At 36.7% G+C, this 64,473-nt stretch overlaps 3 protein-coding genes across 5 annotated transcripts; 1 reads left to right on the top strand and 2 right to left on the bottom strand.

The window, feature by feature from the left end:
• Positions 1-5,912: 5,912 nt before the first annotated feature.
• On the bottom strand, positions 5,913-36,570 carry LOC122293334 (scopoletin glucosyltransferase-like). 3 transcript variants are annotated; one of them, XR_006237241.1, is made up of 4 exons: positions 36,080-36,570; positions 11,237-11,791; positions 7,182-7,763; positions 5,913-6,319 (listed from the first exon to the last, which is right to left on the bottom strand). XR_006237241.1 is itself a non-coding variant. In XM_043101883.1 (4 exons), exons 1-4 carry the CDS (start codon positions 36,464-36,466, stop codon positions 6,276-6,278), a joined length of 1,449 nt encoding a protein of 482 aa, XP_042957817.1. In that variant the 5' UTR covers positions 36,467-36,570; the 3' UTR covers positions 5,913-6,275. The 3 variants fall into 3 exon arrangements, 2 of the variants coding, with proteins under 2 accessions (XP_042957817.1, XP_042957816.1); XM_043101883.1 differs by having other exon boundaries at positions 7,301-7,763; XM_043101882.1 differs by lacking the exon at positions 5,913-6,319 and having other exon boundaries at positions 7,084-7,763.
• LOC122293335 (UDP-glucose flavonoid 3-O-glucosyltransferase 7-like) lies at positions 34,926-35,789 on the bottom strand. Its single transcript, XM_043101885.1, has 2 exons — positions 35,674-35,789; positions 34,926-35,551 (listed from the first exon to the last, which is right to left on the bottom strand). The coding sequence occupies exon 2, from the start codon at positions 35,546-35,548 to the stop codon at positions 35,198-35,200; it is 351 nt and encodes a 116-aa protein (XP_042957819.1). The 5' UTR covers positions 35,549-35,551; positions 35,674-35,789; the 3' UTR covers positions 34,926-35,197.
• An 18,426-nt stretch (positions 36,571-54,996) lies between the features above and the next one.
• On the top strand, positions 54,997-55,482 carry LOC122293507 (ankyrin repeat-containing protein NPR4-like). Its single transcript, XM_043102082.1, has one exon. The coding sequence runs from the start codon at positions 54,997-54,999 to the stop codon at positions 55,480-55,482; it is 486 nt and encodes a 161-aa protein (XP_042958016.1).
• Positions 55,483-64,473: the final 8,991 nt, after the last annotated feature.

Here is a 64,473-nt window from a genome sequence, read left to right on the forward strand (position 1 = left end):
ACGCAGACTACCTTAGCAAAACCACATCTTGTAAACTATACTCATACCAACAGTATTTGCTTCCATCAAGATATAAGCATCAGCTCAGGAAAATAAAGATACATGTACAGAAATTAACTTCCATTATGTGTCTCTAATCCTCATCTCATTGTCAAAAATAATTGAGAGTAACCAAATACAATAATCAACCCTGGGGATGGCTACTATGAAAAACTACAATGATTAGCATGATCCTTTTAAAGATCTTACACACTAATATAAATATAGTAAAATACTGCAATGTGCTTTGATCCTTCTCTGCCACTTTGATCCTTCTCCAGATCTTCCACACATAAGATATAAAAACAGTTGCTAATAAGCTTTGCAACACCTGCGGTAAAACAATTAAGCCTCTCAAATAGAACAATGACAGAATCATAAACATGCTGATGTTGATCCTTTAGCAAAAGCACAAACACGTGGAAGTGGAAAGCTAACCACAAACAGAGCTTATGAATCAACCGAACCAGAAACAGATCTTTCATGTACTTTTCTTGCACTGCAGCAACTGTGAACTTCTCTGTCAAGCAAAATTCATGGTATTCCATTCCAAAGAAATAAAGATCATGGACATTCCATAATGTAATTTGAATTACCTGTGAGGGAGGAGCAGTCCGTCCAATGCCAAAATAGTCTGCATAAATATAAGTCTCATTCAAGCAAGCAGATGAATAGAAAATGCAACCGCAAAAAGACTGACTAAGAAATAGGAACAGAATATTCAAGCTAAACAAACAAACATCACAGAAAAATTTACCACAAAACAAAAAAAGTGGATTATAGAGTTGATATATTGGCCACAGCCACTAGGGATGTTGTTGCTCTGGTAATTAATAACCATCCCTCTTATAGAAGACATTAATATTTCATTTTTATTCAAGATTCAAAGAAGTCAGGGGTTCCCCTTTTGAACTCTCCTCTCTTCTATACAGCTCCATTCCTTCGTAGTCCTTCATAGTTGGACTTAAAAATCTGGTCTATCAAAACATACAAAAACAAAAAAGCAAACTTCAACTAAATGCGCTCTAAAAAAATATAGAATAATTTAAGTTATAATGGTATGGGGATTTGCTTTTGTTTTACAAGATTTTCCAAAGTCAGCAACCACTTGCATGAGTTTGAACCTACTCTTGTGTACCGGAAAACACTGGCATTAGAAAATTATTTACTTTTTCAAGTCCTTACAGTTGCAAACATATTCAATCTTACTACCTAAAGAAATGAATTACTGTAAGAGCATCTGAAACGCTATGAAGTTAAATAAGACTAGGGAAATGATTCGACCAACTGAAAAGCTAGTTGCTTTTCTTGAAACAAAAAAAACCATATTTTTTTAACAATATTATTTATATTTACACACCTTTGCCGCTCCTGAGTGGTGATATAGCATTCTCTCGATTTTGCTTTGTTTTTTCTATAATCTCAGAACCGCTGCTCATTCATTGAGGTCAAGAAATGCCGCGTACAAAAAAAAAAACAAACAAAAGACAATATCAAAACTAAAAAGATGTTTCAAAACCACCGATTTCATCATGATCAATTTATATCATCAAAACTTGAGGATAAAAATGAGAAATGTACCTCTCGGATTAGAGGTCGGACAAATGAGAGCTGGAAGTCGGCGTCAGAAATGGATCTCTTGCCGCGTGGACTGGATGCGGTTATCGAGGAGCTGGAGGAAATGAAGGTAGGCTTATATCGTGGGTTTGGAGATTTTTTTACTTCTAAGAATATGAAGAGATAATAAGCGGGGGATGTTGGACGGGAGACTCTTAACAAATAAAAAAAATAGAAGTTAAAAATGCACGTGGCATGACACGTGGTATGCCACCTCAAGCGATAAGAGAAAGTAGGAAACTACAGCTGTAACTGTAGCATTACCCTATGACTAGCATCCCTCTCAGTCCCCACAAGGTCCCGTCAAAGCAAAAACCTCCCCCCCCTCCCCAATTTCCTAGCACCGTCCCTCTCAGTCGTCTACCACACAAACACTTTAAAAGACTCCATCTTCTTATATGTCATGCATGACGTTTGAACTGTATGTACGTTCTAAATCCACTACTTCTCTCACTCATGGATAAAGTTGGAAGGGTATCATCAAGATGAGTTGGCATGTGGCATGTCCGTACTAGGTTTCTTCTATTTGTTGGAAGGGCATCATCAAGATGAGTTAGCATGTACGTACTAGGTTTCTTCTGTATTATTATTATTTTTTTTTTCAAGGCAGATTTCTTCTTAATTATGATCGGAGAAATGAAATGATTTTGAAGCTATAATTTGTACCTAATTATTTATTTATTTATTTAATAGTTAAGTTACGGTAAATTCAATAATGGTAATAATACAAACATACATAAATACATTATTATATTATTAACATTCAAGAGAGATTTATTATTACCATTATTGAATTTATATATTTATTTTTTTATAAATGTTAAAAATATTAAAAATATAAAAAAAATAACAATTATAATGATCAATTAGAACCATCAATTCTAATAGTATGATCCATATTATACTAAGAAGTTTAGTATCGTATAATCAAGAAGTTTGAAGTCCACATTTATTGAAATTACCCACGCATTCTTATATAGTAACGTAAAGATCTACCAATTTACTCAACAAATTGGTTAGTCGTCAAGCATGCAATTATTTAATAGCAAATCAATAACATTAAGTAAATAAATTATATAATACCAATCTTGGTAACAAATGGAAATCTTTTTAAAAACTCTTTAAAGGTAAAACTATATGTAGCAGTCAAACCCAAAAAAACTAATTTTATTATTTAAAAATCAAGTTACAAATAAGTCTCAATTACAAAACATTTATCAATTGGATCTTTTACTTGATACGACAAACGACCCATTTGCCTTTACTGCAGTAACAACCAGAACCTCTGACGATTTTCAAACATTAGCTTTTCTTCTGGAACTCTTATGGATGAATCACGATCACTCAATTTCCAACATAGATCACGAACACACTTGATGAGAGAAAAATAACTAGAAAATTCTCAAGAAGTTTTCTCATACATATGCACTTGGAAAGACTCTCCAAGATCTCCAAGGTCAAAACTCTATTGATCCTAACTGCACGCTAGGATCTTATAAATATCTTATTTGAAAGTAGTTTGAATTGCAATAGGATTTTACTGACAGAGTAACTCCGTCACGATGGACTCTACTGATGGAATGATGACATCTGGTATTGAATCTTCTCAGCAATCGCAGTTTCACATTCAAGCTCTTCTCTGGATAAGACCATAACCCTTAAAACTCGACTTCAATATTTTTGACTTATCTCAAATATTTACAAACATCTTTGAGATAGACTCAAAGTAATTATAGATAAAGTCAAGGTATTTGACATTTATCCAAATTACAAAACCAAAAATTAGATGAAATCTATCATCTTAGTCACCTAGTTTTTGCCAGACTCTTACATCTACAAAATCAAATTATCTCATCTCATATAATCATTAAAAAATTTTCAAACTCTCACACAAAATATAATAAACAATTCAACTTTTTTAATACATTGACTTTTCAATTATGAGGTCAGAACACCTTAACTTACCAAAATTCTTAAAACAACCAAAGTCTGTATTTCGGGCACCCTAAACCTGTTTTGTTGAAGTTGGAGCACAATGGAGAGAATTAACTAACACAAGAATTAGGCCAAAAGAAAGAGGTTTAATTTGAAATCGGGTTGCACAATATGCTGGTGGCATGTCATGTCTAGACGAGGTTTGACATATTCATGGTTCTATCTCTACGATGTGACAAATTTTAATGCACCTAATTTCTTTTCCCTTTCTAATTCACACTAAATTATATGCCTCTAATTCCCAAATCATATTGCAACTTCAGCTCCCAAAGCCTCAGAGTTGGAACAGAATTGTTAATAAGTTTGTTGAATCCAAGGTTTTAAATATCATATAACTCTATCTCCACCGATGAATTTTGGCGACAACAAACGAGTTCAAGCATAAAAGAGTTTTAAGTTATCTACATAATAAAATCTTGAAGATCAAGGACATCAAAAAGTCATGTATGAGCAAGAATGGAAATATAACTCATATGAACTGGGTAATACTCTGCAGACCATACTAGAATCAAACAAAACATAGTAAGACGCAAACTTTACCTTTCAGTAAGTCAAGAAAAACGTTACTCTTTGGCATGAATTTCTCTTCATGCCCCTTAAAGATTGCTAATATTCAAACAAAAAAATACTCCGAAAACTTAAACACACAGGACTCTGATCTAATTTTCTCAAATGACCAAACAAGTTGGGTTATTTCAGACAAGACAAACTAAAAAGGAACATAAATACGTTTACAGTTTTTTTAAAAAAATGATCCCGCTTTTGTAAACGAATCCTGGTCCGCCATTAACGTTGGCAATATTTTCAAAATAATATATATTATATTTATATATTTATTATTAATAATATGTTGGAATTTATTTTTAGAAGTTACGAATTATTTTAAAAAGAGAGAATAAGGAAAGTTTATAAGCTGCAATTAGCTTATGGTTATAATATTTTTAGGTCTGCATTGCAAGTCAAATTAGATACTTGGCTTGGTGATATAGAACACTTGATTTGATCAATCGATTAAGGAACCTTTTTAAGGTTTATATTGGAAAATCCTATGCGTGGCTCATGTGAATAGGCGCTTTGCAAATACTACTTGGGACTCGAACTTGGGCAAACCTGATGGAAGTAGGCAACATGACCGTTGGACTAGGTGCAACAATTGTGTCACAAGCATAATTAATATACCTCTTCGGATCAGATAGAAGAATGAACTTTTCATTCACATCCTTCCTCTATAAATAGATTTATTGGCCTACAAATTTAATATAGAAAATAGAATTACAAAATCTCAAAATTTTAAAATTCTCTCTTTAAAAAATCTTCATTTTTTCAAAACTTGTCATTAGGATTTGTTCATTCTGCATAGAACAGATTTCTAATCTCTTGGTTGAATAGTAAAATCTGAGAGTATTTATAGTCTAATTTCATATGTACATAGCGCAGTTAGATAAATAGAATTGTTCTGGATTTCATTGTATCTTTGAGATAAATTTGTTTGTAACCCATGTGCATACTATAATTGGTGGGGGCGAATATTATCTTAAGAAAAACGACATTTGTAACGCATTTTGAAACAAACTTTCTCTTACTATATTTTGTTTTTGCAGCCCCTTGTTGTTCCAACAGTTAAGCCAAAGAACCACCGGACTCCTCTGATGGGTTCCTAGTAAAAGAGATGCTTATCATGACTCTGGTTGATAGTCACATACCTTAAAATACCCATAAAAAAAAAAAAAAAAAAAAAAAAAGCCCGCCAAAGTATCAAAAGCTTTACTAAAAAAGATTATTTCGTACCACATAGAATTCAAATAATATGGAGAATTCAAATAATATGGGTAAAAAGAAAGTAGTCTGAGAAGAGTTAAAGGAGCAAAAGTTTTACAAATGTAAAAAAGGTAAGCTAGAATGCATTGTATATACATAGAAGGATTGAAAACATTTGACATAGAAATACTTTTTAACACAAATAAATATAGTAAAATAAATTTATAAAATGATTTAATTTAATGTGATAAATTGATTGTAAAATTATTTTTATTATAAATTAGATTTAACGTATTATATAAAGATAAATTTTTTTTTAAGTTATGAGTGAGGGACTGTATATGTTATTGATAAATGAGGATAAAAAAAAAAATCATTTTAAAAAGAATATTATTATAATTTTAAAATTTTTTTAAATATAATTAGATGGACTTGTAAGGACAGTCTCTAAATTGAGATTGATTTAGAGATTGTATGTAGAATAACTATTATGCAAAATCATGTAAGCCTATAAATTTAATTTTTTTTATTATATTTTGTAGTCTTTTTAGTTAATGATTCGAATAGAAGAAAATGTATATGCATTATTGGCAGAGAAATGAAGGGGGGAAGAGCCATAACAGCATTACGAAGTACTTGAATAGATCCATTGTTCTTCCCAGTTTCAATGGGTCTATCGAAGGCATCTTGAATAATTTGCCGCAGTCGCCGTGCAGTAGAATATGACCAATTATCCAGTGACAAGCGGGGATGCAAGAGGAGACCAGCCTAGAGGACTTTTAGGGTTCTCTTTTGGCACGCGTCATATTCTTGTTGATCAGTGAAGTACTCTGAGAGCTTGAACCGCCGTAACAGCGCCAGTGGGACTACCACCGACTCGATTCGTCTTCCAACCGCAAACAAAATTCCCCTGTAGTAAAATATCAGCAATGGATCCAAAATAATAGATCAAGTCTGACATGGACGAGAAGATAAGGTAGGACATGGACGTGACCTTCAGAGATGCAATCATGCAAGTGATAAGGGTCCAGAGGTTTCTAGGTGATGTCGACTTTTTGTTTTTTTTTTAAAAAATAATATTTATAATTATAATTATACAAATATCGTGTAATATCTTTTAAAAAAATAAATTAATATAAAATTGATATAAAAAAAAATTAACTTTTTAATTATAAATTTTATTTTTTTAAAAATATTTATACGATAATTATATTCTGAACGATTATATATAATATTACTATTTTTTGAATCATGCAATAACTTATAAAATTCAGTAATTTCTTGATGATAGATAAATGTTATGGATGAAAGGATAAAAGAAAGAAGAAACTTATTTTCGTTTTCTTTTTTAACCAAATTCATGATTTATTGGAGGCTGGAATTGAAGGTGCCTTAATTGAAGTCCAATCCATTTACAGAGGCACGTAGGTTTGGATTAAGCATTCTATTCTTGGTTCGTTAAATAGAGCAGAAAATTAAGCTAAAAAATGCAACATCATTGCATCCTTTGGAGAATGGATTAAGAATATCATACAGTCAAACCTTATAATGATCATAGTCTTGATCAAAGTACTTTGAAATATCGTTAAGTCGATTATTGAAGAAAGATAACTGATTTTATTTTATGAATAAGCACTCAATTATAGTAGAGAAATATCTTATAAAGATGAGCAATAGTTACAGAACAAAATCTAAAAATCAGGCTCTTAAAATTTAATAAAAGTACCTAATCCAAACTAGGAAGATAATTAAGATATTTCAACAAATCTTACCCATCGAATGGGCGACTAGAACAGTGAAAAAATCCATATCCATTCATTCCAACAGACTTAACTGTGGAGGGCCTTTAACTCTTCAATTAAAGCATTCAAATGGTAATAAGATGATCCACCTTCTTCAATGGCTCTCCTTGCCATCTCCCCAAGTTCTTTGGCTCTGCTTCTCCTTTCCTTTGCTTCTTCACCTTCCATGATTTGCCTCACTGCCTTCTCTATTGCTTCCTTCTTTATAGGATTATCATTCCCACTAAATTCAACACATTGCTGAGCACCAACAGGAACCCCAATCTTCAATACCTCGGTCAGTAACTTCTCGTTGAAAAATTGCTCAGCAAACAATGGCCATGTCACCATAGGCAGCCCGGCAGTCACTCCTTCTAATGCCGAGTTCCACCCACAATGTGTCACAAATCCTCCCACTGCTTCATGATCCAAAATTAAAGCTTGGGGTGCCCAACCTCTTATAATCAGTCCCTTACCTTCCATTCTCTTCTCAAATCCCATGGGTAACCAATCTTCATCTTCTTTTTCATTTTTGTCTTTCCTCACAACCCAGATGAATTGCTGCCCAGAAGCCTCAAGTGTTGAGTTTGGCTTGATTCCCTGCTGAAAATGTGTTTTTTGGGGTTTGCTACAGTTCCGCTACAGTTCCGCTCGACCTCCGCTCGATAGTCCGCTCGAGCGAAATCTTCCAGAGAGTTTCGCTTGACCTCCGCTCGACTGTCCGCTCGAGCGAGAATGCAACCCTAACGTGCGCTCGACACTCCGCTCGACGTCCGCTCGAGCGAATGTTCTGATTAGCGCCTTGTGCTATAAATACATCATTTTCTCTTCATTTTGAAGAGCCCTTCAGCAGCCAGTTTGAGAGAGTTTTGATGATCCTTTTGTATACAATCCTAAGAGTCCATTGGGTGTATTGGAGCTTTAGGATCAAGGATTTTGTGTGATCAATACTCTTGTACTCCATCTTTTGTTCATAGTGAAATTGTTTGAAACCGACCCCGACAGTGGACGCAGGCTCATATTGAGCTGAACCACTTAAATCTTGGTGTTCTTTGTGTGATCGTCATTTCTTTTGTTGCTTCCGCTGTTATTTGCTTCAACTTAGCCTTTGTTTGTTCGGTCCATTCCCAACAAACTGGTATCAGAGCGTTAAGCTCTTTGAATCTTGAGGAATGGCTATGGCAAAGTTTGAAATGGAGAAATTCGACGGTCAAAACAGCTTTAGCTTGTGGCGCATCAAGATGAAGGCGTTGTTACGACAACAAGGCTTGTCGAAGGCTTTGGAGGGGAAGGTATCCGAGGATTCTCCTGCATCGTCAAGAGAAGAAGATGAGAAGGCACATAGTGCCATTTTGTTGTCACTATCAGATGGAGTTTTGAGGGAGGTTGCTGATGAGGAGACCGCTTTCGGTCTTTGGTCCAAGCTTGAGAGCTTGTATATGAAAAAGTCGCTCACCAACCGTTTGTATTTGAAGCAGCGGCTATACACTCTCAAGATGAGGGAAGGTACTCCTATTTCCGATCATCTAGATGAATTTAATAAAATTATTATGGATCTAAGGAATATTGATATTAAGCTTGATGATGAGGATCAAGCATTAATTTTGTTGTGTTCGTTGCCGGTATCATTTGAAAGTTTTGTGAGCTCAATGTTGTATGGTAGAGATACCATCTCCTTGGTAGATGTAAAATCTGCTTTGAATTCTAAGGAGTTGAGAACAAAATTGTGTGTACAAGGCACGAACAATCAAGCCAATGGTTTGTTTGTGAATATTCCTCTGGTGGTAGATCTAATGGAAGAGGTTCGGATTATGGTGGGAGTAGTTCCAGTGGTAGCTCTAAATTTAACAAGAAAAATGTTAAATGTCACTACTGTCATAGATTTGGTCATTACAGGAATGAGTGTCCCAGATTGAAGGAGGAAAGTAAAAGTTCCTCCAATGTTGTTAGCATTGAACAATCTAACAACTCTGATATTGTCCTAGCAGTCAGTGGCGCTAGTGGTCACTTTTGTAACAAGTGGGTCATGGATTCAGCTTGTACATTCCATATGTGTTCCAGGATGGATTGGTTCACTACCTATGAATCAATCAACGGTAACTCCGTTTTGGTTGGAAATGATATGGCTTGTGATATTGTTGGGATTGGTTCAGTTGAGATTAAGATGTATGATGGAATCGTTAGAACTTTGTCTAACGTTCGGCATATTCCATCTTTGAAGAAAAATCTTATATCTTTGGGCATTCTTGACTCCTTTGGTTACCAGTATTTAGCTGGAGGTGGAGTCATTCGAGTCTACAAGGGCTCTTCGGTGGTAATGACAGGGAAGAAGACAGGTGGTCTTTATTTTCTTCAGGGCAGTACAGTGATTGGTGGAGCACCTTCAGATGTTCCAGATTCAGGTGTTACTCATTTATGGCGCATGTGATTGTGCCATATGGATGAATGAGTATGGTCATTTATGGGTAGGCAATTTTTTGCTTTGTGTAATCAGAAGACAGAAAAACTTGATTTGTTTGTTTGCATTGTATTCTTGTAAAGCAGTGCTGAATCAGGTTTTCTGGAGTTTATGTCTTTGTGATTCTTTGGGGGTACATCTAGTGTGATGTGGTGCCCTGTTTGTACTCATATTTGTTGATGACCATTTGAAGAAGAGTCTGGATTTGTTCATCTTTGTTTTGTGATGTGTTTGATGTGTTCAAGCATTTGTGAAGGGTAGTGATCTACAGACAAGAAGGTAGAGCGTTGTTCATACCATACAGTTGGGTCCACTCCACAAAAATGGAGTAGCTGAATGGAATGAGACGGACTCTAGTGTGAGAGCCCGTAGTATGCTTTTGGATTTGCCAGGCTTGTCTACAGATTTGGGTGAAGCGGTCAACACAACTTGCTATTGGGTGAACCTTCTCTTCTTTACAACTTGTTTTTCAGTTGTTGTTTCCACAGGAAAGGAGAGCATGGTTATAGCAAGAAGGTGGAGTTGCTGGGAGAGCTTCACAGCAGAGTGCAGGTGGTACTCTAGATCATGCTATTGATTAAGTATGATTTTGATTTTGGCATTGGCGTACAGTGAGAGCAAGTCTACAGTTTCATCTGGTAGATAGAGGAGACAGTTTAGTCACCTTTGGGATATGCTCGTGCAGACTTTGGGGTGTTCTTACTTTGGCAGAGAATATTTGTTGTTAGTCTTCGTGTGTATTCAGAAGCTGTTGTTCAAGTAAGCAGTCTGTTCAGTGGTGCGTTGCTTTTTGTGTGAAGATGTTGATTCTTCATTAGGACCGAGCTTGTGATTTGGTCAAGATTGTCTATGGTGTTGAAGACTTTTGGGTGGAAATTGAGTTCTTCAAGGATAGACGTTGTGTTCGGGGTTTTATGATTCCCTTTGGTGTTTTGTTGGTGGGAATCGATTTCTTGGTTGATGGTTTTTTGTTTAGGCTTGACGGAATTCAAGCCAAGGTGGAGATTTGTTGAGTTTGGCTTGATTCCCTGCTGAAAATGTGTTTTTTGGGGTTTGCTACAGTTCCGCTCGACCTCCGCTCGAGCGAACTCATCCAGAGAGTTCCGCTCGACCTCCGCTCGACAGTCCGCTCGAGCGAAATCTTCCAGAGAGTTTCGCTCGACCTCCGCTCGACTGTCCGCTCGAGCGAGAATGCAACCCTAACGTGCGCTCGACACTCCGCTCGACGTCCGCTCGAGCGAATGTTCTGATTAGCGCCTTGTGCTATAAATACATCATTTTCTCTTCATTTTGAAGAGCCCTTCAGCAGCCAGTTTGAGAGAGTTTTGATAATCCTTTTGTATACAATCCTAAGAGTCCATTGGGTGTATTGGAGCTTTAGGATCAAGGATTTTGTGTGATCAATACTCTTGTACTCCATCTTTTGTTCATAGTGAAATTGTTTGAAACCGACCCCGACAGTGGACGTAGGCTCATATTGAGCTGAACCACTTAAATCTTGGTGTTCTTTGTGTGATCGTCATTTCTTTTGTTGCTTCCGCTGTTATTTGCTTCAACTTAGCCTTTGTTTGTTCGGTCCATTCCCAACATCAAGACCCATTGCAATCTCCATTAGCTGAGAATCACGGAAGTTAGACAAGCTTCCGAAACATATATAAACAACTGAATTAATATGCTTTGTGTTAAGCCAATTCATGCATTCATGTTTATCAATGGAGGATTCTTTTCCCCTTTGACCTTTGTCTTCAGCATCCTTGTTGCAGGGTGAAACTGGGCCTATATACCATGCCTTTCTTCCGCAAACCCTTGTGTAATGATTTGCATAAGCTGGCTCGAGCTCGTAGAAGCTGTTCAAAATAACCCCATAGCTCCTCACCTCGTATTCTCCAACTTCTTTCATGAGGTCGGAAAAGAATGCTTTAACGTATTTGTTACCAGTGAAGTTTGGCAGTTTCATCCTTGTCAACTTTATCTCTCCAGGAAAGTTAGGGATGACGAATGGTTCAGAATCAGATGAAACTTCCATTTCAGGCTTGTACTGTCCGATGCTCACCACTGCGGACGCGAAAAAAACACTGGTTACATTAAAAACAAGCACTGGGATACCAAATTTAGCGGCAGCATCAATTGTCCATGGAAAGACCATGTCAGCAACAATGCAATGAGGATGATCATGAAAAAAAAACTTTAGGTGTCAAACTTTCATAAAAAAAACTAATCACACGCCAATGTTCATAACCATGGTGTGGGCATGAATCTAATAGATCTTTAAACCTTTCCCAACATTGATAAAAAGTTTCAGAATCCTTTTGAGAATAATTCATGATCTGTCTTTTCAAAGCATTTATCCTATGTATTGGGAAGAATTTTTTCAAAAATCCTGCTTGCATCTCTTGCCATGTACCTATGGTTCTAGGTCTCAATGAATTCAACCATGTTTTAGCTTTATCTTTTAAAGAAAATGGGAACAACTTAAGCCTTATAACCTCCTCAGTGCAAGTCCGGTCCATGAATATAGAACAAACCTCTTCAAATTCTTTGATATGCAAATAAGGGTTCTCAGAATCCATGCCATGAAAATGTGGAATTAATGGAATAATTCCAGGTTTGAAATTAAAATTGTTTGCATTCAAAGGTTGAATTATGCATGAGGGTGTGCCAGTTCTGACAGGTTGCAAATAATCTCTAAGTGTCCTGTTTTGATTCACCATTTCCCTATCATGATTCTCATTTTCAGCCATGGTGCTATGAGTGTCAGAAGATAATTCAAGAGAAAGAGATGCAGAGTTAAAAGATGATAGTGATTCTGTCCTAAATAATCGAGAGGTTTGGTCCCTAGTCCAACCAGTCATACAAACAAAAACAAAAAAAAATAAAGCAAAAAGTAAAATAAGCAAAAAAAGGAAAAAAATTAGATGTCACCCAGGCTGTGAAGAGGTTCACAGCTCCACAAATGTCCTCTCAGCAGTAGATGAATGCTCTGATAAACGCCAGTTGTCCCCGGCAACGGCGCCAAAAACTTGACTCGTTCTCGAATGTGCTTCCAAGTGTAGAAGTGTCAAGTTGTATCAAGGATAAGTCCAGGATCGTATTCCACAGGGACAAAGGGTTATCAAAGTATTTGTGGCATTTTTTTTATGTAAAAGAGGTATCGAGTACAAGAGATGAAAATAAATATGAATCTATGTTTCTAAAATTACCAAAACTAAAAGGCTTAGAGAAAGTGTGTAGCAAATGAATTAAACTTGTAAGAAACAATAAAACAAACACTTGGGATACAATTTTCACCCACTGATTTGGAGATGGATTTACTTCTCTTTTCACATTCTCTCAACCATGATCCTATTCCTAGAAGTCATGGTCGGATAATATAGCAATGAATAACAATTCTTGACCTAATAAAACTACTTAACAGCTTATATAACAATTGTAAAGAAGTGAAAGAAAACTATCAAAGTCTTGTTACTTGTTCAAGTATTAATTGTGCCTTTACGTCTACAACTAATCTAAATCAAGAACAAAGAACTTCGATCCTTTCTAGATGCAAACTGAAATATCATCTACCAAGTTAATCATTGAAATCACATAACATTGAAGAAAAACCACCCCAAATCAGTCATAGGTTACTCATTGAATCCCAAGTTTAAAATCTAGCCTATCATTTCTAAATTAGCAAAATATCCACAAATAATAGATCCTAACATTACGAGTTGCTGAATTAAAAATAAAATACAAAATAGTAAATAAAACAAGTCGAATGATAATAAGAAGAAGAAAATAACAATCTGAAAAACACAGCTGCCGAATCAATACTGGAAAGAAATGAAAAAAAAGAAATTAAAACTCTGCAGATTAAGGTCTTAAACGAAAGAGCAAAATGAAAAGAACAAAAACAATAACTGCTTCTGCCTCCAGCTACCCGAATGAAAACCAGGTGAATCAAATCCAAAACTAGCTGCCCTGCGTCTAAACGAAAAGAGAGGAAAAAGATAAAAACTCCCCTGCTGCCCCAAGACTCCAACGAAAACAGAGTGTATAAAACCAAAAACAGCCGCCTCTGTCTACACGAAAAAGAAAAGAAAGAAACCTAAAAACTCTGTTGCTCCTACCTCCTAAACGAAAAGTAAGAAAAATGAAAGAAGGAAAAGCCAAAACCAGCCGCCTATCCTCCTGAACGAAAAAGCAAGAAAAAAAAAAAGCTAAGGACTACTCTCCTAGGTCTAGAACCGAAAGACCTCCAGCCGTCTCTCTCCTCTAAAACGAAAAAGAAATAATAAATAAAAACTCACTACCCTGTTGCCTCTGAAAACGAAAAAGGAAAAATAAAATAAGCCGCCTCTCTCAAAGAAAAAGTAAGCTACCCTAGCACTAAAGGACGAAAACGAAAAAAAAAAGAAAGAAAATAAATTGAAAGATGCCCCTCCATCTGCGTTGATTTCCTCTGCAGGTCCCTTCGGTGTGCTCCAGTCATGGCTCCTGTTCTGCTGCGTTGTGGTCCTTTTCATTCCAGCAGCAACACCCGTAGCACGTATTCCAGCTCTTGTTGTCACTAAATGCGCCAAGTCCTTAAGCAATCATGGTTGTATGTGCTCTGCCTAGGCATGCTACGTCCCAGACATTTCACTGCTTTGGCACTTATTTGTAACTATACTCAAAAGTGATATCAGCAGCTCATATATGTCTTTTTAAAAATAATTGGCCTGCAGCGTATAAACATGGTATGAGAAGAGTAAACTTGAAATATTTATTTTGACATAAAACAATTGAATTATAAATCTTTTTAAGCACAAAAAAATATTAGAATTTATCAATTGACTCAAGTATCATAATCTACTACATAATTGAGTACTTAAATCATTTTTAGTTAAACAATTCATTCACTTAAGTAACTTAATTATGTAGTTTCATCACTTCATCATATACAGTGGGCATGACCCTATGTGATAATCCGCCCATTCTTCATTCTTTAAGTATGAGTCTCGTTTTATGTGCCGAACCCCGATGGCGTGTTTTGAAAGTTATCAATCGGATTTTAAAGTAAGATAGATATTTTAAAAATTACGGATATTTTAAATATTCTGGAAATATATTTTAAGTATTCTGGAAATATTATATGTGATATTTCCAATATTATTAGATAAGTTTGTTTTTAAAGTAACACAATTATAATATTTTGATGAGTTCTAAAAATATTATAATTGTGGATAATTATTTAAATTAAATATTTTAAGTCATTTTAAAATATTAAGAGATTTAACTTAACGTTGAAAACTCTAAATTAATTTAAATGATTTTATTCTTTTTGAGTAATTAACGATACTTCATCATTTTAAATAATGATGAAAAAATATTATTTTATAAACTTTAGTTTATGAAATAATATTCTATCTCAATTCCTCTCAGTGTTTAATTTTAACTTTTAGTTTAAATAAAACACTTACGTATTTTTAAATCAGTATTTAAACTCACCGTTAAATCGTTTTGAGGATCTTGAAATAAATGACTTGGATTAAATACCCAAGCCCCTAGCCTTTCTCCCTCACTTTTTCTCTTTTCCTCTCTTTTCCTTGTCTCTCCTTTCTTCTCCCCAGCGTGCACGTCAAGTCCGATACGTGCTTCCTCACTCTTCTCTTCTCCACTGTACTCTTCCTCCAGTCGGTGCCACCTCCAGCCGCCATGCCTCACCTCCACCACCGGCGAGCTCAACCCCACTGGTGGTGAGTTACATGGGTAGCTCTGTCTCTCCCTTTCTCCCTCCAACCAAATGGGTCTTAAAGCCTATTCCTCCTCCTAGCACCACCATACACGGCCAAAATGGCCACCGAGCACCACTAACGGCTTCACCACATCATGGGCTTCCTCCCTATGTTCTCCTTTCCCTCTACCTCTCAATTTCTCTGATGGGTCTCCACAACCACACACGTTCAGTTGCACCACCATGCATGGCTACCCACGGCATCTCACCACCACTATCATGTTCCTCTCACCACCACGACCTTCCCCAACCATTTTCTTGCCCAACCGAGCTACACACAACCCTCACTCTCCCCCACTCTCTCAAGGCTCATGCTCCACTTCAAGGCCCGATCCGCCACCGTCAGCCACTGCCCAGCCCCCACCTCGCCACCACAACTCCACCACACCTCCCTCAACCTCTCCCTAGCTTCCCACGAAGTTCCATAGCCTTCCTCCACCTCAAGCACCTTCACTCTCTCTCGAATGCACTATTCACAGCGTGATGCCGCTATGCTCCTCCACCTTAGACCACCACAATGCCACCTTGAGCCTTTTCAAGACCACGCCTAGCTATTATCAAGCCCAAACCTCCACTTTACGTGGTGGACATCCACCGTATGCAGTGTTAACTGCCACGTATGACTCATCCTACGCCTTAGTCGTGACGGACAACGAGCGACGCATGGGTTATCCCGTCGATGGTATAACCCTCTATCTCTGGTTATTTATGTTTATAATAGTTGGTTGGTTGGACTGTAAAATGTGTAATTAGTAATTGTGGAGTTCGCTATGTAGTTGTGAAGTGTTAAGCTTGACTGTGTAGTGTTGTGGTTGTGGACTGTGTTGTGAAGTATAAGTGTGAGGTGTATGCCGTAGTTGTGATGCGACATACTATTGTGAATGGAGTATGTGTAGTGCAACGACGCACCGTGTGATGTGCGCTGTAGTGACGTGTGGCGTAGAGTGAATAGAGTACACATGGCGTATGCTCTGTATTGTATGGCAATGCACCGTGTGATGTGCGTCGTGATAATAAGTGATATAGCGAAGGGAGTACGCATGGTGCGTACTTGATTGAGCCGAAATATTGCATGTTTTAGCTATTTAAAACCAATATATTTTAAATTCTTCGTGACATTATTATTGGTTTTAGATGGAAAAATAGTTAATAAGCATAAATACGAGTTGCGATTTTTAATTGATTGATATCATGTTTATGCTTAATTTTATAACTATGATGTAATTGGGCAATATTTCCTCACATATATAATTTATTTGTGATAATCTATTTTTCTTTTAATTTATTTTTGAGTGTTATTTTTATTTGTCAGGACATCTCTCATCTTCTCAGGTTTTTGGAGCTATCAAGCAGGCTGTGCAGCATGCACCTCACTTTCCTGAATCACATAATTTACATGGGCTGGTTTGTGAGGCACGATTTGATTATCAATCTGCTGCTGCTGCTTATCGGTTGGCACGCTGTGCAATCAGCAGTGTTTCAGCTATTGTCCCAAATTCTCATACCAGAGATATATCACTTAATTTGGCAAGATCTCTTTGTAAGGCAGGGAATGCTCAAGATGCTTTGCAGGAATGTGAGAATTTGAAGAAAGAAGGAATACTTGGCCCACGGAGGGTTTGCAAATATATGCTTTCTCTTTATGGCAACTTGGCAAATGTGACTTGGCCCTTTCCGTGTTAAGAAGTCTGGCAGTAAATATTTCTACCATGAAACAGACATCTGTGGCCGCCCCTGTTGGTTTCATATGTAGAATGCTGTATTTCGTGTCTGGAGTGGATTCAGTAATCAGTAATATCCTGGAAATGCCAAAGGAACTCTTTCAGAATTCAGGAATTACTTTATAGTGTCTGCTATTAATGCTCTTGATCAAATTAATCGGCTAGAGTCAGTTGTCTCAAGCAGCCGATCAGTTCTTAGTTCTCATGAAGAGATCACTGGAATGCACTTTTTGATAGCACTTGGTAAACTCATCAGACATGGGACAGAGTTCTGTCTTGGAATTCAGAGCGGAGTTTAAAAAAATGTCTTCACAAGTTCCCTAACAGTATTTTGTTGAGCACATGGACAGCAAAGAAAAAAAGAAACTCACACATGCACAAGTGCAGCAAAGGATTCACATGCATGACAGCAGAAAGAATCATTCGGAAAGCATGCAATAACCACTTGGACAGCAAAACACTTCGGATCACACGGACAGCAGGAAAAACACAAGCACATGCAGAACATTTCTTTCGGACAGCACATGCAAGACAACCAGCAGCTTTGACACCTCACACATGCAGCTCACATGACACTCACACATGCACAAGTGCAGCAAAGGATTCACACGGACAGCACACATTCAGCTTGCACATGCAATGAACACACCAATCACAGCTATAAAAGGAAGGAGAATAGGGGAATCGGGTAGCTAGTTTTTAGTTTTGAAGTTTGTTTTATTTTCTTTCATTATGTAGAGTAGTTTAGCTTAGGTTTTTTTTATTTTCTTTCATTTGTTTTCTTTTATTTGTTTAAGCTAAGAGTGGGATAGTTTTCTTTTTTCATTTAATTTCCTGTTTTATGATCTAATTTTCATTTTAGCTTAAGTTTTATTTTTAATATTATCATGGATTATGTTTGGAGTTGTAACTTTTATTTTATTTTATTTTCTTTTCGGTTTATGTTATTGTGTGGTTTCATTGTATTTGATTTTAATTTTATCCTGAACGATATTTCTATAGTATTTGAAATAAATATGTTTGGCTTGGGATTCAATGAGTAGCTCATAACTGTTTGGGGTTGGATTTTCTTCAAGATTATGGAATTTTAAATGATTAACTTGATAGATTATATTTCATTTTACAATTGGGAAGGATTAAAATTCTATGTTCTTAAACTTGATCAGTCGTAGACGTGAAGGCACGATTGATGCTTGAACTTGTAACAAGATTTTGATAGCTTTCTTGCACTTTTACACTTGATATAAAATCTGTCAAGCACCTTGATTATACTGAAAAAGTGTGCTTATTGTTTATTTAACCGATCATAATCTCTTGAAATGAGAAAATGGTTGAGAGAAGATGAACTTAGAGGCAAAACCAATTTCAAATTAGAAATGGGCGAAAATTGCATCCCGAGTGTTTGTTCTATTGTTTCTCACAAGTTTAATTCAACTTCTACACATTTTCCTTGGGTTGTGGAATGAGATTTAATTTATTTTTGGATTCTAGATCGATGCAATATTTTGTGATTGATCGTTGATTTCACTATACTACTAGTCGGATTTAAATTGAAAATAGATTACGGTTCTTGCTCTTGTTTTGTTGTTGACGTAAGGCACAACAAAAGCTTGAATGGGACGTGATTTGTTTTGGATTCAAAAAAAGGGATTGAAGCTCTTGCTCTTGTTTTGTTGTTGACGTAAGGCACAACAAAAGCTTGAAATTATCAAGGCTTCTCTCGTTTGTTTGTTAATGTGTGTACGGCTAGTAAAATAGAAAATCCCTTAGGAAAATATTGCAAAACTTGAGCTTAACCGTTTTATCTTCCGTTTATTAATGCCTTGACTGGATTGGTGATCGAGAAAAGTATCTAGAATCCGAAATAAAGAGAGTCTCAAACCCAACCCAAGTGTTCGTTAATTTGTTTTTCTTAAGAAACTCCAATTTCAATTTCGATTATCTTTTTTGTATTGCTTTTTAATTTTATTTTCATCTCTTATAATCGACACCATGTTACCCAAAAATCACATAAATGCTCTGATAACCCTTTGTCCCTGTGGAATACGATCCTGGACTTATCCTTGATACAACTTGACACTTCTGCACTTGGAAGCACATCTCAGAACGAGTCAGTACTCCATGTTGTGTAGAGATGCACTGTGAGGTGTGCATCGTGGTGATGTGTATTGTAGTGTGGATGGAAGAGAGTTCACGTGAGTGTCCTCTGTGCTATGTCATGATATACCTGGCGGTATGTCATGAAGGGTTGGATGACGTGGCTGAGAAGCATAGAGTGTGTGAGTAGTGCCAGGAATTGTGTAAAAGTGTCCCGAAATAGCTGTGACATGGCCTGAAGTCCGAGGTGATGGGTGTCACCTTGTGGTTGACTTTTGGCTGAGAGTATGTGTGAAGTGGTGGAAAAGTATCAAACAGTGCAGCGGAAGCATGACGGGCGTCATGACGTGACTCAGGATTGGGTCTCTAGCTATGTGAAGTGAAAGAGGTGCATTTGTATATGCAGTCCTCTCGTCAAGTGTCGAGATGAACTTGTATAGAGTCGAGAAGTAGGAAGAGTCCTATCGACCGGGTCTGAACAAGTTGGTATCGGAGTATGGAGCTTGTTTATACAAGCAGGTGTTCATTGGACTATAAATTGGTCTTAGGTGATAAAAAGGATAAGATATATTCCTCTGGCGAGACACGTGTACGGGACATGTTTACCATATGTAATAGATACTCTGTCCTCAGCATGGTTACATAGTGTTTTAGCCCCAGAGTTGGCTTGAATTCATGTAGCCTATCTGGATGGGAATGAGGATTTAGTATAGGCTAAGATGCATGAAGGTAGTGGTGAGTATATTGTCTAAGGTTGGAACGCGTGACTCTGTCAATCGGAATCATGTGTCGGAATGTGAAATAGAAGAATAAGATGGAGGTCTTAGTATCTTAACTCTAAGGTGAATCACGGAGATTCACTTTAAGGAATAAAACCTAAAAGGTTTTAGCTTAGTAAATGGCCTATAAGAACCCAGGGATGGATGAAGAATGTTACAAGTGAAGCATAGTTCCATTTTTTAGTATAGTTGCTTATGCATTAGATAGAAATGACGTAAGGTTATGTGTATGCATGTAGATTGCCATCTGACACGCACACGAATGGACTGCATGGAATAAGTATGTCATGAAGTCCAAGTAAGTATTGCATTCATACTCTTTTAGAGTTTTTCCTAAATAAAAGAATACGAAAACGAAAGCTTTTTCTCTAAAAGGAAAATGAAACTTTTCCCTACGAGACAAGCTTTATGAAAAAGAAAACGAAACATAAGTTCTCAAGTATAAGTATATAGATGCCTTCCTTGGTAGCCCCTTTTCATGCACCCAAAGTACGTATGTGTATGCATGTGAATAGATGCTATAAGCGATACGTTTTGTATGTATGTTCACGAAAGGAAATGAAAGGAGGCTTTAAAAGACACGCGAACCGACGTTTTCAAACAAAAACAAAGAAAACTATTTTTTTAAATGGACTTTAAAAATAAAAGTGAAGGAAAACTATTTTCTTTAAAAATTAATTTTTATGAATGAAATGAACTAAAGAACCATAAGAAATGTAAAGAACTGTAAGAACTGTAAAAGACTGAAATGAATAAATGGACTGTAAAGAAAAGAAATGACTGTAAAGAAATGAATGGACTGATATGATATATGAAGATACGTAATGGCCACATGAATGGAAAAGGAAAAAGGTACTGAATGAATGAACTAGGCAGATTGCAATGCCAGGTAAGTAGTACTGGTAGTGCACCCAGTGCTGCACCTTGACGGAATGGATTCCCAACCCGTGACCATGGGAGAAATCAGATCCAAAAGAGCGCTAACCTCAGCACATGGGGTGCAATAGTGTGCAACGGCCAAAACAAGTGATAAGAAAAGAACGTATCCATGTTAAGAAAAAATGCATGTATGTATAAATAGACGAATGCATGAATGTAGGTAAGAAAAGATGAATGCATGAATGGATGTATGTGAATGCATGTATGCAAAGATGTATGGATGAAAAGACTCTTTTAGAAATGAAGGTAGCGAGGCGTGGGGAACTTTCTTAAAGAAGAAAACATTTTTAAAGAAAAATTCCACATCGCAACGTTTTTAAAACGAACTGTATGTCCATACATGATAAGTACGATATGTATGTATAGAGTGATGAATGCATGACTGAAAACCTATGTTATTATATTTTAACTGTATAAAGTAATGCTTATGAGTCATTGACTCATTTTTTTTTATGTGTGTCCTCCCAGGGACAAGATGAGCATGACAGGTCAAGATGGGCACAGCCCAAGAGGAAGAGCATGAAGGCCTAGGCAAGATATTTTGTACGAGAAACTTTAATTATAAAATTTAATGTTTTTCTCTGTAATCTTTTAATTAAGAAAATGAATTTTATTTATAACATGAAGTCTTTTGTATCCTGACATAAAATGAAAAGAAATTTTAAAAGGAACCGTAATTTCCATCGATTTTTATTAAAATTATTTTAAAAAGGACCCACCACAAGGACGGGCGTTACACCCCAAGTCTGCATCTCTGTAATGTACTTAATCTTATTCATACAAGTAAATAGGCTGTGCAACCACCAAGCATATATGTAGAAAGGTGGGAGTACATACACCAAATCTCTCCTAGAGAAGACCAGCATAGTAACATCCCTAAAGTGTCTGGTCATGTCCTAGACTCATTTGATAACATCAGATCAAGCATTTTCGTATCCTCTTGAGTTCAGAAAACTCATAGCAATGCTCAACTACCTCCAAATCATTTCAATGTGTTCACAACCTTAGTCGCTACCAATATGTAGCGTCATAGTTTGATGTCAACAAACACTATTAAAGAATCTTCCCTTTGCACTCAAGAATCTTCCCTTCGCACTCATATAATTCAACTTTGATCGAACCGCTTTTCCAGCAATGCCTCTTTAGACCGTATCAATCATGACCATAGACAACATGCCAAAGTAATAGACATCAGAATCTCTATCTCGTGACATAGTCAAAAGTAAAGGACACTTAAAAAAATGAGACTCACACAGTGAGAAAGAGGGGAACCATTTACTCACTTACTCATTTGGTCGAATAAGCACATGTAGTATGAAACACATGCTACGGTGGATTTTTCTTTCTCAAAGAGCATAGTCTATATCAACACTATACAGATTTTAGTCTAGCCACTCCTTAAGTGTCTAACCCAAGTTCCTCCATTTGCTCACCTCTAAGGTGTCAAAGAGGATCTTGCTTCCGGCTAACCACAGGCTACATAGGTTGTGGGTCCATGCATAGTCCTCTCAATGGACCTCATCTTAGCTCCCATTAAGATGACATATCTTTGTGTCAACCAGCTTATCTCTTTGCACAAGTACCTAAGGACACAATATCTCATCTCTACTCGCTACTCAAGCACTAGAGGCGATCGCTCGTGTGAGTGAGCGATCTAAGCCTATTGACATATCTTGTGTGTGTGTATTAGAAAAACAATACGATAAAGATTAGACCTTAATCATATTGTATTAATATCCCCAAGAAAAGGTTACATCTCATTGTTATTTGAAACACAAATTACATTTAAAGTCTATGCAGTCCTAGATTCCTAACATCAGCCTCAAAGATATCTCTTGCTATAGGCTTTGTTAAGGGATTAGCAACACTCGTAGAGAGGTGTTTCAGAACCACTTCCTTTTGCACTACCATGTCACTGATGTAGTGATATCTGATATCTATATGTTTGGTTCTACCATGATACTTTGAGTCCTTAGCATATGCAAGAGTTGTCATGCTATCGTAGAATATCGTCATCGGATCTGAAGTATCCATGTTAATGTCTAAATACTTGATAAACCTCCGTAACCAAACAGCCTTTTAAACTGCTATAGAACAAGCTATGTATTCTGCCTCCATAGTAGATAAAGCTATACAAGGTTGTTTCTTGCTGCTCTATTTAATGGCGCCATTGTTGAGCAGAAAGACATACCCATTGGTTGTTTTGTGCTCATCTAGCTCACTGCCCCAATTAGCATCACTGTAACTTCTTAACTACAAATCTAAACCCTGATAGCACAGCATATAGTCCGTAGTTCCCTTGAGATATCGCATAATCCTCTTGGCTGCTTTCTAGTGAGCCAGTCAGGGGTTAGATTTGAATATACTCACTAAGCTAACTGTATAGCATATGTTAGGCCGAATACACATTATTGCGTATATCAGACTACCTACATCATTAGCATAAAGGATACGGGCCATCTTTTCATTTTTTATTTGAGTCTTAGGACACAACTCTTTGAACAAGTTCTCGCTTCTTGCAATAGGGGTGTCAATGGGTTTACATTCACTCAGTAGGAAGCACTCAAGAACTTTAAATATGTAAGTCTGCTAGGACAAACACAAAAGTCTCTTTGAGTGATCTCTGAAGATCTTGACTCGTAGAATGTATTCTGCCTCATCCATATCCTTTATCAAAATTAAAGGATAATCACTCTTTTATGGCGACTATCAACCCTTTATCATATCCAGCTAGTAGTATGTCGTCAACACACAATGACAACATAATGAAACTCTTTTTGGATCTTTTGACATAGACACAATGGTCCTTCGTGATCAGCGTAAACCCATTCGAGATAATGGCTCAATGGAATCTGAGGTACCATTGTCTAGATGATTATTTTAGGCCATATATAGATCGTTTGAGCTTGCACACTTTGCTCTCTTGACCTTTGACCACAAAACCCATTGGTTGATCCATATAGATCTCCTCATCTAGTTCTCCATTGAGAAATGCTGTCTTAACGTCCATCTAATAGAGTTCCAAATCCATATTTGCTACTATAGCTAGAATTAGGTGAATTGAGGCAAACCTCACTACGGGTAAAAATGTTTCCTCATAGCCTATACCCCCTGTTGGGTATATCCTTTCGCCACTAAGCAAGCTTTGTACCTATCTATTGATCCATCCGACTTGCATTTGACCTTAAGAACCCATTTGTTCCCAACAACCTTACGTCCTATCGGTAGATCAACCAAATCCCAGACCTTGTTAGTCCTCATAGACTCAATCTCATCATTAAGTGCTTTTATCCACTCATCTTTAGTAGAAAATGAGAGAGCCTCATGAATTTTCCTAGGCTCGTCATCATCATGCGAAGCTACCATAAAAGATCCTCCTTCAATCTCAAAACGACAATGGAAAATACTTTCACGTGTGCTTCTACGCGGCTGAGGTTGTTGTGATTGACTGACAAGTGGTGTGCTCCCACTCAGATTCAAGTCATTTTTATAATTTGTAGGAGGTTGAAGAATTTCTTTCCCATTCTTAACTAAATTCCTTGGAGCACTTTCCTCTTGTTCCATAATCTCAAGAAGTTCTAAACTCCTATCAACCTCACCTTTACTTGAAAATTCATCTTTAATGAAATTCACATCTTGTGACTCAATCTCAGTCACACTTCAATTAGTTTGTTCACCTATTAACACATACCCTTTAGAGTGTTCTGAGTACCTTATAAAGATACACTTCTTCCCTTTGGGGCCTAACTTCCCATACTTATGAGAAAGATCATGAACAAAACCCATTGAACCCTATGGCTGCAAGTTACTCAAATTGGGTTTATCGCCAGTCCATAGTTCATATAGGGTGAAAGTTACTAATTTGGAGGGCACTCGATTTAGAATGTAGGCAATAGTCAAAAGTGAATCACCCCTAAAAAGAAAATGGTAGGTTTTCTTGCGCCATCATTGACCTAACCATTTCAAGTAGTGTACGATTTCTCATTTCTACCACACCATTTTGTTGCAGTGTACTCGACATCGTTAACTGTTTTTTTATTCCTTTTTCATCACAGAGCCTTTTAAATTGCTCAGAGAGATATTCTCGTCCTCGGTTAGTTCTTAGAGTTTATAAAATCTTGTCTAACTGATTCTCAACCACTCTTAGATATCACCTAAAGCACTCCAATGCTTCAGACTTATAGGAGATTAAATAGACATGACTGTAACACGAAAAATGATCTATAAATGTGATGAAGTAGACACCTTTGTGTCTTGCCCTCACACTCATTGGACCACAGATTTCTGAGTGGACTAATTGCAGTGGAAAAGATGCCCTAGTGGCCTTTCCAAACGGTTTTCTCTTAACTTTTCCCATTAGAGAATGTTCACATGTGGGCAAGATGACCTTAGCGAGATTGCCTATCAGGCCTTCTCTAACTAACCGAGCCATTCTATCTTGCTCTATATGGCCAAGTCTAGCACGTCATTTATGTGAATCCAAATTATTAGATACAAAAAGAAAAGTAATAGACTTATTCATATTTGAATAATCCAAATCCATTGTCATAAAACCGTCTTGAAGAAAAGCATTGCCATAAAACACATGGGCCAAATAAAAGGAAACATAACTGTTTTCAAATATAATATGAAAAACAAGTCTTAAAAGAGTAACTACAGAAAGTAAGTTTCGTCAAATTTCGATAGCGTATAGCCCATTGTGAAGGAAAAGAGTGCGACCACCCTGCAAGTCCAGCTTGTTGGTACCAAGTCCTAGTACCTCCACGCTAGCTCCGTTCCCCTTCTTGATATCACAGCTCCTAGTTGAAATCTGACGATACTTCACAAATCTGACTCTGTCTCGCGCTATGTGTTCGGTTGCTCTTGAATCAACAGTCCACAGAAGATAGAAATGAGCAACCATCATATGGCTAGTTACAAAAACAATGTGAGAAAAGTCAGAGTGTACCTTCTTCGGCTTAATACAGTCATGAGTGAAGTGGCCATTCTTTCTGCAGTTTAAACACTCTAATTTTGACTTATTCTTCTCGCGCTTGCCAGTTTTGCTGCATTGAGAAGTTCTTGACACCTTAATTTATCCAATAGCTATCCCATTCTTGGACTTCTTGCGCTTAGGCCTTGATGGCTTGTGCAAACCAGAATTAGCCACATAGGCCTTATGATTGGGCTTAACAGTCTCTAGGCGCTCAGCCTCCAATTCCAAGTGACTCAAGACATTATCAAAGTTTTTGATATTCTCATTCTGCGTTAGGTTCTAACTCATATTTTCCCAAGAATTAGGTAGTGAACTTATCACTGCCTAGACTTGCTATTCATCAGTCAGGTTGTTTCCTGCCGTCTTAAGTTCACGGATCATGGTTGATATAGCCCTTAGATGCTGCTTCCTCATGTGGTCAGAGGGCATCTTATAGGAGTCAAACCTCATGGTTAATCCACGTAACCTAATGGCTGAAGTTCCTTCAAACTTCATCTTCAAGGCTTGCCACATGCTTTGGGCAGTATCATAGGTCTCAAGCTCACACATTAGATCATTGTGCATGTTGCTTAACATGATTATGTGCATGCACCGGTTCTTCTTAGCCCACTCTATATAGGCTAGTTGATCTATCCTGTGTTAGTCCGAGTCTTCTTTCTTGAGCTCAGTTAGGGAGTGAGATAAGACCTCCAAGACCTCTTGCTCATCTAGGACATATTGGATCTTGCGATGTCATATATCATAGTTCTCCCCATCTAATTTCTCCCATTTGTTTAAGTCGGAAACAATACTCTTGGATGCTATTTCACTATAATACGTAAAGAAGGGATATTACACACACATCTAAGAAATCTACCGTGTCCATTCAAGCTATAAAAAGAATAATTTAGACATGTCGCAAGATCGAAAAATTGCTAAACTTCAAAATCATCTCTTGCACCACAATATCCAATTATTAAATTTCTAAACTAATTCCCGCACAAATTCAAAACAAATATGGGAGTATTATCATTATAAATCTCAACCATACTCCCACTATCTTAAGTAGTCATCTAGCCTTAGTCACATGTAAAGACATAACCTACTAAAACTGCAGTAACCTTTTGGGCCAATCTACAAGGATAGCTATCAAGACCATAGCAACCTGTTGGGCCAGTTTATAAAGACAGCCAGATTACAACAACCTGTTGGGCCAGTCTATAAAGATGGTTTATATAAGATCATTACAGTCAATTTTTCTTGTTCCATCAGTGCATTTACAGTTCTTACTAGGGTCACTGTAGTTTTTTCGCTATACAATGCATTTACAGTTCTTACTGGAGTCACCATGGTCTTTTGGCTATATAGTGCATTTACAGTTCTTACTGGGGTCACTGCAATTCTTTCAACCTATCATTCACACTGACAATTATAACTAAGACTACTTAGTGAGATTTTCTATTTTATCACTAAAAGAAATAAAGACTAATGTCTAAACATTCAAGTCTAACATTCATATATGATAAAATAATCACATATCCACATGTTTAATACACACATACATGTAATCACATTTAATCTAAAAAAAGTTAAATAAAAGATCACATGTAATATAACATTATGGAATAAAAAAAAAATAGCATGAATATAACCAAATATTCACATGTAATAACATCTAATAAAAATAAATAAATAAAAGATCACGTGTAATATAACAAAATATCTAAGCATATATTAAATCATGCAAAAAAAATTTCTTTTTTTCATTTTTTAAGAAAAACAAATGTATTATAAATACATTTAAAAACCCCCACCTAAACCAAATGAAATTTGCAGCCCAGTGGTGATCCATCTCCTTAGTTTAGTAGGTGGTCCTGGGTTCCAAACCCAAGTGTGCCACTTCATTGTTTTATTTCCTTTAAAACGAATTAGGTTTAAAAAAAATACTGGGCCAAAAATGGCCCAGCTGCCTACCTGTTTTTTTTTTAGACTCTGTGGGCCAAAAATGGCCCAACTTCTTCCTTCAGTTAGGCATTGTTCACATGAACAGTACCTCATATGGTAGCAAATTTCAGTCGTCGTTAGGAGTAGCCGTTGCCATTGTCCTCCACTAGAAAACAGCTTCCGAAAGTTAGGTGTTGCCTCAGCACCTCTCAAGTGCCACCACGGTGCACGAAGCACAGTGGGCTACTTCTGGTGTGTGCAGCACCGTGGAAGTCACCACGGTGTGTGCCACACCTCTACTACATAGGAGGTGCGCAAAACACCCTTTGGTGCACGTGGCACCTCTGCACACAAATGGTGCGTGCAACACCACCAAGTGTAGGTGGTGAGCACAGCACCCTTCGGTGCACACTGCACCTCTGTGCACAGATGGTGTGCACAACACCGTTGAGGTGCACGCAGCACCGCTTCACAGTGGCTGTAATGGATGGGCTCAGCTCTTCCGTCACATTTTCTTTGCGGCTCAGCCTAGATGGAGTTTTCAAAAAAAACTTCGCAACACCACTGGTGCATGAACAACATTTACGGAAAAAAAAAAAAAACAAACAAAATGGCTCCCTTACAGTTTACATGCATATGCAAATACAAAAATAAACTGGGAACAACTAAAACATGCTCTGATACCAATGTTAGAAAGCGCATCGAAAAAAATACCTTAAACTCAGCTTATAAAATTGCTCCACAAGTTTCTCCAGATTGACAAATCCCAAGTGTTTCCTCCTAGTAGTGAAGTATACTACGTAGTATAAAACTAGATTAACACTTAACAAAACCATAGCCTAAATATATTATCAAGAAAGAACAAAAAGAGAGAGAACTTTTTTGTATTTCAAATTAAAATCCAAAAAACAATTGAAGGGGGCTATATATAGCCCACCCCACACGGCTGACCTTAAAGGTCAACCTTAAACTGCCAAATAAATGGCAGTAATGCATGGCCTTTAAGCCAAGAGTTATAAGCAAGTAATGCATAGCTTAAAGCCATGCGTTATACTCAGGAGAGGAGGGGTCTGCTCCACGTGGGTGCCCCTCCATTTAACAACATTGTATATACATAGTAGGATTGAAAACATTTGACATAGAAATACTTTTTAACAAAAATAAATATAGCAAAATAAATTTATAAAATGATTTAATTTATTGTAAAATTATTTTTATTATAAATTAGATTTAACGTATTATATAAAGAGAAATTTTATTTATAGTCATGAGAGAAGGACTGCGTGTGCCAATGATAAATGAGGGTAAAAGGAAAAAAATATCATTTTTAAAATATTTTACTATAATTTTTAAAATTTTTTTTAACATAATTATATGGACTTGCATAAGCAAGCGCCAAATGGAGACCGTATCTAGACTAACTCTTATATAAAATCATATAAGTCTATAAATTTAATTTTCTCATTATATTATGTGGTATTTCTAGTTAATGATTCGAATAGAAGGAAATGTATATGCATTAGTTGCAGAGAAATGAAGGGGGGACGAGCCATAACAGCATTACGAAGCACTTGCATAGATTCGTTGTTCTTCCCAGTTTCAATGGGTCTATCGAAGGCACCTTGAATGATTTGCCGCAGTTGCTGTGTAGTAGAATGTTAAGAAATAAATTGGTAGAATAATTCTTCATATTTCTCATTGATCTTATATCCAAGTATATTGACATGTTTGATGAGTTATACATGGAAATAAAGATACAAATAACTATATAGAGAAATCGTGGGATTTTGTAGGATTTGGTAGCTGTAATTGCTGAAATTTGGTAGTTGTAATTGATTTGGTAATTGTAATACTCCCCCTCAAGGTGGTGCATGAAGATCCGTAGTGCCCAACTTGCGAGACAAATGATGAAAGAGATCATAACCCAGAGCTTTGGTGAAGATATCAGTGATCTGCTTGGAAGATGGAAGATGAGTGGTAGTGAAGAGACCAGAGCGGAGTTTGTCACGGACTATGTGGCAGTCGATCTCAATGTACTTGGTGCGCTCATGAAAAACTAGATTGTGAGCAATATAGGGGGCGGACTGATTGTCACAATAGAGGGTCATGGGAGCTGTATGTGAGATGCCGAGGTCATGAAGGAGCTGTTGTAACCAGACTAGTTCACATGTAGTGACAGCCATGGCGCGGTATTCAGCTTCTGTAAAGGAGAAGGCGACAGTAGTCTGTTTCTTAGTGCGCCAGGAAGTAGGGCTAGAACCAAGTGTGATGAAGAAACCAGTGGTAGAGCACCAAGTGGTGGGGCAGCTGGCCCAATCAGAATCTGTGTAAGCACTAATATGAAGATCATTGTAGGAAGTGAAAAAAATGCCTTGGCTTGGAGTGCCTTTAATATAGCGAAGAACACGAGTGGCAGCGGTTGTGTGTGGAATCCGGGGAGCATGCATGAATTGACTGAGAATATTTACCGCAAAACCGATATCCAATCTGGTGATGGTGAGATAAATGAGATGCCCAACTAACCTTCTGTAAGGACGGGATCAGAGAGAAGTTCATCGGTGGTGTCGTTTAGCTTCAGGTTTTGTTCCATAGAAAAGAGGGCAGAACGAGAGCCAAGTTGGCCACTATCGGCAAGAATGTCTAAGGCATATTTTCGTTGATTAAGAAAAATGCCTGAAGATGAGCGAGCAACTTCGAGTCCAAGAAAATATTTGAAAGGGCCGAGATCCTCGGTTTTGAAGTGAGTAGAGATAACAGACTTGAAATAAGTTACCTGAAAAAGATCATTGCCGACAACCAAGATGTCATCCACATAAATAAGAACAAGGGTGAGATTGGTAGTAGTGATCAAGGTAAAGAGAGTGATCGGCCAAGGATTGGACAAAACCTACAGTAAGAAGAACAGAGGTTAGCTTAAAAACCAGTTCCGGGAGACTTGCTTGAGGCCATAGAGGGATTTCCTGAGGCGACATACACGTGTCTCTCCTTAAGACAATAACTGGGTGGTGGGTTCATGTTAACTTCTTCATCAAGTTCGCCATGCAAAAAGGCATTTTGAACATCCATTTGGTGAATAATCCAATTTTTAGTGGCAGCAACGGCTAGAACACAATGGACTATGGTCATCTTGGCTATAGGAGCAAAAGTTTCATGATAGTCGAGGCCTTCAACTTGAGTGTAGCCTTTGGCCACTAGACGGGCTTTGTAGTGCTCAATAGTACCATCGGCTTGGAGTTTGGTTTTGAAAACCCACTTGCAAACAATGGGTTTCTTACCAAAAGGACGAGATTCTAGTGTCCAAGTGGAATTTTCTTCAAGGGAACGAAGTTCAGCGGCCATAGCTTCACGCCGGTGAGAATGGTGAGTAGCTTCAGAGTAACAGGTAGGTTCAACAGATGTAGTAAGGGCAGTTAAGAATGAATAATGAGCAGGAGAAAAACGAGAATATAAAAAAAAGGTAGATAAGGGATGAGAAGTACTTGAGGACTGTGCAGTAGTTGAAGAAGCAATGGACTTCGTGGGTATGGTAGGACAAACATAATCAAGGAGATATGCTGGATGAGTAAAGCTGCGATAGGGACGTGAAGAAGTAGGGACGGTGGGTGCAGGGTTTGAAGAGATGATCGAGGAGGGATTAGAAGGAGGAATGGGTTTTGGGATAGGTAAATGAAGAATGTTGGAGCTGGGTGTGTGAGAAGGCACAGAATTTTGAAAAGGAAATTGGTCTTCATGAAAAGTGACATCACGCAAGTAGAAGATAGTGTCTGTGTCAAGGTTATATAACTTATAAGCTTTACGATTGCTAGGATAACCGAGAAAGACACAACGGGATGCTCTGGGTGAAAATTTATTGCGATGAGTAGTAAGAGTCTGAGCATAGCAAAGGCAACCAAACACACGAAGATGGGTGTATGCTGGTGGAGTTTTGAGAAGAAGTTGAAAAGGGGTTTGATTATGTAGAGAACAACTAGGAGTCCTACTGATGAGGTATGCAACAGTAAGAACACAGTCTCCCCAAAATTTAAGGGAAAGACATGCCTGAAAGCGAAGACTGTGAGCAACGTTCAGGAGGTGCCGATGTTTACGCTTTGCAACACCATTTTGTTGAGAAGTTTCAACACAAGTACGCTCATGAATGATGCCGTGATCATGAAAATAAGTTTGGAGAGTATGAGAAAGAAATTCTTGGCCACTGTCGGTACGAATAATTTTAACCGTTGAGTTGAATTGAGTTTTAACAAGTGCGAAGAAATGCATCAAAAGACTAAATGTTTTGGATTTAAAACGCATTAAATAAATCCATGTAGTGTGTGAAAAATCATCAACAATAGTCAAAAAATAATGGGCACCACAAATAGAAGCAGTGGAATAACCACCCCAAATATTACAATAAAGGCGATTAAAAGGGGTCGTACTTTTATTAACATGATTTTGAAAAGGTAAGCGAGCATGCTTAGAACGAGCACGAATATCACAATGAGAAAGAGTACATGGACTACCAAAAATATTAAGAATAGTAAAACTGGAAGGATGACCTAGACATTGGTGCCAGAGGGTCTTATTATCAAGGTTGTGAGCATAGAAAGCAGCGGACTGTTGAGGCCAAAAGATATAGAGCCCATTGCAAGCTTCAACCACTCCAATCAGCCTCTTCAACTGAAGGTCTTGAAAAAAACATTTAGAAGATGAGAAAATAGCTACACAGGATAAAGTATTAGTGAGTTGAGGGACGGAAAGAAGGTTATAACAAAAGGTGGGGACGTAAAGGACATTTGGAAGGATGAGATATTTGGATAAAGAAACAGAGCCGATGCCTTCAATGGGAACAATTTATCTTGTGGGTAATCGGACCGTGCAAGCCGAGGGTGGCTATCGAAGGCTCGAGAAGAAGGATCGGCAGTGGCTCATGTGGTCACTGGCACCACTGTCGATTATCCAATCCATCGTGGAGTCGAGAGAATAGGGGAGGGTTGAAGAATTACCCACAAAATTAGCACCAGAAGGGAAGGCCAAAGGAGGTTTATGAGTTGTTGGTAGTTTTCTGGCAAAAGGCCTAGAACTAGGCTTGAGGTGGATCTAGCGAGATTGACAATAGCGGCAGTAGCAACAGTAGGTGGTTTGCCAAGAAGTGAGGGTTGGCGTTGATGACGAGGTTCACGTCCAGGAGGGTATCCAACAAGGAGCCAACAACGATTACGCAGATGACCATCCTTCCCACATTCAGTGCACTTAAGGGGTGGACGACTGGTGTGCGAAATTCGAGCAGCAAGTGCAAGATTTTCGGAGGGCGTACGGGAAACTTGGAGAAGACGTTGTTGTTCCTTTTGAAAGAGAATTGAGAAAATTTTGTTCAGAGATGGGAGAGGATCAGTGGTGAGAATTTGGGTTCAAAGAGTAGTGAATGAGTCGTTGAGTCACAGTAGAAATTGGAACACACGTTGATCTTCAACTCTTTTCTCCAAGGTGCTGGCATCGGTTGGTGGGTGGAGATTGCCCAATTCATCCCTAGGTTGTTTGATGGTATTGTAGTAGTCAGGTATGGAGAGTTAGTTTTGATGGAGATTGGAAATTTCTCATTTCAGATGGAAGAGACGGGCATTGTTGCCATGGCAAAAACGAGATTCAAGATCGAGCCATACAGCTCGAGGGTCATCATGGTATTCCAGAGAATTGGCTAGGGAAGGGGTTATGGTGTTAAGAACCCAAGTGAGTACCATATCTTTTGGTCCTGCTCCATTGGGCATAGTTGGGTGAGGTATTAGCAGGTGCTTTGAGAGTGCCATCAACAAAACAAAGTTTATTTTTGGCGTTGAGGGTTCGACGAAATGCACATTGCCATTTGAGGAAATTATCTCGAGTGAGATGATCGGAGACGAGGACAAGACTTGGAGAATCAAATGGATGGAGAAGATATGGGGAGGAAATTTGGGAAGCATCGTTGGAGGAAGTCATGACAAGGGAAAGGTATGTTAGGAACGATTTTGCTATGATACTATGTTAAGAAATAAATTGGTAGAATAATTCCTCATATTTCTCATTGATCTCATATCCAAAAATATATAGACATGTTTGATGAGTTATAGATGAAAAGAAAGATACAAATAACTATATAGAGAAATCGTGAGATTTTGTAGGACTTGGTAACTGAAATTTGGTAGCAGTAATTGTTGAAATTTGGTAACTAATTTGGTAGCTCCTAAAATCTTTGGGTTTGGTAGTATTTGGTAACTGGATTTGGTAGCTGTAATATAGAATATGACTAATTATCCAGTGACAAGCGGGGATGCAAGAGGAGACCAGCCTCGAGAACTTTCAGTCTTTTGCCACGCGTCATATTCTTGTTGATCAGTGAAGTCTGAAAGCTTGAACCGCTGTAAACTCTCAAGTGAGACTACCAACTACTCGATTCCGCTTCCAACCACAAACAAAATTCCTTTGTAGTAAAATATCTACTATAACTCCGAAAAAACAGCTCAAATCTGACATGGACCTGACCGTCAGACATGCAATCATGCAAGTGTTAAGGGTCCCAAGAGGTTTCCAGGTAATGTCGACTTCTTGTTTATTTTTTGAACCATGCAACAACTTATAAACTTCAGTAATTTCTTGATGATAGATAAATGTTATGGATGAACAGATCAAAGAAAGAAAGAAATCTATTTTCTTTTTCCTTTTTTAACCAAATTCATGATTTGGAGGCTGGAAGGTGCCTTAATTGAAGTCCAATCCATTTACAGAGGCATGTAGGTTTGGATTCAGCATCCTATTCTTGGTTCGTTAAATAGAGCAGAAAATTAAGCAAAAAAAAAAAAAAAAAAGAAATGCAACATCATTGCATCCTTTGGAGAGTGGATTGAGAATATCATACATCCGGTTGAACCTTATGATCATAGTCTTATCAAAGTACTTTGAAATCTCGTTAAGTCGATTATTGACGAAAAATAACTGATTTTATTTTATGATTAAACTCTCAATTATAGCGGAGAAATATCTTATAAAGATGAGCAAGAGTTACGGAACAAAATCTAAAAAACAGGCTCTTAAAATTTAATAAAAGTACCTAATCCAAACTAGTAAGATAATTAAGATATTTCAACAAATTTACCCATATAATGGGCGACTAGAACAGTAAAAAAATCCATATCCATTCATTCCAACATACTTAATTGTGGAGGGCCTTTAACTCTTCAATAAAAGCATTCAAATGGGAATAAGATGATCCACCTTCTTCTATGGCTCTCCTTGCCATCTCCCCAAGTTCTTTGGCTCTGCTTCTCATTTCCTTTGCTTCTTCACCTTCCATGAGTTGCCTCACTGCCATCTCTATTGCTTCCTTCTTTATAGGATTATCATTACTACTCTAATCAACATATTGCTGAGCACCAACAGGAACCCCAATCTTCAATACCTCAGTCACTAACTTCTCATTGACAAATTGCTCAGAAAACAATGGCCATGTCACCATAGGCAGCCCAGCAGTCACTCCTTCTAATGTCGAGTTCCACCCACAATGTGTCACAAATCCTCCCACTGCTTCATGATCCAAAATTAAAACTTGGGGTGCCAAACCTCTTATAATCAGTCCCTTACCTTCCATTCTCTTCTCAAATCCCATGGGTAACCAATCTTCATCTTCTTTTTCATTTTTGTCTTTCTTCACAACCCAGATGAATTGCTGCCCCGAAGCCTCAAGACCCATTGCAATCTCCATTAGCTGAGAATCACGGAAGTTAGTCAAGCTTCCGAAACATATATAAACAACTGAATTAATATGCTTTGTGTTAACCCAAATCATGCATTCATGTTTATCAATCGAGGGTTCTTTTCCCCTCTGACCTTTGTCTTCAGCGTCCTTGTTGCAGCGTGAAACTGGGCCTATATACCATGCCTTTCTTCCGCAAACCTTTGTGTAATGATTTGCATAATCTGGCTCGAGCTCGTAGAAGCTGTTCAGAATAACCCCAGAGCTCCCCACCTCGAATTCTCTAACTTCTTTCATGAGGTCGGAAAGGGATGCTTCAACGTATTTGTTATCAGTGGGGGTTGACAGTTTCATCCTTGTTGACTTTATCTCTCCAGGAAAGTTAGGGATGACGAATGGTTCAGAATCAGATGAAACTTCCATTTGAGGCTTGTACTGTCGCATGCTCACCCCTGCGGACGTAGAAAAAACACTGATTGAATTAAAAACAAGCACTGGGATACCAAATTTAGCGGCAGCATCAATTGTCCATGGAAAGACCATGTCAGCAACAATGCAATGAGGATGATCATGATTTTGCAGTAGCTGCTCGAGTGGTTGCCGGAGCATCTTAAGGGAACTGATGAAAGTGAACATCTTTTGATGGGTAGTCCTGGAGTTAGTAGTCTCGCACCCTTCTGGGAGGCCGGCCTCTACTGCCGGGAACTCAATGGTTTGGATATCAATCTTGACGACGATATTGCCGCGAGTTTTGGTTCTTTCAATCGTTTTCGCAACTATAGGGACGTTGAGCGGGGTGGTGATTATGGTTGCTTTGACACCTCGGGTTGTGAATAGCTTGGCCATGTCTAACATTGGTATCATATGGCCAGGGGCCATAAAGGGAAAGAAAAATACATGGAGCAGGCGGCTTGTACTGCTACCCATAGCAGATTTTGACTCATTTACAGAACAAGAACGAGTGGTGACGCTGATGAAGAAGGCAACAAGGAGAGTTGGAAATGGAGAGAGTTTGCTAGGTAGATAGGTTGTGTTGCTACGCGCACTATGTTTGGCTCGTGTCCAATAATATATAATATAAATATTTAAGTTTATTATTTTTTTATAATTTAAATTTTTAGAATAATATGTAAAATATGCATATATTATATTATAATAATTACATTTGAAAGTCTTTACACCGCACACTTGCATGAACATAATATAATTTGATTTAGAAGATAAATTTTAAAATCTCAATCTTACAAAAAAATTATATTGTGTGGAAGGTATATGAGTGGTATTATATAATTAGTTAAATTATATATATTATATAATTATTTTTATAAATAATATATATTATTAAGATTTCATAAATGTAAATTTATAAATTAACATTATTTTATGTAATATGTTAATTCATTTTATAATTTACGTATTATGTTAATTAAGTTATATTAATTCTTAAGTTTAGTTATATAAAACTATATATCCATGATCTCTTTGTGCTTTTGATGATAGAATTAAAAATATTGAAAAGTTCTATTTAGAAGTCAGCGTGGAGGGAATTGTTTTCATTGCAACAGAAGAGCTTGGGTCCTCCTCGTCTGAGTGAGGTTTCTCTGCTTTGTCTCGCGACAAAGCTCTAGTCTCTTGGACGTAAGTCTTGAGAGGATGTCTATGGAAGAAGAGATCACGAAGAGATGGAGCTCCCTGAAACTCACAGATACAGAACAACAGGAGCTGCTCTTACCGGAGGAAGACATATTGTCTTCCAAGCTGAGAGGCAACTCATGCCTCCTAGCTTCTATACTAAACGACAGAACGTTGAACCGAGAAGCATTCAAAAACACTATGGCCAAGGTATGGAACACTTCCGGATGGATAACCTTCAAAGAGTTTGGCCCCAACAAATTCCTACTGGAGTTCCAACTTCTGTCTGACAAAAAGAAAGTCCTGCATGGTAGGCCTTGGTCCTTCGACCGTCATCTGGTATGCCTCAAGGAGTTTGAGAGTGACCTGTCTCCCTCTGAAGTCGAGTTCAAGTCAGAACCCTTTTGGGTACAAGCTCACAATCTCCCCTTCGCAGGCATGAACAGACAACTAGGAGAAAGGATAGGGGGAGCGATTGGTAAGGTCCATACGGTGGAAGTAGATGATCAGGGCCATGGGTGGGGAAGCTACCTAAGATTTAAAGTAGACGTGGATGTAAACAAGCCTCTGGTGCGTGGAAGGATGGTAAACTTGGGAGGCAAACCATCCTGGTCACATTTCAAGTACGAGAGGTTGCCCAACTTCTGCTTCAAATGCGGCCTACTCAAACATGTTAATGGAAAATGTCCCAATTTCGATCCATCAACCCAATTCCAAGATCAGTACGGGCAATGGATGAGAGCTTCCAGTTCATTCCCACTCCAAGGTTCAGTGAAGAAGTATGGAGGATGCCCGGCAAACTCATCTCAGGGCTCCCCTCACCGGAAGCAGCCGGGGAGAGAAGGGGAAGAGATGGAGGACCATGGGACGTCACAGTCAGAAGAAGTGGTTGAGGAGGCAGAGCAGGACACCCCTGCCTGTGTCAACGCCTCAAAAAAGACTTGGGCCATACCTAGACAGCCAAGTCAGAGCATGGACATGTCAGTAGACCAACTTTACAACAACTCGAGAGTACATGAAGACCCCTTAAATCCTGGGACACTTGATGAACCAGCAGAGGATCACCTCAGGCCCACAATGGATACAACTCAGGTTTGCCCTTCTAGACACCCTCTTCCTTCACATGCACATGCCAACCCCAAGATACGTATAGAGCCTACCCCTAGTAAGGCACTGTCCCCTCTGAAACCAAAACTTTCCATTCCTGGCAACCCTTCAAATGTTTCCCGCCCAAGTCTTAACCCTCCCATTAAAGGTAGCTCGTGGAAAAGGCAGGCAAGAAACCAAAATTCAACCCTCTCTGACATCACCAACACCCAAAGTGCCACCCCCTCCCGTACCAAATCAAAAAGACCCTCATCTTTGATTGAAATAAGGTCCCATACCAATGGCAGCAAAAGACACAAAATCGAGCCCATACCTGAGGTGGAGGCTGCTCAGCAGCCTCACCAAACCATATGAATTGCATCAGCTGGAATTGCCGGGGGCTTGGGAACCCTCGGATAATTCATGAACTTCACCTGATGGTGAAGACCAAGTCCCCACAGTTGGTCTTTCTCATTGAGACCAAGTGTAGTAGTAACAGGATGGAAACCATTCGACATAAATTGGGTTTTGATAATTGTTTCACAGTCAACAGCAGGGGTAGAAGTGGTGGTCTGGCTTTCCTATGGAACTCTAAAATCGAGCTAAAAATTACCACATACTCCAACTGGCACATCTCAGCACACATCAAACTACCTTGTGACACAGAACCATGGATGATCACAGCTTTTATGGACACCCTAACACAGCCAAAAGAAGTGGAACATGGCACTTACTCAAGGAACTAGTCCCCATAAATAACACTCCTTGGCTTTGTTTTGGTGACTTCAATGAGATCACCAACATTGATGAGAAACTAGGAGCTGCTTCCAGGCCCTACAGACAAATCAGGGACTTCAGAACAGTCTTGGATCAGTGTGACCTATATGATCTAGGCTTCCAAGGGGATAAGTTCACATGGGCAAACAACAGAGAGGGTGAGCAGTTTACTAAAGAAAGGTTGGATAGGGCTCTTGGGAACACATCATGGATAGCTAAATTTGAAAACCACTCGGTACACCACTTGACAGCAGCCTCCTCAGACCACAGACCCCTATTGATCCATATGCAGACAAATTCTGAATTTGCAAGAAGGGCTAGGCCCTTCAGGTATGAAGCATATTGGAGCAAAAAGGAGGGTTGTGAGGCCCTGATAAAACAATCCTGGGAGAGAGCAACAGGTCAGTCAAGCCCTTTAGCTGACTCCCTCACTGGACTAAGGCTTTGCCAAGAGGGACTGAATAGATGGAGTGTGGAATTGAGGAGGAGTAAAACGGCTCTTATAAAGGAGAAACTGAGCACACTCAACTATCTCAAAGAAGCTAATGAGGGGCATCTCTATGCAGACATTAAAAAGCTTCAAAAAGAGGTCAATCTAATGCTAGAGGCAGAAAATACTAAGTGGCAGCAGAGAGCCAAGCAGAATTGGTTGAAAGCAGGAGACAGGAACACTTCCTTCTTCCACAAATGTGCCAGTCAGAGAAGAAAACAAAACCTCATCAGCACCATTAAGGATGAAGCAGGAAAGGAGATAACCTGCCAGAGGGGTATTAGCAAGATCTTTCAGGAGTATTTCCAAGGGCTCTTCTCTTCATCTAATCCAACAGGGATCGATGAGTGCACAATGGCTATGCCAAGGAAGTTATCATCAGAAATGAACTTAAGTCTAGCTAGACCATTCACTGAAATGGAAGTTAAAGAAGCCTTATTTAGCATGAACCCCCTGGGCTCACCTGGACCAGATGGGTTCCCTGCATGTTTCTACCAAGATCACTGGTCCATTGGACCACGAGTCTCCTCTGCTGTTCTAGAAGCCCTGAACAAAGGCCAGTGGTCCAAAGGCCTGAATGATACCCTCATTGCCCTAATCCCCAAGAAATCCTCCCCTGCAATGGTGACAGACTTCAGGCCCATCAGTCTCTGCAATGTCCTCTACAAGATCATAGCCAAGACCTTGGCAAACAGGCTGAAATCAGTGCTTCCAGACATTATTTCCCCAACTCAGACAGCCTTTGTCCCAGGCAGGCTGATAACAGACAACATTGTGGTGGCCTTCGAGTCACTCCACACAATGAAGTCCAGGCTTAAAGGTAGGGAAGGATTCATGGCCCTCAAGCTCGATATGAGCAAGGCCTATGACAGAATCGAGTGGCCCTTTCTAAAATCTGTCCTGAAGCAAGTAGGCCTAGACCAGAAATGGGTTAACATGATCATGAAGTGTGTGGAATCAGTATCATACTCCCTCATCCTCAATGGCTCTCCTCAAGGCATTTTCCATCCAACAAGAGGGTTGAGGCAAGGGGATCCTTTATCCCCCTACCTCTTCATATTATGTTCAGAAGTGCTCAGTTGCATGCTTAACAAGGCTGAGAGTTCTGGTATTATCACTGGTTTACCCATCAGAAGGAAAGATCTCTCTATTAACCACCTCTTCTTTGCAGATGACAGTATACTGTTCTGCAAAGCAAACCCCTTGGAGTGGAGCAAGCTTTACAACCTGCTGGAAGCCTATGAGCTTGCATCTGGCCAAAGACTCAACAAGGAGAAAACATCCATTTACTTCAGCAGGAACACCAAAGAGGAAGCCAAGGAATTCATCACCAGTATAGCAGGGATAAGGGGGACTTCCTCATACGAGAAGTACTTGGGTCTACCTGCCCTTATAGGCAGGTCTCGTACTCAGTCCTTCAAGGAAATCCTGGACAAGGTGCAAGGAAGAATCTCAAATTGGAAGAACAAATTTCTTTCCCAAGCTGGGAAAGAAGTGCTCATCAAATCCATCCTCCAAGCCATCCCCACCTATAGTATGGGGATTTTCAAGCTTCCAAAGATTCTGCTGCAGGAACTTAACAAGCTGGTAAGGAGTTTCTGGTGGGGCCATAATCCATAGGAACACAAAATACACTGGATACATTGGAACCAAATGAAAAAAGCAAAGAGCCGTGGAGGCCTGGGCCTAAGGGACTTTTCCAATTTTAATTTGGCTTTACTAGCCAAACAAGGATGGAGGCTCGTTAACAACCCTGATTCCCTGGCTGCAAGGGTTCTAAAGGAAAAATACTTCAACAACAGCTCCTTCCTTTCCACTAGATTGGGTCAGAACTCATCCTACCTGTGGCAGAGCTTATTGGCAGCAAGATCTTTACTCAAAGAAGGCTTAGTATGGAGAATTGGAGATGGAGCTTCTACTGAGATATGGAATGACAGATGGCTTCCAGGGCAACAGATCTTCAGACCTCCTAACTCCATCAGGTTCTTGCAGACTGACACCAAAGTCTCCTTCCTCATCAATGAAACTACTAGGCAATGGAAGAGAGAACTGGTTTATGCAATGTTCTCAAAGGAAGAAGCTGAGAGGATCATTGCCATACCTCTCAGTCCATACCTCAAGCCAGACAAAAGAATTAGGAGTTGCACCACCTCGGGTATATTCAGTGTCAAAAGTGCCTACCATCTGTTAACTGAGAGGGATGAGCAAATGAATGGCCAGTCCTCCACCTCCATCTCATCTCAGCCCCCCTGGACCAAAGTCTGGAACCTAAACATCCCAAATGCTGCCAAAACCTTCATTTGGAGGGCTTGCCTCAATGGTCTTCCCACCCGAGACAACCTAATGAAAAGGAAAACAATAGGGGACCCTGCCTGCCCAATCTGCAGACTCCAACCAGAGACTGTGGAGCACATTCTATGGAGCTGTCCTTCAGCCAGGGACGTGTGGGCACTCAGTGTAAGGAAGCTTCAGAAAGTTAGCCCCCTTTTCCACCTCTTCCAGGACCTGGTAGAAGGCTTCTTGGAGAACTTGAGCAAGGAGGAACTGAAGGTCTTTGTTGTCACCTCGTGGTTCATATGGAAGAGAAGAAACGAAATGGTTTTTAAGGACACCTTCCAACACCCCTCTAAGTTGTCACAGCTTGTAGCTTATCTAATGGATGAGCTTCAGCTTTTACCACAACAAGGGATGACCCAATCTCACCCCAATCTGGGCCAGACAGGATGGGAAGCACCACCACAGGGCAAGTTCAAGTTGAATTGGGATGCCTCCATCTCTAAGGCCACCTGCAAAGTGGGAGTGGGAGCAGTTATTAGAGATTGTGAAGGGAAAGTGTTGGCCACTCTCAGAATGCAACATGACCTCTTCCCTGATCCACTCATGGCTGAGGCTTTTGCTGGACTCCAAGCCTCCATTTTTTGCAAGTCTCTCGGGTATAAAGACATCATCATAGAGGGAGATTCGCTGCAGGTGGTATCAAACCTCAACTCATCAACCGAGGTCCATACGTACACAGGACAACTCATCTCAGATACAAGATCAATGCTAAGTTCCTTTTCAGTCTGGTCAGCAAGGCACACTGTAAGAGCAAATAATTCTGTTGCTCATGCCTTAAGTAGGGATGCTCTAAGCATCAGTGGGTATACCACATCCTTTGATTTCATCCCGTTTTGTATCAAAGACTTGGTTTAAGCATTATTAATATAGTCCTTGTTTCAAAAAAAAGAAGTCAGCATGGAGGACAACCTTCTATACTAACACGTTAAATTCAAAAAAATTAAACTCAACTTCTAAGTCACTTATGCCATATTAATGGTATGTGGAGTTTTTCAACACCAACTTAAAACTTGAATATATAATTCAAAAATTATAGATCAATTTAATACATATTTTGACTTGTAACATAAATATTTTCTTCTATTTTTCATTAATCTCATAAATGGTGATTGCCCTTTTGATTTAGAAGTATGTTTTTATCCATTATCATAATCGACTTATGTTCTGACCCTCTTGAGTCTAAGGTTCAAGTCTTTCTTGGATATAAATAATCTCTAAGAGCTTTTGAATTAGTGAGTTGTTTTTTTGAATTACTAGAGATACACTTGTGAGAAAGTCCTTGTCAAGGGCATGTGCACTATCAGGATTAGTCTAGACATTACTCCGGACACTTGGTGCACTCTCCTATTCACATGTAATAATATGGGTCATGCTAATAGAAATTTAGAAACGAGGGTTCTAACCTATGACTAGCATCCCCTCCAATCCCTAGCTGCATGGTCCAGTCAAAACAAAACGCCCTCTAATTTCCTAGCACGATCCCTCTCAGTCCTCTACCACACAAACACTTTAGAAGACTCCATCTTCTTATATGTCATGCATGACGTTTGAAGTGTACGAACGTTCTAAATCCACTGCTTCTCTCACTCATAGATGAAGTTGGAAGGGTATCATCAAGATGAGTTGGCATGTGCGTACCAGATTTCTTGTAACACCCAAATCCAATACCATACTGTTTTAAATAATATTTTTTGGATTTTATATGCACTAAAAATTCATTTGAGTTTTCAAATATTTTTTATTTTTTATTTTTTATTTTTATGGGAGACTACGGGCTTAAAATATCTCTTTTTGTCAATTATGATTTTACCTTGGGCTTTATATTTAGTTTAAAAGTCTTTTATGAGCAAGATAAATCTATTGAGCAAGTTTATTTTTTTTCCCTTAAAGTTTTAAGTCGAAGCCTATTTTATTTATAGATCCAACCCATGATTTGTTTTTGAAAGATTGTTTCTTTACAACATTTTTTTTCAAACAATTAGATTGGTTACAACTCTAGAGTCCCTTTTTCACTTTAAAAACTCTCTCAAACCCACCTTTATACATCATTTATTGCACATCCCTCCCCCTCTAAAAAAAAATTTCATCCTCGAAATCGACAAAAGTAACAAACCAAGAGTTAAGGAAACACATATACTTTATTGATATCCAAACAAAAAAGTACAACATCTGATATAGTCAGTCCGTTACAAGTGAACCACAAAATATCAACTAAGCAGAAGCCAAAACAACTCTACAAGACTGAATTTAGATGTCAAATAACTGGGGGTACTTGGCTCACATATCAACTTCCTTCTCCCAAGTCGCCTTTTGAATATTATGATTTTGCCAAAGTACTTTGACCAATGAGATCTTACGATTCCGCAACTCTTTATCTTTCTAGTCAATAATTTGCATCGGCTTCTCTTCATATGTCAAGTTGGATTGTAAAGGTATACTATCGGGATCCACTATCATTGGTGTCTAATTCCCAAAACTCTTCTTCAAAGAAGATACGTGGAAAACATTATGAATTCCATAGAACTCAGTTGGCAATTCCAAACGATACGCAACTATTCTCACTTTCTCCACTATCTCATAGGGTCCCACGTATCTCGGGCTTAACTTGTTTTTCACTCCGAAACGACTTACTCCTCTCATAGGAGATACCTTCACATAGACCCAATCTCCAATTTTAAAATCTATGCTCCTCCTTCGATTATCAGCGTAGCTCTTCTGTCGACTCTGTGCTGTTTTCATCATTTCTTTAATCAGGTGAACTTGGTCCTTTATCTCTTGTAAGACTTCTGGTCCAACTACTTTACTTTCCCCTACTTCATTCCAATACAAAGGTGATCTACACTTTCTACCATACAAGGTTTCATATGGTACCATTTGAATAATGGCCTGGAAACTATTGTTATAAGCAAATTCTACCAAAGGTAGTTGCTTCTCCCAACTCCCTACGTAATCCAAAACACAGGTTCTTGGCATATCTTCCAAAGTTTGAATCGTTCTTTCTGTCTGTCCATCTGTTTGTGAGTGGTAAGCACTACTAAACCTCAAACTAGAACCCATCGACTCTTGTAAACTTTTCCAGAAGCGTGACGTAAAACGAGGGTCTCTATCTGACACGATCTTCTTAGGCATTCCATGCAATCTGACAATCTCTGCTATATAAATTCTCGTCAATCTTTCTAGAGAATCTATATTCTTGATGGGTATGAAGTGAGCACTTCTCGTCAGACGATCAACTATTACCCAAATAGTATTATTTTCGGCTGAGGTCCTTGGAAAGCCCACTATAAAATCCATCGAAATCGAAGTAAGTAAGAAATAGCAAGTTAAGGAAGAAGTGTTGCTTACTAACTTGCTGTCTATCCTGTATATATTTACCTTTGAAATTATGTCATTCCTTAACTCTCTTACTTTAATCAATAATTATATTATAATTCTTTCTACAAGGTTGGCCAAGTTGTATCGACATACTCTTCAAACCTAAAACTTCAAGCAAATAATCTTCCGAAACTCTTCCTTAGAAAAACATAAGCGATATACTTTAAGTGTTCTTGTAAATAACATAGTTAGTAGAGAATTAATCAAAATTAAGTCGTTAACCTCTCTTTTTTTTTTTAACAAAAACGGTGGCCCTCTGTTTTAGACCAGACAACTCTGATCTGCAAAATTTTTACAGGTCTTATGTAGCTGTTAGGCGCTGCAGAGCTATGATACTACTTTGCTCTTCTGTAGCTGTCAAGCACCGCAACTATGATACTACATCATTCTTCTGTAACTGTCAGGCACCGCAGAGCTATGATGCTACATCTCTTGTCTCTTGTAGAGAGATGCTTCACGAGAGATGCTGTGAAGCAATAGAGATGTTTTGTCATAATTTTCTCTATAAAAGAATTATTCAGCTCATCTTCCTTCGCATCTCATCTTCTTCACTTTTCTGAATTTAGTCTGCATTCTCACTCTGCAATGGCTCATCAATCTTCTCATAACCAATATATGAGGTATTCTGCACCTCGTTCACCAGTTGTTTTTGCTTCTACCGTAGGTGCTATAATGCATTACAATAATAATCTGACTAATAAGTCAGATGATGAAATTATCTACGAGCTTGTGAGTCTCTATACCCAATACTCATTAACCATTGTCGCATTTTCTCAGCGACTACAATCCAAGACTGGTGGGATTGACAAAATCAACGAGAATATTTCTATCCTTCAGCGGCTTCTTCTGGAGTCCAACATAAAGATAGAAGCACTAAAGCAAGAGAACAGAAATTTAAAATTCTTGCTTAAGTCTTCTTTTCGATTGCCTACTCTTTTAGATAGGAATGACATGCAGATTTTTGAAGAGAAAGAGCATTTAAAGAATGAGGCGAAGAGCCTCAAATTTCTGTAATTTTGTTTCGAGATAATAAAATAATACTTCACAAATATTCATATTTGCGTTTCTATCTTCTGGTAGATATTTTATGTGCTCCATTTTATTTCTCCTTTAATAATGCACACTTCTTACAAAACCTTAATATGAATCTGAAATATTAATTGTATTAAAGAGATGGTATTTCAGATCTAATAATTTCATTCATCTCCTTCTTGAAGCCGCAAGGGTTTCAGATTTATATTTCAAATATGTGCAGTTTTTATAAGCTCTTCTGGAGCCTCAATGTATGTCATGATCCAATGATCCATATAAATATGCAGTTAATCATGCATATCCAATCAATTTTAACTAAGCTTAACAATATAGTGTTCTTAGAAATATACCAGGAATGACATTTGCTCTATATGTTCTTGGTGGATCAGTGTCTGTCTCTCCAAGAGTGACTGCATACACTCGTTCTGACACTGGAGGCCGTGGTTTTGGTTTGAGATCTCTGTTGGGCACAATGCCTTTCCTCTGAGTTCTCTTAGGACAATTTTTGATCACATGGTCGGGTTGGCCACATTCGAAACAAAGTCCTAAGGTGAGTTTACACTTGCCTCCATGGTTCTTTCCCGCACATCTCACATATTGGATATATGGTTGGCATTGAGCTTTCAGTCTCAATGCCTTTCCCTTGGTCTAGTCCGGTAAACACCTTCTTCCTTTCTGAACTCTCTTCACTAGCATACGGTGAAGTCATCTTTCTTTCTGCAATGACTGAGGCGGTCAAACTCTTCTTCTCTACCTCTGCTATGGCAGCGACGTTTACCATCTCTTGGTAATTTTCTATTCTAAGGCAAGCTACTTGACTTCGGATTCTAGGCTGAAGTCCTGCTTGAAACTTCTGTGACTGAATCCTTTGAGTAGAAATTAAGTGTGGTGCAAACCTTCCCAATGCCATGAACTTAGTGACATATTGCTCTACAGTCAAACTGCCTTGTGTTAAGGATGCCAACTCCAGGGCCTTCAGTTATTCGACAGAGTCTGGGAAGAATCTGTTGTCAAACTCTTCCTTGAACCACTCCCAAGACAATGCAGCCACACTTCCTAGTTCCCTAACTAGAAGTTGCCTATGTGTATCTCACCATATTCCAGCTTCTTCTTGGAATAAGTATCCAGCATATAGAATATTTTAGTCCTCAAGCATCCACAAATCTCGTACGTTCTCTTGATATCTATAATCCATTTCTCGGCTCTCAGTGGCTCTTCATTACCAAAAAAAAGTCAGGTAACGATGAATCAAAAACTTCTCATATGGACAACCCTAACTTCGGGTCTAGGTACGTGCACTTGTTGCTGTTGCTGATGTCTAAGCACGTCAGTCAGCATATGTACAGCTTTAGCTAATGCTCCAACCATTGGGGAATTTTGATTCTCCTGATTGAAGTCTCCTTCAGGGTTTCGAGGTATTCTTCCGCGAGTCATTTGTCTCTTCCTTAAACACACGAGTATTCGTATTACAACCACATACTACCTTTCATTCCTTTAGAAAATTCAAGCCTAATGTCGACTAAAATTTCAAGCCTAATATTTGGTACATTTCCTAAGGACATGTGGATTTACTGCCCAGAGACGTATTGCTCTGATACCACCCTGTGACGCCGCCAAATTCCATTTGAGATCGAAAGGATATTTGAAGCGTTGAGACATGCAACACAAGGTTACCTGCCCCTGTTCATGACATATAAGATGCAATGTTCCTAACATGCATCTAATATTATACAATATTTGTAGCGGATAAATTTTTTTCTTTAGCAATACTATGCACCAAATTGAAAATATCTCAAATGCTTAAAACATATTTCATATATAAAGACCCATTGAATAACTAAGATCACAACACCAGTCCAAAATGGTTATGATCCAAAAAGTACTGGAGATGCAACTTCATCGTACAAGTAGTAATTTACGTTAACTACTATATTAACATTGACGTCGTACCGTCGCTCAGTCAACTGTGTCTAGTTGGTCAGCTCCTGATTCTCCTTCAGGTCCTGTAACAAGATCTACCATTCGGGAGGAATGGTAGTTGAAACTACCACAGTGAGATTTGATTACAAATCTCAGTAAGTTAACAAAAAAACTTTCACACAGACTAACAATGCATGGATGATAGTAAAAGTATGAATGTATAATCGAATTCATAAGTAATTAAAGTATAACTTGAAGTACAACATAGCATAATTGAAACGTGAACTGAACTTGACTTGACATGAACTTGATTTGAAACTTGACTTAACATGAACTTGCTCTGAAACTTGACTTAACATGAAAAATACATACTCCACAGTTGTTGTGGCCCCATGTATTCTACGTGTCACAATGTAGTTAAATACATACTCCATAGTTGTTGTGGCCTCATGTATTCTACATGTAAATACATACTCCACAGTTGTTGTGGCCCCATGTATTATATGCGTCACAATGCAGTTAAATACATACTCCACAATTGTTGTGGCTCCATGTATTCTACGGGTCACAATGCAGTTAAATACATACTCCACAGTTGTTGTGGCCCCATGTATTCTACGTGTCACAATTGTTGTATGTCACGTAGTATATGCGTCACAATTGCTGTGACCCCATATTTCGTGTGCCACAATTGTTATGGACCCCACGAAACTGAATGTAACTCAAGATGAAATGTGACTAGAATACGAAAGAACAGAAGTCCTGACGTAACATAACGTGACTTGAACATAATTTGAAAGACATGACCAACTTGAAATAGGGTTATATCGTGACATGACTTAAACACATAACACACAAATTTCATAACATGATATCACATGTAACAAATACATACTTAACATGACATACTTGCAACAGTGAACATGACATGACATATATGATAACACACATACATATATTGTAGTTCATTTACTTAACACACATACACAGTAGACTGCTAGTAAGTTAAAAGCTAACTTACATCGATCTCTGCGTTTCTTATGAAAGCTAAAGCGCTATCACGAGGAACTGTAATTAGTGATTCTAAAAGTTAGAACTAAATCACTAGTAATTTAAAATATGAAAAAATACTAATTTAAGAGTAAAATTTTCATTTTACCCTCTACATGTGAGAAAATGACCATTTTACCCATAACTTAAGGGTTTTGCATGCTAACTCTAAAAGTCACCAAAATTTACATGCCTCATGTAAATTTTATCCTAAACTCAAATATCAATTTAGAAAAATTTAAAACTAATCACAACTATTAAAACTCCATAAGGCCAAAATTTCCATATGCTATTTCCTTTGATTTTTGTTTCTAACTTGTTTTGATCAATCTTTTGATCTATAACTTATAAAGATGTGATCTTCAAACCAAACCATCACATGATTTAAAAAGATGTCCTAAAACATATATAAGTTTCTAATTCAAGATCACATGGTTAAAAATTAACCAAAACATAAATTTAGCCAAGAACATCCACATTTTGGCCTATCCGAATATCTCTTTGCATAAAATTTTATATATTTGAAACTAACATCAAATATCTTCAAAATAATATTATAACATGTATATAAGAGGCTTAGGATCCTCAAATAAAATTTTCAAAGCCATTGGAATAGGTTTAAACCACTAAAGAGTTAAACTTTCTCAAAACAGAAACAGTTTTTCCTATTCCAGCTTCTAAGATCATATATCTAAGAAAATATTTCATCAAAACCTTTAATCATGCAACACATCCTCAGCCAATAATCATATACACATGTTAAAAATACTCCATAAAAATTTCGGAACAAGATCTATCCATTAACTTGGTCAAAAACTCCAAAATATAACATATTCTCCAGTTTATCTCTTAGAATGACTTTTTTAGAGTTTAAACAATATTTGACTGACCAAATGATCTTCAAATGGAACAAATAAACTATCCACATAAACTAGACTAAAAAATAAACAACTTATATGAATGAGACATTATGATAAAATACTTACAAAAACTTCGAAATGGGTGTGCAAAAGAACACCTAAAAGCTGTCCGAGAGAGAGTGTTTGGTATTCTTTCAATGAAAAGTGTAAAGGAAGATAACTTCGTGGAAAGTGGCTGGAGATAATTATGCATAAGATATGGAAGAGGATGATGCTGGAGTGAGGGTTGAATATATGTTTCTCTTACCCAATAATATCTATAAAAATTAGTTCAATATATTTTTATCTAATAATATCCACAAAAATCAGCTCAAGATATTTTTACCCAATAATATCCACGAAAATCAGTTCAGGATATTTTTTTTAATCAATAATATTCACAAAATCAGCTCAAGATATTTTCTAAAGGTGGAGAGTAGACTTGGAAGAGTAGACTTGGAAGAGTGAAGTGGCTAAGATCTTTCCATGTGTCCAATTCAAACTTTTCTAACTATCTCCAATAATCAAAAACACACTTTTAATACCATAGTGAGTAATAACACTAACTATGTAGTTAGACTAAAACTTATACGATTAATAGATTCGTGAAAACTTATGGGGTCTTCACGAGATTCTTAAATCCAATAGAAATTTTATCATTGAATTTCTGGCGGGTTATTACATGAGAATCACCGGATGGCAGAGTGCCTGATTACAAAGAACAAGAGCTTAGTCAGCGTTAGAAATATTAAAGGACAACTTCCAGTTACTAGGGCCACGGTCTTTGGGCATAAAGAATTGGCTCGCTATCTCTATTCTCAAACTCCATTTGAAGATTTGGAGCCAGAACAAGGCCACGATGGTGCTAGTCTTCTCAACGACTCTATTTATAACAGAGATTTAGGCAACAAATATTACTGCATGTTTTTTCTCTATCTTCTAACCATTGAGTGGCCGGTGATTGGATTAATTAATTGGATACATGCATGTGTATATGTGATGATGATGCAAGATATGGCTTTGGATTTAGTGGAGCGTTGTCCTCGTTTGGCTTTGCCTTGGACCAACGAGGTACCTCCCCTTTGAGGGTACTGGCTGTTTCGACCGAAACATTCGAGAGTGGAAAAGGGATGGTGTTTTGGAAACGATGTATCTATAATCACTGTTAGTACCACTCTTTTTGATCTCTTAGCTTTTCCATTAATTGGGGTCTTTTTCGTAAAAAAAGAAATTTCTAAAAAAATAATTCTTACTAATTTTATACATAAAAAAATTTCCTATATATCTCTCGTACGTACCTAATTAGTTGAGTAACATTAATTAACAGCTAGCTCATTTTACGGTCAACTAACATATATATCAACAATACTAGCTTTCGTATTTTGTGAAGAGTTTCATAAACTGGAAATGGAAATGTAAAAACAAAGAGGATGAATGTAAACTGTCTGAAATGAATTGTATTGCATGATTCAGGTACGTGATCATTACATCTATTTATACTGAAAAATCAAGATAATAGAAAATAACTAACTAATGTATATTGTCTACTTTAGCCTTGGCATTTTCTTCTTTCGACTTTAACTCAATGTTTTCTATATGGGATGCTATACTCCAACACATTTGAATTTCAAATTTTGACATGTATAACCACCGTCCTCTTACAACAAATTAGTTGTATATAAAATATCATAAAATAATTACAAGTGTATTATTATTCACTCTTAAATAACTGAAGGTGATAACATATAATATTGAACTCTCTGACTCTACTAACTAATTAAGGCTGCATGCAAATAAACAAATCTACTTGACAAGTTGTTAGAAATTAGTTTGACTTGATTCGTTTATTAAATGAATTAATGTTAATTGTGAATACAAAGTTATGATCAATTATTAAATGAAATAATCCGTATATATAAAACTCAACTCAAATTCAAACTTCGAGTATTGAATATTTATTTATTAATTTTCTTGTTTTACTCAACAGAATATTAATTGCTTTATATATGATCAAGTACTACTACTACATATTAAAAATTTAAAAGTACTGCCATATTATTTATTTGGATTTTACTTGCCGATTTTGTTTTTTTGGTGGGGAAGGTATACACATTTCATTAGATCGTGCTACCGATCAATTCCGTTTGAACATTCAAAATTATCAAGAAAAAACTATCGGATGAGGTACGTAAGTGTGTTGATGCCTAAACTTATCGCATGTTTAGAATTGCTTTGGATAATTTAGCTTAAGACTTATATAAGTTTAGGAGCTTAATAAGTACTACTATATATAGTTAATTACTATTTGAGGACTATTTGTCTAAAACACTTTTAAACATATTATATTGTTTGGAAACAAATTTAAAAAATATTTTTTATGGTAGAAATAATATAAAAGGTCATTTGATTAAAAAAATTTAAAGATCATGATTATTATACCCTTTATAGAAATCAAATTTATAATACAAAAATAATCTAATAGAATTTTAAGAATAATAAAAAATACCCCTTCAATGATGCATAAGTGAAATAACAATATAGTTATGCATAAGGTAAGGGCAAAGTTATAAATATGTGAAAGTTATATAGATATTTTTATCTTTTAATAGTTCTTTTAAAAGTGTATTAGGTCAATATTCGAAGGGTACATTTGAGAAAATTGATTTTTTTATTAAAATGTATTTTTTAGTTTTTTAAATATTAAAAAGTACTTTAACATGTGTCAACCAAATTAACAACTTAATTTTATTATACTTTAAAAAAATTTCAAACTCTTTTAAATATTTTAAAAATTAAATTTATAAATTTACTGAAAATCACTTTCTTGAATATTAAATAATTAAATAAAATATAAAAAGATATATAGTACCGGTGATCTTGAGGGTACCATTCTCGATCTCTCAAACATTTTCTACATATTAAAAGTACTGCCGTATAATTAATACTTGGCTCTTATTTTCTTTTTTATATTTTGGTTGGGGAAGGTATACATGATAATGACATAATCTCAAGTGTTGGTGCTACCGATGAAGTCCGTTTGAACATTAAGCAAAATAATGGTCTAGAAAAAACTATACGATCAGGTACGTACGTACATTAATGCCTAAATTAGTTTCTTTCCCTCGAATATTTTGACTCTTGACATTATTGTTAATCAAAATTTGGTTGGCTAATTCGTTTTTCTGTCAGAATAAATAAAGATGATGAGCAATTTTACTTTTACTTAATTTGCAGTGCGAGCTAATTATCTATGGCGCCAATTAGTTTCAAGTCTCTTGAACCTCTTGGGTATAATTTTTTTAAAATTTTTTAGTCATGATCGTTTATTATTGTTTCATCCAACTTATAAATTAACCTGCGCCTATGCATTAATGTTTTGTAATTTCTAAATTAATTATATAGGATTCAAGCGTTTATATGAAATGAAGTTGGTACGAGCTCAATTCCAACAACTTCTGTCTCTTATGTGTGAAGCGATACCAGCTAATACAAGCCCAGAAAAGCAATATGGTATTACTAGGCCACTACTCAACCTTGCTATCAGTAGAGGGAACTTTGAATTTGTTTATCAGATAGTCAAAGCAAATTCTAGTTTTATGTGGCTCTATGATGCTACTGCAGGAAGGCACATCTTCCATTGGACAGTCGTGCATCGTCAACATAGGATCTTTAGCCTAGCATACAACTTAAAAAAGAACTCTCTACTAAATGCAGTATATAAGTACAACAATAACATGTTCCATCTAGCAGGGATGTTACCAAAATATTGTCTCATCGATCACATAAGAGGAGCAGCTTTGCAAAGAGAAGTTCAATGGTTCAAGGTCAGCTCCATCCATCTCTCCCTCCTTTATTATTTTGCTCTTGACCATACCCACTTTAAATTGATCTAGAGACAGATTTTCAAAGAGAGAAAGGAGAACGTAGCAATAGTACCATGTAATGTAGGTATAAGAAACTTTCAATGTTTTAGGCAAGAAGTCTGAAGTCATGACCTTGAGTCCAATTTTGGTTGTACTTAAATTTCTTAAAATCTACCTTTATTACCAAATTTATTGATAGGCAGAGAAATTACCATGACAGGATTAATTTGCTGCTGTCTTTTTCTTATTTTATTTTCTGTTATTTTTTAATTCCCCTACATTAACGTAGGGAATGTGAGGTAGAAAAATCTGTCTCACTTAACTTCAAAATAGTAGTACTTTTTATTTTAAGAACTCTACTATAGAAATCATATATCTTAATTAGAAACTTTAAGAACTCTGGAAGTATTATATTCATATATGGTAATAGATCAATAACTTTGTTTTGCATTATATGTTTGCTGGTGTTGCGAGATTGCAGCTAAGCATTTATTATAAGAAAGCTAAAATTCTAGCTGTGAGATTTTCATTGCAGAAATATGATATACAGATTAAACTGAAAAAAAAATTACAAATTTTAAAAAAAGAACTACCATTACAATTCCTTTAACATTCATATTTTAAATGAATGACGTTTTTATAATATAGGTTATAAAATAATATTTTTTTATAGGCCGAATACATTCAATTTAAAATATACTTGGATAAAAATTAAGACAATAAAATTTGTAATTCAAATAGGCAAAAGAATGAAGTGATCGTGCTCAGAAGCCAAGGAGAAGCGATACAAAAACAGATGATGGTCGTTGAATGATATATAATTCTTTTGCAATATTCTAGTTGTGATTCTTTCCTAATATTTTTATTTAATAAATGTAGGAGGTGGAACGCATTAGCCCTCCCTCTTGTAATGAACATCTAAATAAAGATGGTTTGACTGCCTGACAATTGTTTACAAAAGAGCACCAAGGATTGAGGAAAGATGGAGAAAAATGGATGAAAGGCACTGCAACTTCTTGTACTGTTGTTGGCACTCTCATCATTACCATTATGTTCGCGGCAGTATTTACCATTCTTGGTGGTAAGAGGAAAGATACAGGCTTGCCAATCTTCATGCATGACAAACTATTTCAACTCTTTATAGTTGCTTATTCTCTCTCGCTATTTTCTTCTTCTACTTCAGTATTGATGTTTTTAGGAATCCTCACATCGCGTTATGCAGAAGAAGACTTTCTTATATCCTTGCCCAAAAAGATGATTATAGGCCTTTTTGCTCTCTTCTTCTCTATTGCAACTATGATCATAGCCTTTTCTACTGCTCTTTTACTCGTGTTAAGTGGAAAATATTGGATTGTTGTTCCTATCATTGGATTGGCTGGTGTTCCCATCATTGTATTTGTATTGATGCAATTTCGCCTTCTTATTGACATGCTTGGTTCAACCTATGGATCAAGCATCTTTGATAGGAAAATGAAGCTTTGATTTTAACTTTTTACCTTATTTGTTATAATGTTGTATTGATATATGGCAAACTAAGTAGAATTGATGATTATTTTTCGTTGGCACAAATAACTTAACTTATATCGCATATTTTGTTATTCCTATTTTACACTAATGTTCACCCAATATAGTTTTGTTGGTGTTTGATTTTTTCTACACAAGAATTAGGACTCAACTTCTTTGATACAATTAAAGACTCGATAAATATTATTATAATAAAATATACATACTCATACCTCTCCCATTCCAATTCTTATAATTAATCTAGGGTTTTAACTATATTGAGCTAACCAACTCTCATGAAATCCCCCCCTCATTCACGTCTAGTCCCTTTGCTTTTGATGTGGCAATTAGAAATTCAAGATGTATAGCAACATCAACGTGCTGATCATCTACAAGATAACTTATTTTTGTTATGACTAAAGAAAATGATAGAACAAATCTTACCTTCGTAGAAGCTACAATGGCTAAATTAGCTCTTAAAGAAGCTCAGGCTTGTGGATTAAAATATATTGTATTAGAAGGAGACTCCCATGTGGTGATCATTTCAGCCATCAACAAGTCCTTGTTAACCATAGATTGGAAGACCAACTCGACGTTGACCGATATCATATTTTTTATGAATAATTTTGTCGATTGGAGTGACTACTATACATCAATCTCAAAATCAATGTGCACATAATGTTTCTTTTTTAAAGGAATGTGTACATAATGTTGTGCAAAGATCCACCTCTCTAATTTATATATTATTAAACATCAATGTAGCTCATTTTAGTTTGTAAAATCATATACATACACCTCTTCTCACAATTCTTTTTACAATTATATTTTAAATAGGGGGTATTTTTATAAAAATAACTTATAGAATGAACTCTGTTTTATAAAAGTTATCTCAATTTAAAATATGATTATATGACATTAAGAATTATGCAATACTTCTTGGGAGGGAAAAAAAAAACAAAGGAAACTTTGACGTTGCTATATGGATAATAAAGTAAAGCAAAGCTTATGAACGGCCTCTGTCTCAACTACATCACTTCAGCGCCACCACAGCCACTCTGAACCGCCATCCTCTCAATAAATCATTGAATACTCAAACAAAAAGTGGAAAATCGACCGTTTTGGTTTGTTTCTTTGCCTTCTCAGATCACAATCTCACTTTAGAAAGCTCTAGAAATCATGGGCAGAGCCACATCCACATCCAGTCATTCTGTCAGAAGGTTCGGTTTCACTTGACATGGAGGCACGGAGGCTGGCCATTCTCTCTTCGCATCTCTGCCATCTCGGTTCCGGTCAGCCTCGGGGTCGGACTCCTATCCCACTTCTTTCAGTCCTCTCCTTTTCTGATTGCGCTTCTGTTTCAGGTGAGACTCAGCGATTCCGTGATTCTGAGAAGAAGGATCAGCAAAACAACTGCATTTTTTTGTAGGATTGTGCACTGTGAATCACCAGCTCTCAAGGTAATTCAGCTTATTTGATCATTTTTGTTTGGATGCTGAGAAAATTCATGAAGAGTGGAAGAAAATTGAGAAGCGATTTTCACGATTTTTCGTGATTTGGTGTTATGATCCAACTAGAGGAGTAGATGAAGAACACAGAAATGGTTGTAACAAATGGTTGTAACAAGGAATGCAGTGACTATAATACATGAAATGAATAAATGGGATGAATATTCTTGTGTTTCTGTTGTGATGTTGAATGGATTGCATAATGTGAACCAACGAGATGTAATACACTTTTTTAGGAAAGGAAATAAAGCACGCAAGGAAGGTATTTGATAGAAATTGCCATAGAGTCATATGTATTGATAAGGAAGGCTTCGAGGGCAGCTTTGAACCTCCATAGACCGATCAAGCTTTTACAAAAGTTCCAGAATGATTCTTTCACCCCCATTTCCCTCCTCTTATGCTCTTCAGAAATAACAAACCAGACTAATTAATAAAAGACACGTGTACTGTAAAATACTGAATTACAAAAGGGCAAACTAGCAATTAAGTAATATTGTGAAAATAACTAACTAGCTTCTAAAACACTTAAAAATGAGTTTTACTAGGTATAAGAAAGTTCATGTACCAATTCGCTTACCGATGAAATATTTAAAAAAAATATAAAAAAAATTTGAGAAAAGAAAAAAATCTCATATCTTATGAAAATTATTTTCGTCTTCGATTCATATCATTTCGTTAAACATATGCCTTACATATCAATATCGGTAGGCGAATTGGTGTACGAACTCTGCTTGCAAGAAGATTTTTCCTAAAATTAAACATAGCGTCATTTTCAAACAACACGTCACTTATTCAATCTCCTTCCATGCTGTGTTTTGCCTCCAAGCTTTAAGGTAATGGGCTGATCCTGTAGTAAAATGCTTGGGCTCCCAGCTGATCTGCATTGTCCTCATGGGCCTCATAACATTTGGGTTTTGGAATTTGGAGAGCTTACATGCAGAGAACTACGTCGAGAGGACAATTTGGTAATTGAAATTTAATGTGTAAATATAAAACACACATACTGAATGTATATATGTCGTGTGCATATATATGTATTTATCAAATATTTGCTTACTTATTATTTTTGGTACTTTAAGGGTCTCCTGGAAGTATCTCTAGGCATTGTGGACCATTTTTTTTTTTTTACATTTTTTTCTAGTGGTCAAATTTTCTATTGTAATCATTGGATCATTGATTTACTATTTGTGTTTATCTGTGTGAAAAAGTCCCTGTGAATCTCATCATCATGAAATCCTCTTGCCTTTTTTCTGCATTTTATGAAAATATTGTTAATTATTTCCTGGCAAACCGTTAACTATTATTACTTAGAAGTTTTTCTTGTGTAGCAGGAATAAGACTTGATTTTGAGCCCAAAGTCCCCTGTAGGAATTTTAATATGCTTGATCAGAATTTTCTGAAGAACACCAAATGTTTGGCAATATTGCCAAATTTCTTGACTTTTGATGCTTTAAGCACTTGTTTGTTTTTTTTTTTCACAAGTGATGCTTTGAGCACTTGTAGTTGCTAAAACTTGTATATCCCTCATTTGTTACTCAAGACCAAGTCTTATGCTAGTATGAAGGGGCCTCTTCATAACATGTTATGATGTGAAAATACATTCTCTATTCAATGTGGTTCCACTTTTTGTTACTCTATTGAATTTGATTCTCACAAATGATGCGTGCCTATGCATATTGGATACAAATCCTTTGAGTCATGGGTAAGGTATCATGCATCCAAGGTTCAATTTATCATTCTATTGCTAGGTGTGTTTTGTTTTACTTTGGGGTTCACTATGGTTTAATGTTCACCTCTTAACTCAGTCCACATACTTTTATGGGCATATATACCAATGCCTTACTGTTTTAATCATGAAGTAACTCTTTTTTTTTTATAAGTAAAATATTTTATATATCAAAAAGAGTAACCTAGTATACTGAACGTATACAAGAAAACACCTAGCCCACAATAAAGCGCCCCTAAGGACCCAAAAACAACCCACAATACTAATCCCAAAACAACTCTTAGGGATGTTGCTTGTAGAGTTTTACTTTTTCCATATGTGCTACATAATGGAGAGCTTAAAGTAAATATCTAAGTATACTCAGTCTGTATACTATGCTGGCACTTATGCTATATCTTCACTCTTGATTGTTTTAACATTCAATGAAAAGCAACTTGTGTTCCTACAGATAGCTTGGAGAAGGTTTTCTATGATTATACATTTTGATTTAAACCATGATAATTATTTTTTAATCTCAAGGATTATCTCCTGACCGAAGTTATAGGGTTTTCTGCTTCCACCTAATATATGCCACATTGTTTAAAATTTGGTAATTAACTACATCCATTTGAGACACTTCTTGTGTAAGTGATGCTAGCTGACATTATTTTTTGACATAAGGTGAACATGTGAATCAATTTTAAAACTTTGAGATACAGGGTAAGGTTTTTGCCAGATGCTTATGCTAGGTAATTAGCAGTTTAGGTTAAGTGGGGTCATCATTGTATTATCAAGTGGAATAAAAATAAAACTGGTCCAGCTTCTTAATACATTTGCTCAAATACTACTTAATAACTACGTAAAATGGGGCTTTCTGAATGGCTTTAGAAAATCTCTAGCCTCTAAGGAACTCTATGGACCAAAGTCCAAAAGAAACTTGTTTTTGAAAAAGTGTAATTATAGTAAGGTTATAGGTTTTTGGTGTTATGACTAGGATTGAGGTTATAGGTTCGATTCCTTGGGTGTAAGTAATTTTTTTTATAAGTAATCTATGAAATTTGTAGGGGCCACATCCTATTAGTGGAAAGTCAATGATTTACCTAATCCGTGTGATTTGGGTGTGTTATGTTGGTCCTGGATTTAACCGGGCAAAAGACATAATGTGTTTGCACAATCTCCAAGGTTCCTCGTCATAAAAATAAAAAACAAAAAATAAAATACATAAAAAGAATCGAGGCCTAGAAAGATGGGAGAGAACTACATTTCAATGTTAAACTCATATGCCAACTGGCCTTTATTTTTTTTTCCAAGGAAAAATCTAAACTTTTAAAAGTAAATATACCATAATGCAAAGCACTACAAAGTAAATCACGGAAATCACCTTGAAGACCACGGCTTCCTGCGTCAAAAGCAAACTCAGTTCACTTCCAGCCGCATCCTTTCCACTAGATGGATACCAGTTCACTCGAGACGTTGCTGCAGCAAAGCTTCTTTCCCTTATTGGACATACAGCTACTGCCAATAGGAAAGGCAACTCTTTTGTTACCTCAAAGTTGGGAGAAAACGCAAGAGAGGGGGAGAAAAAAAATTGGTTTTTTGCTGGAGAATTTTGGAGACTCCGAAACCCATTTTCCTTTCCATGCTTTCAGTTTTTACATTTCCCTTACTTTGTGTTTGATTCAAGCTTTTATTTACATTTCATATACATTAATTTGTTCTCATTTAGTTTATTTTCAGTTTAGCCGAACACTTCCAATAGCTATTACGTTGAATTCATTTTTGTTCGTATGCAATTTTTTTCTGTAATTTCCATTCATCTGCACGCCACTCTTGCTTGGTTCATGTTGGTTGCTTGGGATTGTTTGTACCTACGTTAGATTATCTTCATTTGAGTTGATTATTCTAAGTAGTATAATTTTTTCTGGTTTAGATTGAACTCTATTGGATGGAAAATAATGGCTTTTTGGTTGGCACACATGGTGTTTGATAAAATGTCCATTAGAACGTAAACTTCGTGAACTTCCTTTTATTGCTTGGAAATATTGGATTAGATGATGTTGATGAATGTGGTTTAGTTTCTTAAGCGAGAATAATTATAATTTAATCAATGCACGTTCACGAATCCATTTAATATATGGAAGCGATTAAAGTAGCGTCGAGGTGCATTAGAGCGAAAATTATTACATGCTAGCTAAATATTTCCTACTCTCCACTTGTGTTTACACTTTAGTTTACTCATTTTTCTTGCATATTTTTAGCACTCATTCACCATCTCATGCAAAAAGAAAATGAGGGCATTTTTTATAATGTCCACAAAAAATCAATTCTCATTATGAATATCATCGTAGATAGCTTTAGTTAATAATTTTATTTTAATTTCGATAGTGAGTGAATTTGCATTTTAAACTAATCGTTCCTTGAGGAAATGACTTAGGGACTTCCCCATTACTACTTGACAACTCTTATACTTGGGAGTAATTCGAAAACAATTTTTAAATGGACTTCCCCATTACTACTTAACAACTCTTATACTTGGGAGTAATTCGAAAACAATTTTTAAATTGAGTCGCAAGAGCTAAAAGTTTATTAAATTCTTCAGAAGTTAAAGAAACCATGTGAGGCTCGTCCTTATTTTGATCATAGACTTCATTAGTTGAAATGGCAGCATGAGCAGCAAAATAGTTCCTCTTTCCTTTTGGTCTAGTCCAGCCAGGAGAATACCCATGAAGTTGGAAGCACTTATCAATAGTATGTTCATTATACCCACCATGTGTACAATGGAGTGAAGACTTCTTGGGCTTTTCTTTTGAGAACTTGTATTGGTTTGTTGTTGGAATAGTGGACTGTTTTACCATCAACGCATGAGTTTCATTGGAGACTAAGTTAGTTAGCTGCCTTTGTCTCTCTTCTTGAAGTAGTAAAGAAAAAACATTTGTCATTGTTGGTAATGGTATAGAAAGAAGTGATTGACTTCTGATATATGCATAGGACTCATTAAACCAACAAGAAATTTCAGAACATAATCTGACTGCTGCCTTTGTAACAGAAAAGTGAAGATATCACATGTGCAACTTCACATTTTTCCACAAGTGCAAGTTGGGAAAGGACGAAAACCAAACATATTCATTCCCATAAAGCTTTGAAAGCACTGAAATACTCAGTAATAGATGAAGAGCCTTGGTTTATACAACTCAAAGATTTGTCAAGATGAAAAACTCTTAGTCCATCACTTCTTAAGTATCGTGTCTTCAATTCATTCTAAAGATCAAGAGCTGAATTAACATAGAACAAGCTATTTCAAATATCTTTGGAATTTGAGTTTATTACCAAGAAAGTACTAAATTGTTAGCCCTCATCCATGCTGTGTGAAGAATTGATTGAGAAAGATTTGAAGGTCAAATTGAGCCATTAATGAATACTACTTTATTCTTGACAAATGAAGCAATGATGATCAAGCGGCTCCAAGCAACATAATTATCACCATTGAAGATCTCTGAGACAAGAAAAGCACTAGGGTTATCACTCGGATGCAAATAATATGGACTTGATGAATTATCTAATGGATTTGCATTGATAGAGTCGGTATAGCTGATGGAAGCCATTTCAAGAAAATCAAGAATGACAAAAAAAATCGAAAGAACTTGAGAAACTTAGTAGAAAATCACTACAGAATCAATGTAGTGCAGAGAAACTTGAAGAAATAACAAGAAAGAATCAATTTCCAGTAGGGAAAATGAGTTTAAGGAATTTACTAATCCGATATCATGTCAAGAGTGAAATGAAAATGTGAAAAATAGAGAAGATGAATAAAAACTATCTGAAGATGAATTATATTGCATTATTCAAGTACGTTGATCATTACATCTATTTATACTGAAAATCAAGATAATAGAAAATAACTAACTAATATATATTGTCTACTTTAACCTTGCCTTTCTTCTTTAGACCTTAACTCCATGTTCTCTATATGAGACGTAATACTCCAACACTGTCTCTCTCTCAACATGCAGATCATACATTATTGAAAGAAAAAAGTAGGTTTATAATTCCAGGAAATGGATAAATATTATAAAGGATTCAGATCAATAAATAGTAACTTTGTCAAAGGATAAAGGATTTAGGTTATTTAAAGTTTTTCTCCTAACTCTGAGATCTAAAGTGGAAAACAAATACTTTAATAGTCAGATCCTTATAAAAAAAAATTAATAATAATAATAATAATTAATTAATTAATTAATTAATAATATATTTTATTTTTGGAAAAAAAGTTTCAGTGTGACTTCACTATCTACCATTACTGAAACGAAAGCCTGTTAGAATTACAACTTTATTACTGTACATATTGATCATATCATTTTTATTTTTGGTTTACATGATTGAGTGCTTGGACCAGATACTTCACGTGGCCCTTTATTTGGCGTGTCCGGCTGTCAGCCACTCGGTCGAATAAAGTGACGCTGGACGTAAAGTGATGCTGGATAGAAAAAGGAAAGTTGTTATAACATTTTTAACGAGTGAGAAATGATATTTATAGTTGTGTTTATATAAATTTTATGTAATTTTTTTGAGAAAAGTAAATTAATATAAGATTTATATAAAAAAATTAATTTTTTAATCATAGAATTAACTTTTTTTTAAAATGATTATGCGACGTTTACATACTCTATAACTATATATAAAATTATTCTTAATAAATTAATCAAAATTAAATGATATTTTTGATCAATATGAAATGAATATTGACTTTTGATTATTCTATTTATATAAATTCGTATATTGAAATAATTATTTTTTATTATATAATAATAAAATAATATAAAATAAATTTCACTTCAATTATTTATATTAAATCTCTATATTGGATTATCTATTTATTTATTATATAGATATAAAATAATTAATAATTAAAAAATATTTAATATTTTTTAACTATATATTAATTTATTTTATGTTATCATTTTATAACTTATTTTAAATGAATTGTATGCAGTGAATTTTTCATGAAAACAATGGTTGAAATTGAGTGGAATGATAAAGGGGATAATGAAGAGATAAAAATAATAGATAAAATAAACATTTAGTGAAGCTACGGTAATAAGCAAATTTGAAAATAATTTTAGTGTTTACGGTAACTAAAGTCCAAATATTTTAATTTTGACTAATCTATTGTGATGGTATTTTAGGATTTAATAGCTAAATGGGAGATAATATTTGACTAATCTATTGAGGATGCTATTATAAAATGACAGGTTTTTGGCTTGTTCATGGTATATGACCAACTATATTGACTATCTTTGTTAATTGATCGTTCACCAGTAGGGATAACACTTACTGCAGTGTAGATTTTATAGGCAGCAGTTTTGGAAGACAACCTGTCCATCCCATCCCTTTTTCAGCTGGTAAGTACTTCGTTTTTGCACCACCATTTATTAATTAGTCCATATCCATTTGATTAGCGAATCTTGATTGTCTTTCTAGATTTGAACGTTTTATGGGATTTTTGAAATTTCATATCATAAATTTGGTGTAGGTTTGAATAGTTTGGTTTTTATTTGTGATGCCCCTGACCCCCACATACGGTAACATAGGAATTGAGGCATCTGGAATGATGACAACACAAGTCACACATCTTATCGCCAAGTGCCAAGTGTGTATACATGCAATACATGAACAATCAAAACGTAGCGAAATAAATTAAGGCCAGTCAACTAAGTACTAAAATTGTTTAATACAAACTCGCTTAAACATAAGCATACCAAA

The sequence above is a fragment of the Carya illinoinensis genome, chromosome 14, assembly GCF_018687715.1.
Source record: "Carya illinoinensis cultivar Pawnee chromosome 14, C.illinoinensisPawnee_v1, whole genome shotgun sequence".
Taxonomy (NCBI): Eukaryota; Viridiplantae; Streptophyta; class Magnoliopsida; order Fagales; family Juglandaceae; genus Carya; species Carya illinoinensis.

Coding starts and splice junctions, on each gene's coding strand:
- LOC122293507 (XM_043102082.1), top strand. CDS start 54,997: ATGAAAGGCACTGCAACTTCTTGTACTGTTGTTGGCACTCTCATCATT.
- LOC122293334 (XM_043101882.1), bottom strand. CDS start 36,466: ATGGGTAGCAGTACAAGCCGCCTGCTCCATGTATTTTTCTTTCCCTTT. Junction 11,792..36,079: donor ATTGCATTGTTGCTGACATG/GTCTTTCCATGG, acceptor GTTGCTGACATG/GTCTTTCCATGGACAATTGA. Junction 7,764..11,236: donor AGATTGCAATGGGTCTTGAT/GTTGGGAATGGA, acceptor TCAACACTTGAG/GCTTCTGGGCAGCAATTCAT.
- LOC122293335 (XM_043101885.1), bottom strand. CDS start 35,548: ATGGAGATTGCAATGGGTCTTGAGGCTTCGGGGCAGCAATTCATCTGG.